This window comes from Phyllobates terribilis, unplaced genomic scaffold (assembly GCF_046119375.1).
Source record: "Phyllobates terribilis strain yellow unplaced genomic scaffold, ASM4611937v1 Scaffold_2__4_contigs__length_985480577, whole genome shotgun sequence".
Classification (NCBI taxonomy): Eukaryota; Metazoa; Chordata; class Amphibia; order Anura; family Dendrobatidae; genus Phyllobates; species Phyllobates terribilis.
Window position 1 is genome coordinate 474,551,100 of NW_027362762.1, and position 72,089 is coordinate 474,623,188.

General features: G+C 45.5%; 2 protein-coding genes across 3 annotated transcripts in view; both read left to right on the forward strand.

Moving 5' to 3' along the window:
- Positions 1-1,875, forward strand: part of GJB3 (gap junction protein beta 3) — a 13,582-nt gene extending 11,707 nt beyond the window's left edge. For both annotated transcript variants that reach the window (XM_073665740.1, XM_073665741.1), the window contains one exon: positions 1-1,875. This exon is cut by the window's left edge and continues 2,111 nt beyond it. The gene's annotated coding sequence lies outside the window, so the exon portion shown is untranslated.
- A 5,090-nt stretch (positions 1,876-6,965) lies between these two features.
- On the forward strand, positions 6,966-50,956 carry LOC141252822 (gap junction alpha-2 protein-like). Its single transcript, XM_073670580.1, has 3 exons — positions 6,966-7,199; positions 41,523-41,609; positions 49,809-50,956. Exon 3 carries the CDS (start codon positions 49,815-49,817, stop codon positions 50,829-50,831), a length of 1,017 nt encoding a protein of 338 aa, XP_073526681.1. The 5' UTR covers positions 6,966-7,199; positions 41,523-41,609; positions 49,809-49,814; the 3' UTR covers positions 50,832-50,956.
- Positions 50,957-72,089: the final 21,133 nt, after the last annotated feature.

The following is a 72,089-nucleotide window of genomic DNA, read 5'->3' on the forward strand; positions in this document are numbered from 1 at the left end:
GGGTCAGACATTGAACTAAAGGGTAGATACCTGCAATAAGTGGCATGACAGAGACAGTTTTCTTTCTTCTGGAGGAGTACTCATTTGCATACCATAGTTTGGGTGAAAACTGATGCTATTCAACAATTAATAGACATCTTCAAATGAAAGTATTATACTTACTGCCGCAGTATATATTCTGACATAGACTCGACTTATGTAAGTGAACTACTTATGATATTGGGAGTTAAGCAACAAAAAGCACATTCTACTATTATGATACTACACTAAGTGGACCCTACCTTGTTAAACAAGACTGTTGTTGGTGACATCTCTTTACATACAATTTCTGTAAGGGGTCAGCCTGGCCCTACAGAGCAAGAAAATATCCTCCAGTGAGTTTAAATTCTGTCAAAACAGGGTTCACCCTTGATAGGAGTCGTGAAGGTCAGAGGGACTCCACTTACAGATGTCCTGCTGCTGGGGATCTTTTTGTTTCTGCCTAAGCTTGTACAGAGTATGAACGAAATTGTGTCTATAATATGTAATGTTTTATATCATACAGCTACTACGCTAGGCATTATGCTTCAAAAAATGTTGTAGATCTATTTTTGATAACCAATATAACAATGGACAAGTGTAGTATAATAGAATGGAAAGGTAATTACTTTTTCTTATTTTTTTCCTTCCTTTGTTGAACTTGTTACAAAGTAGCCACATTTATGCAAGAATTGTCAGACACAGTTAAAAAAAAATGTTTACCTAGAGCTTGATTATGGGCAGAAGGGGGCTTCATCACATACTTCTCTTAGGCACTTCGTAGATACTTTCAGCAGCCAGACACAGAAGTTTCACCACCATAGGGCTAATTAAATATCATACAGCCTGTTTATCCAATGAGCAGCAGCTAGTGATGAGCGAGTATGTTCAGTTAACCCTTTCGGCGAGTATGCTGGGGCGAGTACCGAGTATCTTCAGCGTGCTTGGTGATATGTTTGAATCACTCCCGTGTGCATGATTTGCGACTGTTTGACAGCTTTAATACATGTGAGGAATGCTTGTTTCTTTCGCATTTCTCACATGTATTAAAGCTGTCAAACAGTGGCAAATCATGCACACCGGAGTGATTCAAGCATATCACCGAGTACGCTGAAGATACTCGGTACTCGCCCGAGTATACTCGCCGAAAGGGTTAACCGAACATACTCGCTCATCACTAGCAGCAGCCCATGTGTAAACGACACAAGTGGCCCAGGAACAGGATCTACTCCTATGTTATAAAATCGGCTTTCATTTCAGAGGCTCTCCTAGGGAAGATTTCTTCACCTAAAACTGAAGATTAATTTGAATTGACAGCTACTGAATGGCACAGATAAGATAAAATGGAGCTCTCTACCAAATTCTATTTCCTAAGGACCTCCACCAACAGCACAAACAGTTGTAAAATAATTAGCACCTTAACTGATGGATAAATAAAAGCTACTCACTAATGGTAGAGACTAGTGTTGAGCGAATTTGTTCGGCATTTCAAATTCGGGTTCATGTTCAGGGTTCTGGCTTGTTCACGCCAAAAAATCGGGTCCGCCCATGAACATCCCTGATTTGCAACGCTGTCATGCAGGTAACATCTGCGTGACAAATCAGGGATGTTCATGGGCGGAGCCAATTTTTTGGCGCAAACAAGCCGGAACCCCGAACACGAACCCGAATTTGAAATGCCGAACAAATTCGCTCAACACTAGTAGAGACAAGAAGCGCTAGGTGATAGATGAGAGACAATGCAGAAGAACAGGTGTCCAGTTATACCAAGTTTCAAGACTTTTCTTTCTATTGCATTTGTATTTATTATTTATAAAACTTTGTATATTTTATTAAAAGTGCATTTTTTTTAAATAAGTGACATTTGTTTTTAATCTGAAGTTTTGCATTCGTATGAGAATGAGGAAGTTATCAATATATGGTACAAAATGTCAATGGAACAGGGACATCTCATTAAATGCAAGCTGGAAATTGTAGTATCTATATTACATCTTTCGTAGTCCCAGTTTTAGGTTTTAATATTTCTAAAAAGTATAGTTTTAATGCATAGTTGTTGAAATGAAGGGATGAGGAATGTTCTAATGGATCATGATTAATGTCAAGAGGACATATAGGAATCTTTGAGGTTATCCACATTACAGCATCAGTGTAGAACAAAACGTTCAAACTTACTGCGGAAGATCTATTTATTTTATTCACTTATATAGAGCCATTAATTCCACAGCACTTTACAGGCATCACCATCGCTGGTGATAAACAGCTGTCAAATACACATCAGTTATCTTGCTATCTTGATAAAACACTAATATTGTATATTATACATCATGTCACAAAAAATTAACAATTTTAAACCTTAGTACATGAAAAAGACATACCGTATTTTTTGGACTAAGACGCGCTCCAAATTTTGGTGTGGGAAAATAGGAAAAAAAAGATTTTTAGAAGATGGAGGTCCGTCTTATGGTCTAAATTTAAGGTATCTTACCTGGGGGGCAGTGGCTGTGGAGCAGGGCCACAGGAGGCATGGTCCCTTCCTCAGGAAGCCGGCGGCGGCAGAAGTGGAGCAATGCTACGGACCCTAGGTGAGAGGAGAGGGTATCCCAGCGGTGCGATGCTGTGGGCCCAGTGTTGGCGGCGAGGCAGAGCACAGTGCACTGCGTGGAGCAGGGTCCCTTCCTCAGGAAGCAAGCGGCAGCAGTACTGTGGCGATGCTGCGGGCTCGGTGTCAGCAGTGAGCAGAGAGGAGTGCATCATTGTTTTCCCGGCGGCCATTTTCCTAAAGCCATGGGCCGCCTCCAGAGGTGCATGCGCAGATTGGGTTCTCGGCCCAGCTAAGACCTCAACCTGCACATGCGCCAACTCCGGCGGCCATATTACTGAAGCCATGGGCCCGCAGCATTGCCACACTTCTGCCGCCGGCAGCATCTTGAGGAGGTGACCGTGCTCCACCACCCCTGCATCTCCCCAGTAAGCCTGCATTTAGACTATAAGACGCACCCCCCATTTTCCTCCCAAAAATGGGGGGGGGAGGGCATCTTATAGTCTGAAAAATACGGTACATAGCATCACGATGGCTCACACATGCACATAATAAATGTCATTGTAATATTCCTGGAAAAAGAGTTGGTGCTGAGTAAGAGTGTGGAGGAAAAAGAAAAACACAATAATGACAGCCTCAGTACAACAATACACCATGTAAGTACATGACCTGATTGACATTGCAGGTTTATAGCTAAACAACCATGCTTTATTTCACCTTGTTAACCGTTATATTATTTCACCTTGTGAGACATTGCAATGCATTTCTTAGAATGGGTAATTAATACCAGCAGCACCGCCAATCAACTGTTATAAACTCCAGCGGCGGTCAGATGTACAGTACAGACCAAAAGTTTGGACACACCTTCTCATTTAAAGATTTTTCTGTATTTTCATGACTATGTAAATTGTACATTCACACTGAAGGCATCAAAACTATGAATTAACGCATGTGGAATTATATACTTAACAAAAAAGTGTGAAACAACTGAAAATATGTCTAAAGCCCCCGTCTCACATAGCGAGATCGCTAGCAAGATCGCTGCTGAGTCACGGTTTTGGTGACGCAACAGCGACCTCACCAGCGATGTCGCTATGTGTGACACTTTGCAGTGATCAGGCCCCTGCTGTGAGGTCGCTGATCGCTGCAAAATGTCCTGGACCATTTTTTGGTCTTTGCCCTGCCGCTGGTCAGCACACATCGCTGTGTGACCAGCGGGACCAGCGATCAGGCTGGTAACCATGATAAACAGCAGGTTACTAGGGGCACACGCGCACTTAGTAACCAGCAGTTTATCATGGTTACCACTCTGCTACGGTGAGCGGTAACCTCCCACTCACCGTAGCAGAGTGGTAACCATGATAAACAGCGGGTTACTAGGTTCGCGTGTGGCCCTAGTAACCCGCTGTTTATTATGGTTACCAGCCTGCTCCTGCTTCAGCAGGCTGGTAACCAGCAGCAGGACATTGTGGAAAGATTCTTTCCACGATGTCGCTGCTCCCCTGATTGCTGGTGAGCCAGCCTGTTTGACAGCTCACCAGCGATCACATAGCGACGCAGCAACGATCCCTGACAGGTCGCATCATTGTTGGGATCGCTGTAGCGTCGCTAAGTGTGATGGGGCCTTTATATTCTAGGTTCTTCAAAGTAGCCACCTTTTGCTTTGATGACTGCTTTGCACACTCTTGGCATTCTCTTGATGAGTTTCAAGAGGTAGTCACCGGAAATGGTTTTCACTTCACAGGTGTGCCCTTTCAGGTTTAATAAGTGGGATTTCTTGCCTTATAAATGGGGTTGGGACCATCAGTTGTGTTGTGCAGAAGTCTGGTGGATACACAGCTGATAGTCCTACTGAATAGACTGTTAGAATTTGTATTATGGCAAGAAAAAAGCAGCTGAGCTAATTAAAGAAAAACGAGTGGCCATCATTACTTTAAGAAATGAAGGTCAGTCAGTGCGAAAAATTGGGAAAACTTTGAAAGTGTCCCCAAGTGCAGTTGCAAAAACCATCAAGCGCTACAAAGAAACTGTCTCACATGAGGACTGCCCCAGGAAAGGAAGACCAAGAGTCACCTCTGCTTCTGAAGATAAGTTTATCCGAGTCACCAGCCTCAGAAATCGCAGGTTAACAGCAGCTCAGATTAGAGACCAGGTCAATGCCACACAGAGTTCTAGCAGCAGACACATCTCTACAACAACTGTTAAGAGGAGACTTTGTGCAGCAGGCCTTCATGGTAAAATAGCTACTAGGAAACCACTGCTAAGGACAGGCAACAAGCAGAAGAGACTTGTTTGAGCTAAAGAACACAAGGAATGGACATTAGACCAGTGGCAATCTGTGCTTTGGTCTGATGAGTCCAAATTTGAGATCTTTGGTTCCAACCACCATGTCTTTGTGCGACGCAGAAAAGGTGAACGGATGGACTCTACATGTCTGGTTCCCACCGTGAAGCATGGAGGAGGAGGTGTGATGGTGTGGGGGTGCTTTGCTGGTGACACTGCTGGGGATTTATTCAAAATTGAAGGCATACTGAACCAGCATGGCTACCACAGATCTTGCAGCGGCATGCTATTCCATCTAGTTTGCGTTTAGTTGGACCATCATTTATTTTTCAGCAGGACAATGACCCCAAACACACCTCCAGGCTGTGTAAGGGCTATTTGACCAAGGAGGAGAGTGATGGGGTGCTACGCCAGATGACCTGGCCTCCACAGTCACCAGACCTGAACCCAATCGAGATGGTCTGGGGTGAGCTGGACTGCAGAGTGAAGGCAAAAGGGCCAACAAGTGCTAAGCATCTCTGGGAACTCCTTCAAGATTGCTGTAAGACCATTTCCGGTGACTACCTCTTGAAGCTCATCTAGAGAATGCCAAGAGTGTGCAAAGCAGTCATGAAAGCAAAAGATGGCTACTTTGAAGAACCTAGAATATAAGACATATTTTCAGTTGTTTCACACTTTTTTGTTAAGTATATAATTCCACATGTGTTAATTCATAGTTTTGATGCCTTCAGTGTGAATGTACAATTTTCATAGTCATGAAAATACAGAAAAATCTTTAAATGAGAAGGTGTGTCCAAACTTTTGGTCTGCATTGTATATATATATATATATATATATATATATATATATATAATATATATATATATATATTTATATGTGTCTTGGCGTGTCCTGTGTCAGTTTGTAAAAATTTTGCATTTATTTGCAGCAAATGAGAGATCGTCAAAATAATATAAAAGAAACAGTGCTTTCAGACCTCAAATAGTGCAAAGAAAACAAGTTCTTATTCATTTAGAAACAAACATACTCATGTTTTAACTCAGGAAGAGTTCAGAAATCAATATTTGGTGGAATAACCATGATTTTTAATCACAGCTTTCATTCGTCTTGGCATGCTTTCCACCAGTCTTTCACACTGCCTTTGGGTGACCTTATGCCACTCCTGGCGCAAAAATTTAAGCAGTTCTTCTTTGTTTGATGGCTTGTGACTATCCATCTTCCTCTTGATTACTGTAATGCACAGGCCCGGACTGACTGGCGTGTGCGTATTTAGTGGTTCCACTGTGCCATGAACCGGAGAGTGCCTGGAGGGGCGTAACTAAGTATCTGCCCGATCCGACCAAGGTCGCACGACGCCAGTGCACCAGGGAGGAACCGAGCAGAGGGACCAGGGTCTACTCCAGGTCAGACTCCGGACACGGCTGTTGACCCACACTGGGGAATACAGGAACAGGCAGGCTGGGTAGAGTCCAGTACAGACTGGGAGACAAAATTCAGAGCCGCAGATGCGGTCAACAAACAGAGTAAAGTGAAACCGCAGGTGCGGTAGACAAGGCTGAGCAAAGAAAAACCGCAGACGCGGTGGACAGGGCTGAGCAAAGCGAAACCGCAGACGCGGTGGACAGGGCTGAGCAAAGCGAAACCGCAGACGCGGTGGACAGGGCTGAGCAAAGCAAAACTGCAGACGCGGTGGACAGGGCTGAGCAGAGTGGACAGGGCTCTGTTCACACGGAACAGACTGGAAGGGAAAGGCAGAACCAGATACCCACAGGGTACTTGCAGTGAAGTAGCAAGTGGACCACAAACTCACAAACGGAAGTACAGTGACAACGAACAGGAGTTAGGTACGAGTTCAGACTCTGCAGAAAAAGGAAAGGTACGGACATAGAGAAAAACAGGAAACAGGCTAGAAGAGTATTCAGACAAGAACAGACACAGTAGCAAGATACAGGAGCGGGTCTAGGTATGCAGCCCCTAGAAGGCGAAAGGAACAGGCAAGGAGCGAGTTCAGACAGGTCTGGAAATACAGCCTCCAGGAAAGGCAGGCAAGCAAACACTGAAAGGGACCTGGCACATTCAGAGTGAAAGAGCACACTGAATGAAACACAATGCTCAGGCAGGGATTCATTGGAGCAGCTGGGTTAAATACCAGGTGACAGACAGCAATAGGCTGAGGACGCACAAGGGGTGTGCCCACAGCAGCTACAAGAAGCAGGAAGTGATCGGGCGCCGCCCTTAAGCAGCAGAAACAGAGGCAAGCAGACAGCATGGAGGGAAGCCAGGCTAGCAGACCGGACTGGAGATCAAGTGCGCGCCCTTGCACAGTGGGAGATGGACCACCATGCAAGGAAGCCGCCAGGTATGTTACAATTACATTCCAGAGGTTTTCAATGAGGTTCAGGTCTGGAGATTGGGCTGGCCATGACAGGGTCTTGATGTGGTGCTCCTTCATCCACACATTGATTGACCTAGCTGTGTGGCATGGGGCATTGTCCTGCTGGAAAAACCAGTCCTCAGAGTTGGGGAACATTGCCTGAGCAGAAAGAAGCAAGTGTTTTTCAAGGATAACCTTGTATGCGGCTTGATTCATACATCCTTCGCAAAGATTAACCTGCCCAATTCCAGCCTTGCTGAAGCATCCCCAGTTCATCACTGATCCTCCACCAAATATCACAGTGGGTGCAAGACACTGTGGCTTGTATGCCTCTCCAGGTCTCCGTCTAACCATTAGACGATCAGGTGTTGGGCAAAGCTGAAAATTAGACTCATCAGAGAAGATTACCTTACTCCAGCCCTCTATGGTCCAATCCTTATGGTCTTTGGCAAACTTCAGCCTGGCTCTCCTTTGTTTCTCATTGATGAAAGGCTTTTTTCTAGCTTTACATGACTTGAGGCCTGCCTCTAGGAGCCTGTTATGAACTGTTCTTGCTGTGCACTTTACCACAGCTGCCATTTGCCATTCCTTTTGTAGGTCACTTGATGTCATCCTGCGGTTGCTGAATGACATTCGAATAAGATGACGGTCACCTCGGTCAGTAGAGAGTCACTTTCGCCCTCTGCCGGTCTGTAGCTTTGTTGTCCCCAATGTCAGCTGCCTGACCTTGTTGTAATGGACTGCCGTCTTTGAAATTTTAAGGATGGAGGCAACACGACGCTCACTGTATCCCTCTGCTATTAAAGCCAGAATTGAGCCCTTCTTTTCCTCACTCAAGACTTTTCTTTTCAACTCCTTTGGCATGGTTACAAGTTATTTTTTCATTCAAATTACTTTTGGGCTATTCCTAGCACTTCTTTTGCCATTCAGCTTGTCCTGTTGCAAGAGGATTGTGAAGACCACAGCAGTGTTTTTTATACTTTCCCTCGTTACATAAGATTTGATTCAGATGATCACCTAATCAGAAGCACATTAAGTAGAATGAGGTGTACTTTGGTTGGAATTCAACTGACGCTGGAATGGAATGGCTGTCAGGCATGTAGAGATGGTGATTATTAGAAAACTGTGCAGTGGTCTCTTAATTTTTGCCAGAGCTGCATATATATATATATATATATATATATATATATATATATATATATATATATATACACAGAATGCCAAGAGTGTGCAAAGCAGTCATCAAAGCAAAAGGTGGCTACTTTGAAGAACCTAGACTATAAGACATATTTTCAGTTGTTTCACACTTTTTTTGTTAAGTATATAATTCCACATGTGTTAATTCATAGTTTTGATGCCTTCAGTGTGAATGTACAATTTTCATAGTCAAGAAAATACAGAAAAATCTTTAAATGAGAAGGTGTGGTCTATACTGTATATACACAAACACATTATATATATATATATATATATATATATATATATATTTCTTTATTTTCCCTTGTGTCCTTTAAATAATTAATCCAATAAGTTTCTGGTGACATGGCAGGAGTAGAGGGTAGCATGAGGTCATCATCCTATGTGCACCCATGCCCGCTTTTAACTTTGCAGGAGCATGACAAATTCCAACTAACATGTCATTTGAGGTCAGGCATATGCAAATGGCACAGGCAGACAGAAGAAAAGTTATCCATCAGCAAATAATTATCTTGTGTCATATCTAACTAGCTAAAAATATAACTGTAAAAGATGTGCTACCCCAGGGCTTTAGAGATGGCCATAGAGAAACATGTAAAAAGTTCCAGCCTGAACTGCAGTAACTTGTCTCAGGTGTGGTAGAATAGCCCACCTGCATGATAGTATCACCATTAAAGAAAGAGAAACAGCAAAACTTTAAACTGTAAATGGAAGGAGAAAGGCGTATTCCTGTGAGTACATTCCTCAGGCTTGGTTTAATCACCAGCAAGGAATTCTAAATGCTGATGCCTGTGCTGTGAGTACGGAGAGGCAAAAGAGGCTAGTGCCGATGTGTAGGACTGAGGGACTGATATGTGTAACTGTGAGAGTAGTGTGCAATAATGAGTGTTAGCCATGCTACAACAGAGCATGGCTGCCAAGAGAGGAGACCAAGAGAAGAGCTGTGACAAGTACTATATGTGCTGTGCTGCAGTGAGAGCGACTCAAGAGATTGTTCCTGAATGAGGAGGTTGCCAGTAAAGTGTCCCAAGTGTCTGCCCATGGTGCTTGTAAATAACAACCGTTTACCTTTGTTCAAGTCAAGCTCCATTTAGGAGGCCATAGGACTCCTAAATGGAGCAGAAGCTTTTCTTTAATTGCCATTGGCAAGACAATACAGATGCACTGAAGGATATTTTTTATTCAGAAATGACACTTGGAGAGCCACCTTATCTAAACATTGTGACGGTTGTGGGTGTGGACCCACTACGCCACTGGCCGGGCTTACCATGTAGGGGTGTGACTAAGTGACTACCTGGTCTTCACTAGAGCCTCTGATGGTGAGGATAGGCTTAGGCCATTAGAGTAGTTACCAGGTGCCACTCCAGGGCAGTACCCGGACCTGCAGCAGCTGACCTGCGGGTCAAAGCAGAAATACGAGGCACATATGGCGAAGACAGAGAAGTGGTTAGACATTCCGAGGTCGGGGCAGGCAGCACAGATTTAAAATACAAAGCTGGGGTTAGGAGAGATCAGAAAAGATGAGTAAACAAGCCAGGTCAGTAACAGGAGAGACAAAACAAGAATGCACTTAGACAGGTAATTAGAGATGGACTGAAACTAGGAACCTAAGTTCAGGCAAGGTGTGGAGGGAGGAGCTGCCTAATATATCCCTTGCTAGGATAGGCCGGGGTAGAAAAACTTGGCAGCCCACAGCCGATTAAATTCCTGAATAGTCTGGCCGTGCCTCCCTATAGCCAGGTGGAGACTCTCCAGCAACAGAGGAATGCAGCAGAGCTGGGAGTACTGCAAGTGACAGTTCAGCGCAATGGCCTGACACTGGGTGGAGCAGATCAGTGAATGCAGTGAGTAGGATGGTACTGAGAAGGCATGCGAGTTACAGGCATGACAAACATCTGTAAATGGAGGTATTTATTAACCCCTTACCCCCCCCCCCAAGGCTGTTTGCACCTACATGACCAGGCCGAATTTTATAATTCTGACCACTGTAACTTTATGAGGTAATAACTCTGGAATGCATCAACGGATCCCACTGATTCTGAGACTGTTTTTTCATGACATATTGTACTTTATGATAGGGGTAAAAATTATTCAATACGACTTGCGTTTATTTGTGGGGAAAAATGGAAATTTGGCAAAAATGTTGAAACTTTTGCAATTTTCAAACTTTTAATTTTTATGCCCTTAAATCAGAGAGTTATATCACACAAAATAGTTAATAATATCATTTCCCACATGTCTACTTTACATCAGCACAATCATTGAAACATACTTTTTTCTGTTAGGAAGTTATAAGGGTTAAAAGTTAACCAGAAATTTCTCATTTTTCCAACAAAATTTCCAAAACCATTTTTTCAATGACCACATCATATTTGAAGTTACTTTGAGGGGCCTATATACCCAAAAGTGCCACCATTCTAAAAACTGCACTCTTCAAGGTGCTCAAAACCACATTCAAGAAGTTTATTAACCTTTCATGTGCTTCACAGGAATTTTTGGAATGTGGAAAGAAAAAATGAACATTTAACTTTTTTCCACAAAACTTTTACTTTAGATCCAATTTTATTTATTTTTGTAAGAGTAACAGGAAAAAATGGACACTAAAATTTGTTGTACAATTTCTTCTGAGCATGCCGATACCCAATATGTGGAGGAAAACTACTGTTTGGGTGCACAGCAGGGCTTGGAAGGGAAGGAGCGCCATTTGACTTTTTGAATATAAAATTTGCTGAAATAATTAGCAGATGCCATGTCGTGTTTGGAGACCCCCTGATGTGCCTAAACAGTGGAAACCCCCCACAAGTGACACCATTTTGGAAACTAGACCCCTCAGGGAACTTATCCAGATGTGTAGTGAGCACCTTGAACCCCCAAGTGATTCCCAGAAGTTTATAACATTGAGCCATGAAAATAAAAAAAAATAAAAAAATAACATTTTTGTGGGAAAATTTTTTATTTTAGCCCCAATTTTTTTTCATCTAAACAAGGATAGCAGGAGAAAATCGACCCCAACATTTGTTGTGCAATTTCTCTTGAGTACGCAGATACCCCATATGTGGTTGAAAACTATTTTTGAGGCACAGTGCAAAGCTCAGAAGGGAAGAAGCGCCATATTGCAGTTTACATTTTGCTGGACTGGTTTGAGGGTGCCATGTCACATTGGCAGAGCACCTGAGGTGCCAGAACAGCAGAACCCCCAATAAGAGACCCCGTGTTACAAACTACACCTCTCAATGAATTAATCTAAGGGTGCAGTGATCACATTAACATCACAGGTGAGTCACAGAATTTTATAACATTGGGCAATGAAAAAAATAATAATTACATTTTTACCACCAAAATTTTGATTTAGCTCCAGATTTTCACACTGAGAAATGGGTAAAAATGACACCAAAATGTGTCCCTCAATTTCTGCTGAATGTAGAAATACCCCATATGTGGCTGTACAGTACTGCACAGCCATATGGCGAGACTCGGGAGGGACGAAGAGCTATTGATAAATAGCTTTCTGTCCCTCTCGAGTCTCTCTATATGACTAAGCAGTACTGTTATTCAGGAGGCATCCTGGAGCGCAAAATTTTCTATAATAGTTTGCAGACTCCATAAACAGTGCCCCTAAGTGCTAAAAGATCAGAATTCCCCATCAAGTGACTCCATTTTGGAAATTATACTGCTTTGGGAATTTATCTACAAGGTGTCGTGACGATTTTGGCTCCATGGGTGTTTTCCAGAAACAAACAGCAGTGGACGTTGCTGATTGAAAATTGCAAACTGCCATTGTAGTGACCAGTACGTTGTAGTGACCAGTACATTGTAGTGCCCGTACATTATGCCCAGCTCATACACCCGTAAATTAGATGGGCTTTCATCGCTACAGAAATGTCAAACATGTGGACACTAACTGCGGTTTTGGCACACTGGGGCTCAGAAAGGAGGAGGCATTTGGATTTGGGAGCACATAATTTGCTGAATTTCTTTTGGGGGACGAGGAGCCATTTTGCCTATCCAGAGCCTTTGTGCTACCAGTAACCTGCAAGCCCCCTATATTTCCGTTAACAGATGACAGACCTGAGTGGGGACTTTGTGGATTAAGTTGAAGATTTTATTGGGAACATTTTACATAACATTTTGGATCATATTTATCCAACGCTCTACGCTGAGCACTTACATCGTGGTTTCCCTTTAGACCTCCAAGTGACGTAATTCAGATGAAACACCCTTGAGATCCATTCACTATAATGAGGCAGCAGAGTTACTCTGGACTCTGTCTGGACTCTGTTCAGCTGTGTCCTTTTTTTCAGAGGTGCACAAAACTGTGGCCGACAGCACTTTTATGCACTCCTAATAAAAAGATTGACACTGCCGGATCACAGGTCAGATGCCGTCCACAGTGGCTCCATCTGCTTCATTATAGGGAATTTTCTGCCAGGGGTTCCATCTGAATCACATATTTCAGAGATTTACACGGAGAGGGCAGAATATATGTGAGCCTGCGATCTTTGGGAGGCAGAATGAACAAATCAACAGCAGGTGAAGAATTGATTTTATTTTTTATGCCGTTTCTCATGCGGTATAAGTGATTAGACAACTTTATTCTTTGGGTTGGTGCGATTAGAGCGATACCAGATTTATATCGGGTTTTTATGTTTGGCTGCTGTCACACACTAAAAGACGCTCTTTATTGCAAAAACTAGTTTTTGCATCGCCATATTTTGAGAACTATAATTTTTCCATATTTTGGCCATAAGAGCCATGTAAGGGCTTGTTTTTTGCAGGACAACTTGACGTTTTTATTGTTACCATTTTCAGGCACATGACATTTTTTATAGCTTACTATTCCGATTTTTGGGGAGGCAGAATAAACAAAAAACAATTCAGGATTTTTTTATGCTGTTCTGCGTATGATAAAATTGATGAGGCAGCTTTATTCTTCGCTTACAGCAATACCTCATTTTTATCATTACACATACAAAATAAAAACTATTTTATTGAAAAAAAATTATTATTTTTGCATTGCTTTATTCTGAGAGCTATAACTTTTTTATTTTTCAGCTGATGGAGCTGTATGGCGGCTTGTTTTTTGCGAGACAAGATGATGTTTTCAGCGGTACCATTTTTATTTACATTTGTCTTTTTGCTCGCGATTTATTCCACTTTTTGCTCGGCTGTATGATGATAGAGCATAGTTTTTTGCCTCAGTATATATATATATATATATATATTTTTTTTTTTTATTTTTTTTTTTTACGGTGTTCACTAAAGGGGTTAACTAGTGGGACAGTTTTATAGGTCGGGTCATTCCTGACGTGGCGATATCAAATGTGTGTACTTTTATTGGTTTTGTTTCTTTGTTTTTTTCATAATAATATTTATTTATGGGTACAATATATATATTTTTTATTATTATTTTATGATTTTTAAAAAAATATTTGACAACGTTTTTTCACTTTTTTTCTTTCACTTTCTGCAGGCTGATCACAGTTATAAGGCACAGCAATGCAGGAGCATTGCTTTACCTTATAACCTGTCAGTGCTGCAAACACAAGTTAGTTAGATCATGCACTGCGCATGATCTAACTAATTTGCTAGTGCCTGGTGACCCGGATGTCGTCATGATCTCGCCATGGCAACGATCGGCCCCCGCCATGGCAACGATCGGCCCCCGCGATGACGTGGCAGGGGTTGCGATCCAAGGGCAGAGGGGCTTTCTTTCCTCTGCCTGCTCGCTAAATGCTGCGATCGCAGCATTTAGGGGGTTAAAGTGCCGAGAGCGGTGCGGGCACTGCTCCTGGCACTGAGAGCCGGGTGTCAGCTGTCAGAATCAGCTGACGCCAGGCAGCGATCGCACGCACACAGCCTCTGTGCACGCAAAATTGCCATGATGCAGCCATACGTCCAAGGTCATTAAGTACCAGTCGACCTGGACGTATGGATACATCTAAGGTCGTAAAGGGGTTACAATTACAGAAAGCTATGCAGTTAATGTATTTTCCCTTTCAAGCTTCCCTATGGCTTATAGGTGTTATTTGACTGCACTTACTTGCATGATATAGGAGTAGTTTTTCCTAATACCAGATAGACCAGCTGGAAACATACCTAAAATCCTTGTCCTGGGTGTGATACAGATGAAATGTAACATCAGAATTTACAGAGCATGTCTTCACTTGTGCTTTCCTCTCCACTTCCTTGTTGGGTTTACATGTTTCAAAATAGTGTCATAAAGGAATTTTACAGTTTGTAATAAATAAATTTTGATAGTTATGAAAAAGTTACATAATGTCTCATTTACTCAATTTAATTAACAAGCTAAAGAAACCCACTGGTTTCGCATATGGCTGCTAGGCTGCTATTGTTGCTATTATTAAGGCCTCTTTCACACACCCGGATATTTCTGGTACTGGAAAAACCAGTACCGGAGATATCCATGTCCGTGTGTACGTGTTTGTGATATGTGTGGCATACGTGAGGCAACTGTGTGCCGCATCAGTATCACACGTACCGGCACCTGGGAATCAGCGGTGCAGTTAGCACTGTTCCCAAGCGCCGGGTGCTGGAGGCAGCTCTCATCATTATCCCCTGCTGGCACAGCAATCAGCGTCAGCAGGGGACAATGTTGACAGTAGTATTCTGCTCCCGCTGTCTCCTAGTGTAAAAATAAGAATAAAATAAAAAATCCTACTCACCTGTCCAAAGATGAAATAAGTGTCCTACACTGTAATCCATCTAACCGCACACGTTGAGGTGCAGGGCAGAATGCCTCGCTGCAGCGAGTGAGCCCCTAAGCTGCGCTGAACTCAGTGAGCGGTGTCCTGTCACTCATTGAGCTCAGCGCAGTTCAAGGGCCCGCTCGCTGGTTAAATGTCGGTTGTATGTTTTTTTTTTACAGGGAACAATGGCTTCAGGGATTAGGTGTAAAGGTGAGGATAATGTTTTTTATTTTATTCTTATTTTACACTTGCTGGACACAGCAGGGGCAGAATACAACTGTCAACATTGTCCATTGCTCACGCTGATCGCAGCGCCAGCAAGGGACAATGATGACAGATGCCTGCAGCCTCCACACTTGGGAACAGCGCTAACTGTACCGCTGATTCCCAGGCGCCGCGTGTCATCAGTGTGCACATGTGCGGGACAGTTTGAGGCCCGTGCTGCAGGTAAAAAACTGACATGTCAGAGTGTTTTGCCCACGGACACACGATCTATGAAAGCACACTGACATGTTCACAGACCCATTCATTTGGAAGGGTCTACGTGTGTTAGTTTCTCCAGTACGTATGGAAACGGTCAGTGCTCTTGGACTTTATGGTACACAGTATTTAAAGGGGCACTATATGGGGATAGTGTGACTCTGAATATAGGGACAGTGTGGCAGTTTTAGCAAGTAAGGGTAGACAGTGTTACACATATAGCTCATAAGGGCAGATAGTGTTGTGAGTATAGCTAGTAAGGACAGACAGTGTGGTGGTTATAGCTAATAAGGGCAGACAGTGTGACGGTTATAGTTCAGAAGGGTAGATAGTGTAGCGGTTATCATTCATAAAGAGAATAGTGTCGCGCTTATAGTTGATAAGGGGGGGGTGATATGGTGGGAATATTTTGTATTTTGTAAGAGAGGGCAGTGTGAAGGCCATGTACCATAAGAGGCACAGTGGCAGAAATGGGTAGGGAGAGACACAGCCATTCTGGTGCATATTATCAAAGAGGAATAGAGCCTGTAGTATCACAACAGGGCAGCTGCTGGGCAAAATGTGCACTGTTTATTAAGAGCTCAGATCTGGCTGCTGCAATCAGTGACACCTTCCCTAAATGGTGTGGTGTCACCCAGGTTGTTAAAAACTCACAGTATTTTCTTACCATTGTTAAGGTTTCTGAAGAACAGAAAGAGTGACAGATGTTGCACTGTGTGGCAAATTTTGGCCACTCACCTTGCCACGTCCCAATCCACGCCTACTTACCATTTCTTTCTGCCCCGGCAGGAGAAGATGTCAGAGGGGCGGTGGCAGTGAGGGACATTCAGCAGACGCCCGAGACTGCAGGGCATAGACCCAAATCCGGGACTGTCCGCTGTATCCAGGATGGTTGGGACTAGAGATGCGAGGATGGATTCTCGCGTCTCCGGTCCAGTGTCCAGGTCAGTGCTACCTGGCAGCTGGACAGGAGGCTGTGAATTTTCTGGAGTCCCGGGGCGGCTTTTGATCACCCAGGGCTACGTGACATCATCTGTGTGTCCTGCTCATCTCTAGTTGGGACCTGTGGATTATTTTTTGTTCATTCATTCACGGTCGGAGCCGCGAGAACTTTCTCATCTTTATGTAGCTTCACTATATGACATCTGGCTTTTTGGTGCCTGTAAGGCTGTGTTCACACGTTGCAGAAGTACTGTGTTTTTGTTTTCTGCACCAAACTACACAATAACAATCTTCTCAAATTATTGCTGCATTTTTTTATACCCTTTCCCCCTTATTTGATGTGTTTCTGGTGCAGATGTAAAGCCGCATTTTTTAATTGTTTTTTTATAGTACAGAAAAGCTTTGATTCTTAATAAAGTATCTGCAATTTTTTACATGCGTTTTTTTAGGCTCCAAATAGAAGACGAGAAAAAAAGCACTAAAACCACACAGTTCAGCATTGTCCTTAGACCACAGGGGGCACAGTTCTCATGAAATCACATCCACTTTGCTTGGACAGTTAAACACAGCAGAATTTCTGTGCAAAAAAAACAGCAGAAAAAACGCAGCATTAACGCTACATGTGAACATGGCCTAAGTGTGCAAGCAACGTGGATGTGATTTCATGAAATCTCTGCCCTGTGTGCCCTCTGTGGGCTGAAGATGCTGCTGAACTTGGTTTTCGTACATTTTTTCTTTATAGACTTCTTCTGAAAAAAAAACGCATGAAGAAAAAAAACACTGTTGCATTTTTAAGCGCAGAATCAAAGCTTTTCTGTACTATAAAAAAAGCGTTAAAAATGTGGATTCACATCTGCACCAAAATCGCTTCAAATATGGGGGAAAACGCATAAAAGAAAGACTGCAAACATGCCATAATCAGAGAAGATTGTTATTGCGTCGTGTGGTGCGGACACCTGCAGAAAATGTGCAGAAAAAAACACAGTAGGAAAAAAGCAGCATTTAAGACACATGCATTTTTTATGAGTTTAATAAAGAAAAAATATCAATCACACCATTTTTTATGCCATTTACCGTTTCCCGTAAATAATCTGATCGTTGTGTTCTGTGGGTCGTTACGTTTACAGGGACATCAAATATGTCGGTGTTTTGTGCTGATTTGTGATGTTTATTATCTTTTAAAAAGCGCATTAAAATTGACAATATTTTAAGTGTTTTTCATTATTTTTTGTAATTTTATGGGAAGAAAAAAAATCTCTTATTCTCCCTCTAGAATACAATACATATAAATCCACTGCTGTGTGTAATGTATCTCTGTCTGTGCAGTCAGAGCTTCTATAACAGATCAAGTATAGAAAGTTCCCCTCATGACATCACTTGATCTTGTAGCTCAGTATGTTCAGCTCCTGCCTGGGATCTTGAAGGTTGTTGGTTTGAGACCCGGCTTTGTAATTGCTTATTAGTGTTGAACGAGCACTAAAATGCTCGGGTGCTTGAAACTTGCGCCGAGCTCACCGTGATGTTAGTCTATGGGAGACCCGAGCATTTTTGCGGCGGCACCCCCGGCAGTCTTTTAAAAGCCTAACAAGGGCCAAAAACGATAGTGACAGTGCTCAAATGACATGGGGACAGCATGGGGATCGCCCCAGGAAGCATTTCTGACCCCCAGGTCACTGCTGTCAACAACGTGGTCAGAGGTATTAAGCCACTTTTAAGGGCTCACAATAAAACATTCAAAAACAAAACTGAAACTGCTTTCCTGTGAAATATGTTAAGGAAGTTACTTTCCAGGGTAAAGACTTGTGTATAAGATAAAATAAATAACCCCCCCAAAAAAATACTCCTCCACACCTTGGGCTATGTTCACAAGTAGCATTTTTTATGCGTTTTTGCACTTTTGTATTGCTTTCAACCGTGACAAATGCATTCACCGGGAAATGTCATTTTAACATTTTACAATCTTATCTGGCCATGTGCTGTGTGACACATGCATACAGTGCTGAAAAGACATGGGAACAGCATAGGGAAGACCCCTGGAAGCATCTCTGACACCCAGGTCACTGCCTAAAAGTGTGCCCATCAGAAGTGATCCTTGCCGCATCAGAAGATGCAGACTTGCAACTATCCCCGTGCAAGTCCTTGTCCCAGGGCAGTGTTCAATTGTACCTCCCCATTCCTTGCAATGCAAGCGCAAATATGCAGCCAACCAACCACCCACCCACCCGCAGGCTGCAATACCATACTGCTAGCTTTCACTTGAAATGGGGCCTTTTAGTTTGGAGGAGGCCAAAACTGGCCACTACCTCATGGCTGCTTCGGCAGCGAGGTATCCATACTCCGTCCCCAGCCGCCCGGCGGCCGGGTGTCCACGCTCGGTCCCCAGCCGCCAGGGGACGGCCGGGTGTCCATACTCGGTCCCCAGCCGCCCCGCGGCCGGGTGTCCACACACGGTCCCAAGCCGCCTGAGGGCGGCCGGGTGTCCATAAACGCTCCCAAGCCACCCCTATTTCTCCTGTTACCTTCCCACACACTTTTCTTAGCCTGGCCTGCTTTAGGGCAGCATTGGACGAGCCCATCAGAGAACCAGACTCCTCCGGTGGGCCCTGGCTTCTCCATCAGGGGAGTTGAGAGTGCCAAGGTGAGGAGCATGATGATGATAGAAGTTAGCATCTGCTTTGTTTTCTTGGAATGCAAGCGCATGTATGTAGTAGCGGCTAGGCCTGAGGTGGTCAGCGTTTTGGCGCATATCCTACCTCCTCCGAGGATTGCTGGATGTTTTCCTGCTACTATCACAGTTCTATGACTCCCGTTAAAACAAAGCTTCAGGTGATAAATGATGGATGAGGTGGTGGCAAAGGAGAAAGAGCAGGAGGAACAGGGACCATTCACATCAATATCAGGCCAGTCAACCACACATGTCTTGTAGGATATGTTTCTGTACCAAAAGGAGCGGTTCGGCTACACAGTTATAGGGCATACAGTGAGTGCAATGCCTACCAAAAATTTCGAGGCACTCCAATGCCCCTTGGAAGTGACATGGAGGTCAGAGGGCCTTAACTAAACCATTTTTTCCATTTATAGCAACTGGGTCTCCTGTACACTGTTGGCCTAAGCAGTGAATGGAAGGCTTTCCAAAAATTATGAGGAATTGCAATTCCCCTTGAAACAGACGTGGATTACAGTGTATTAAAAACCTTCTACCCATTATTGGGGAGTGGGTCTCCCTTAGTTTTCGCCTATGCATTGAAAAGCAAAAGCTGCCTAAAATTAGGAGGAAATGCAATGCCCGTTTGAAGAATCGTGGAGGTTAGAGGTAATTAAAAACAACATTTCAATGCCCCTTGGAAGAGCTGTGGAGTTCAGAGTGGTTTAACAAGACGGTTTTAATGCCCCTTGGAAGAGTAGTGGAGGTCGCAGTGGAATAAAAAGACAATATAAATGCCCCTTGGAAGAGTGGTGGAGGTCACAGTAGCTTAACAAGACTGTTTTAATTCCCCTTGGAAGAGTGGTGGAGGATGCAGTGGAATAAAAAGACAATATCAATGCACCTTGAAAGAGACGTGGAGGTCACAGTAGCTTAGCAAGACAGTTTTAATGCCCCTTAGAAGAGTGGTGGAGGTCACAGTGGAATGAAAAGACAATATCAATGCCCCTTGAAAGAGACGTGGAGGTCACAGTAACTTAACAAGATGGTGTTAATGCCCCTTGGAAGAGACGTGGAGGTCACAGTAGCTTAACAAGATGGTTTTAAAGCCCCTTGGAAGAATGGTGGAGGTTGCAGTGGAATAAAAAGACAATATCAATGTCTCCTGGAAGAGACGTGGAGGTCAAAGTAGCATAACAAGACGGTTTTAATGCCCCTTGGAAGAGTGGTGGAGGTCGCAGTGGAATAAAAAGACATTATAAATGCCCCTTGGAAGAGTGGTGGAGGTCCCAGTGGAATAAAAAGACAATTTCAATGCCCCTTGGAAGAGTGGTGGAGGTCGCAGTGGAATAAAAAGACAATATCAATGCCCCTTTAAAGAGACGTGGAGGTCGCAGTAGCTTAAAAAGACGGTTTTAATGCCCCTTGGAAGAGACGTGGTCACAGTAGCTTAACAAGACGGTTTTAATGCCCCTTGGAAGGGTGGTGGAGGTTGCAGTGGAATAAAAAGACATTATAAATGCCCCTTGGAAGAGACGTGGAGGTCACAGTAGCTTAACAAGACGGTTTTAATGCCCCTTGGAAGAGTGGTGGAGGTCGCAGTGGAATAAAAAGACAATATCAATGCCCCTTGAAAGAGACATGGAGGTCACAGTAGCTTAAAAAGACGGTTTTAATGCCCCTTGGAAGAGATGTGGTCACAGTAGCTTAACAAGACGGTTTTAATGCCCCTTGGAAGAGTGGTGGAGGTTGCAGTGGAATAAAAAGACAATATCAATGTCCCCTGGAAGAGACGTGGAGGTCACAGTAGCTTAACAAGACGGTTTTAATGCCCCTTGGAAGAGTGGTGGAGATCGCAGTGGACTAAAAAGACAATATAAATGCCCCTTGGAAGAGTGGTGGAGGTCCCAGTGGAATAAAAAGACAATATCAATGCCCCTTGGAAGAGTGGTGGAGGTTGCAGTGGAATAAAAAGAAAATATCAATGCCCCTCGAAAGAGACGTGGAGGTCACAGTAGCTTAACAAGACGGTTTTAATGCCCCTTGGAAGAGTGGTGGAGGTTGCAGTGGAATAAAAAGACAATATCAATGTCCCCTGGATGAGACGTGGAGGTCACAGTAGCTTAACAAGATGGTTTTAATGCCCCTTGGAAGAGTGGTGGAGGTCGCAGTGGAATAAAAAGACAATATAAATGCCCCTTGGAAGAGTGGTGGAGGTCCCAGTGGAATAAAAAGACAATATCAATGCCCCTTGGAAGAGTGGTGGAGGTCGCAGACGAATAAAAAGACAATATCAATGACCCTTGAAAGAGACGTGGAGGTCACAGAAGCTTAACAAGACGGTTTTAATGCCCCTTGGAAGAGACGTGGAGGTCAGAGTGGTTTAAAAAGACGGTTTTAATGCCCCTTGGAAGAGTGGTGGAGGTCCCAGTGGAATAAAAAGACAATATCAATGCCCCTTGGAAGAGTGGTGGAGGTCGCAGAGGAATAAAAAGACAATATCAATGACCCTTGAAAGAGACGTGGAGGTCACAGAAGCTTAACAAGACGGTTTTAATGCCCCTTGGAAGAGACGTGGAGGTCAGAGTGGTTTAACAAGACGGTTTTAATGCCCCTTGGAAGAGTGGTGTAGGTCGCAGTGGAATAAAAAGACAATATCCATGCCCCTTGGAAGAGACATGGAGGTCACAGTAGCTTAACAAGACAGTTTTAATGCCCCTTGGAAGAGCTGTGGAGTTTAGAGTGGTTTAGCAAGACGGTTTTAATGCCCCTTGGAAGAGTGGTGGAGGTCGCAGTGGAAAAAAAAGACAATATCAATGCCCCTTGGAAGAGAGGTGGAGGTCACAGTAGCTTAACAAGACGGTTTTAATGCCCCTTGGAAGAGTGGTGGAGGTCACAGTGTAATAAAAAGACAGAATCAATGCCCCTTGGAAGAGACGTGGAGGTCACAGTAGCTTAACAAGACAGTTTTAATGCCCCTTGGAAGAGCTGTGGAGTTCACAGTGGTTTAACAAGACGGTTTTAATGCCCCTTGGGAGAGTGGTGGAGGTCGCAGTGTGTAACATGCCTTGCGGTGTGCTTGCATAGTGCACCACATCCCACTATGCAAGACCGCAATCTTACCCATCAGTCCAGCCTACAAACCTTGCTCCAGTTCATGCTGTGTGCAACACCTTCACTCAGTTTGTCCTTGCTACTGAATTGCCAGGTCCTGTCCTGTATCTTGTCTGTTTCCGCCACTCTGGGGGCTGCATACCCAGACCTGTTATCTCTGACTTCTAGTCTGTTTCCGCCACTCTGGGGGCTGCATACCCAGACCTGTTATCTCTGACTTCTAGTCTGTTTCCGCCACTCTGGGGGCTGCATACCCAGACCTGTTACTTGTGACTTCTAGTCTGTTTCTGCCACCCTGGGGGCTGCATACCCAGGCCTGTTATCTGTGACTTCTAGTCTGTTTCTGCCACCCTGGGGGCTGCATACCCAGGCCTGTTAGATCTGACTTCTAGTCTGTTTCCGCCACTCTGGGGGCTGTATACCCAGGGCTGTTGCCTGTGACTTCTAGTCTGTTTCTGCCACCCTGGTGGCTGTATACCCAGGCTCGTTCTTGTATCTCGTTGCAGTATCAGTTCCTGTCTCCTAGCCTGTTACCTGTTTGTCTCTATGTCCGTACCCTCCCTTTTCTTGCAGTGTCTGAACCTGCACCTAACTCCAACTCGTTGTCTCTGTACTTCTGTTTGTGAGTTTTGTGTCCACTCGCTACTTCATAGTAAGTACCTTGTGTGTATCTGGTTCTGCTTGTCCCTTTTCCCTTCCTCCGTATCTACCTCCTGTGTTCTAGCCATCTTCCTGTATTTTCCAGTCTGTTCCATGTGAACAGAGTCCTGTCCTCTCTGCCTGCACCTTCAGCCCTGTTCGGCTCTGCTTGCTCACGGCGCCAGCGGTTTCCCTCTGCTCTGCCTTGCCCACCGCTCCGGCGGTTCCGCTCTGCTCTGCCTAGTCCACCGCACCTGCGGTTTCGCTCTGCTCTGCCTTGTCCACCGCACTTGCGGTTTCGCTGTGCTCTGCCTTGTCCACCGCACCTGCGGTTTTGCTCTGCTCTGCCTTGTCCACGGCACCTGCGGTTTCGCTATGCTCTGCCTTGTCCACCGCACTGGCGGTTTCGCTCTGCTCTGCCTTGTCCACCGCTCCGGCGGTTCCGCTCTCCTCTGCCTTGACCACCACTCCGGCGGTTCCTCTCTGCTCTGCCTTGTCCTCTGCTCCGGTGGGTTCGCTTTATTCTGCTTGTCTACCGCATCTGCGGCTCTGTTCCTGCCTCCCAGTCTGTACTGGACCCTATCCAGCCTGCGCTCCAACCTGCTAGTACCTCCCTGTCTGCACTCCAGCCGTGCTTGCCAGTATCTCCCTGTCTGAACTCCAGCCGTGTTTGCCTGTGCCCACTTGTCTGCATACCAGCCGTGTTTGCCAGTGCCCACCTGTCTGCATACCAGCTGTGCTTGCCAGTACCCACCTGTCTGCATACCAGCCGTGCCTGCCAATACCCACCTGCCTGTATGCCAGTCTAACCTGCCTGTTCCTGTATTCCCCGGTGTGGGTCAACAGCTGTGACCGGGGTCTGACCTGGAGTAGCACCTGGTCCCTCTGCTCAGTTCCTCCTTGGTTCACGGAGTCGACTGAGCCGCCGTGCGACCTTGGTCGGATTGGGTTGATACTTAGTTACGCTCCTCCAGGCACTCCTCGGTTCATGGTACAGTGGGATCACTAATCACGCTCACACCAGTCAGTCTGGGCGCAAGCATAACACAGTGGAACAAAAAGACAATATCAATGCCCCTTGGAAGAGACGTGGAGGTCACAGTAGCTAAACAAGACGGTTTTAATGCCCCTTGGAAGAGTGGTGGAGGTCGCAGTGGAATAAAAAGACAATATCAATGCCCCTTGGAAGAGACGTGGAGGTCACAGTAGCTTAACAAGACGGTTTTAATGCCCCTTGGAAGAGCTGTGGAGTCCAGAGTGGTTTAACAAGACGGTTTTAATGCCCCTTGGAAGAGTGGTGGAGGTTGCAGTGGAATAAAAAGACAATATCAATGCCCCTTGGAAGAATGGTGGAGGTCGCAGTAGCTTAACAAGACACTTTTAATACCCCTTCGAAAAGTGGTGGAGGTCACAGTAGCTTAACAAGACGGTTTTAATGCCCCTTACAAGAGCAATACAGTACAGCATCTTAAAAATATTATTCCCATTATTGGGGAGTGGGTCTCCCACAGTCTTTGCTTATGCCTTCCAAGCAAAAGCTGACAAAAATAAGGACAGAGGAACTTTCAATAATGGCAACACGGACCACGGTCACCCTGGTGGTATAGTGGTGGTGGAGGCTGAGGATAAGGAGAAGAACATAAAACAGCCGAAATGAGGAAGCGTATACCCATGTGTGGGTGTGAAGCGGTGCATGTGAATACACCTCCCAAAATAACACAGTGGATTTGACTTTATGTTACTCTGCTGTCATTTGGTGGTGATGAGATGTCTGGCCCAATCCAGCCCTTGTTCATTTTGATAAGGGTCAGCTTGTCAGCATTGTCTGTTGACAGGCGAGTTCGCTTATCAGTTATAATTCCCCCAGCGGCACTAAAAACACGCTCCAATAACACGCTAGCGGCAGGACAGGCCAGGACCTCCAAGGCGTACAGAGCGAGTTCATTCCAAGTGTCCAGCTTGGATACACAATAATTAAAAGGCACAGAGGAATCACGGAGGACGCTGGTACGATCGGCAAGGTACTCCCTCACCATCTTTTGAAACTTTCCACTCCTTGTGAGAGTACCCCGCGCCTCAGGGTTTGTCCGAAGGGAGGGTCTGAGAAAACTGTCCCAGAACGTTGACAGAGTTCCCCTGCCTCTGCTGGATTGGAGTTGCGTCTCTCTTGCATGTACGCCTTGGTTGGGCAACGAACTGTGACCTCTGCTGCTAGCATGTTCAGATGGGAATTTTTTTAACAGTTCTGCAGCAAGGGCCTTCTGGTACTGCCCCATTTTTGTAGACCTCTCCACCTCAGGAATAAGAGAGTGAAAGTTCTCCTTGTAGCGGGGATCTAAAAGTGTCACCAACCAGTAATGACTGTCACCCAACATTTTGACAACGCGAGTGTCACGGTTAAGGCAGGGTAACATAAAGTCAGCCATGCGTGCCAGACTGGTAACGGGGCGAGACTTCCGTGTCCTCACCAAGATGACGACTGACCATGCTCTCCTCCTCCTCCTCCTCCCCCCTGTCCTCAGGCCACCCACGCTGAACCGACGGTATGACAGTTGTACAGGTACTACCGTCTACAGCGCATGATACAAGCTCCTGTTCTTCCTCCTCCTCCTCCTCCTCCTCTCCCTCATTGTCCCCCAATGCACATTGGGATGAGATGAGGCTGGGCTGTGTGTAATCGACCGCTACGGCTACTTGATCCATCTCATCATACTCTGGCTGAAATGCCTCCTCTTTAATTCTCTGCAGAGAGCGTTGAAAAAGACAGACAAGTGGAATGCTGACGCTAATAATGGCATCATCGCCACTCACCATCTTGGTGGACTCCTCAAAGTTTGTCTAGATGGTACATATGTCAGACATCCAGGTCCACTCCTGAGGTCTTATGTGTGGAGTCTGACCTGAATATCGACGGCCTTGTTGCAGCTGGTACTCCACAACTGCTCTCTTCTGCTCACAAATCCTTTGCAACATGTGGAGGGTAGAGTTCCAACGTGTGGGGACATCACACACCAGTCGGTGTGACGGAAGCTGCAAGCACTGCAGCAACACAGCAAGGGCGGCAGAAGCTGTAGCCGACTTGTGAAAATGAGCTGACAGGCGGCGTACTTTGACAAGCAGATCTGGCAACTCGGGGTACGATTTAAGAAACCGCTGAACCACGAGGTTAAGCACATGAGCCAGGCATGGTACATGTGTGATCTCGCCTCGCCTCAGAGCCGTCACCAGGTTACGGCCATTGTTACACACGACCATGCCTGGATGTAGGTTCAGCGGTGTCAGCCACAGATCTGCCTGCTCTTTCACAGCTGTCCACAACTCACAAGCATTGTGAGGTTTCTCACCTAAGCTTATGAGTTTCAGCACAGCCTGTTGCCGCTTGGCGGAGGCAGTACTGCAGTGCTTTCAGCTTGTAACTGATGTGGTGATATCTGAGATGGAGGCTGAACATGAGGAGGAGGAGGAGGATGATGCACAGGAGCTGTACACTGTGGGGGCAACTCTGACTGACATAGGGCCCGCAATCCTCGGTGTGGGGAGGAGGTGTTCCGTCCCAAGGTCCGACTGGGTCCTGACTTCCACTATGTTTACCCAGTGTGCCGTCAGGGAGATGTACCGTCCCTGGCCACAAGCACTTGTCCTCGTGTCCATTGTCAGGTGGACTCTCCCAGTAACTGCATTGTTGAGGGCACGGCAGATGTTTTGGGACACGTGCTTGTGTAGTGCGGGGATGGCACACCGGGCAAAATAGTGTCGGCTGGGGACCGAGTACCGAGGGACGGCCACTGCCATAAGGTTGCGGAAGTATTCCGTCTCCACCAGCCTAAAAGGCAGCATTTCCAATGCAAGCAGTCGTGAAATGTGCGAATTTAGGACTGTGGCCTGTGGGGCGTTAGCTGCGAATTTGGGATATGGACAATTGAACGCAGCGGTGGGACGTGGACGTTGATGCTGTTTCTTGAGAAACTGCCATAACAAGTGAAGACTGAGAGGAGGGGGCATCTTTGCATGCAGTATGGACAGGGGATTGCCTTGCACACACAACAGGGGGTTCTATTGCACGCACAACAGCGGAAGAAGCAGTGGTGACACCCGCTGACACTGGTCGTGGACCCTCAGGTTCGCCCCACAAAGTCGGGTGCTTTGCTGCCATGTGCCTGATCATGCTGGTGGTGGTCAGGCTGGTAGTTTTGTCACCCCCGCTGATGCTGGCATGGCAGGTGGTACGAATGGCCTTTTTGGGGTTATCAGCAGAGTCTTTAAAAAAATTCCAGACTCTGGAAGACCTACAGGTTGTACTGGCAACGTCCCTCGTGTTGGTGTTACGGGGAACTGTTGCCTGCCTTCTGTGTGCGGCCACCACACTGCTTCTTCCTGCCTGTTGGGGTACTCTGCCTCCCTCACCCTGTGTGCTGCTGGCCTCGCTCTGCATGTCCTCCTGCCATGTTGGGTCAGTTACTAGATCATCCACCACCTCCTCCTCTTCCACTTGCGCACCACGATCCTCCTCCTCACTTCCTGGCAATTGTGTCTCGTCATCATCCACCTCTTGTGACATATTGCCAGCGTCGACTTCCTGTGGCCGTGGCTGTTCAAATATTTGGCCATCGCTACATGGGATCTCCTCTTCCACCACTTCAAGCGGATAAATGGACCAGTGAACAGCTCTTCAGAGTGTCCAAGTGTGGGATCAGTTGCTGTCTGACGACACTCGGCATGGTGGGAGGAAGGAGCATCAGGGTGAGGAGGAGAATGCGGTCGAGACTCACGGCTACTAGGATTTGACCGTGTGAAAGACAGACCGGAGGTGGTGGTGCCCAGGTAACTGGAAGTATTATCTGCTATCCAATTAATAACCTGTTCACACTGATCAGTTCGCAATACTGGTGTTGTTCTGTGCTTCCCTAGTAATTCGGTCAAGAAGTGGGAGCGAGAAGATGTGGCTGTTGGTTGTGGCACATTTTCACCTTGGCCACGGCCCCGTCCTCTGCACGCACCATCACCAGAACGTCCAGTTCCACGTCCCTTGCCACGCGCCTTGCCCATTGTAAAGGAAGTAAAATAGCTTACACTCGCACTGTCAATGGAAAAAGGGTAATTAAAAGTAGATTAGAACCGTGGAAGAGGAAAACCACAGTTCTATTTCTCTGGCCTACACCCAACTCTTTTAAACAATCTGAACAATCATGGAGAAACTATTACTGTTTTTCTTTATGGAAAAAATACCAAAAGCTGAATAATAGAGATTTTTTTACCGTGGAATGGCAAAACCACAGTTATTGTTTACTGGGGTATACCAGACAATTTTAAATAGATATATTTGCGGCTGAACAGTGAGCGACACACTCAAACTGTTTTTTTTTAGGTAAAAATGGCTAATACAGTGGATAATACAGAGGTTTAATCCGTGGAACTGCAAAACCACACTTCTATTTCTCTGGCCTTCACCAGACTATTTTCAACAGATATATTTGTGTCTGAACAATGAGGAGACACTATTACTGTTTTTCTTTACGGCAAAAAATGCCAAAAGCAGGATAATACAGAGATTTGACCCGTTGAACTGCAAAACCACAATTCTATTTCTCGAGCCTACACCAGACTATTTTCAACAGATATATTTGTGTCTGAACAATCAGGAGACACTATTACTGTTTTTCTTTACGGCAAAAAATGCCAAAAGCAGGATAATAGAGATTTTTTACCGTGGAACGGCAAAACCACAGTTATAATTTACTGGTGTATACCAGACTCTTTTAAACAGATATATTGGTGTCTGAACAATCAGGAGACACTATTACTGTTTTTCTTTACGGAAAAAATACCAAAAGCTGGATAATAGAGATTTTTTTACCGTGGAACGGCAAAACCACAGTTATAATTTACTGGTGTATACCAGACTCTTTTAAACAGATATATTGGTGTCTGAACAATCAGGAGACACTATTACTGTTTTTCTTTGACGGCAAAAGCAGGATAATACAGAGGTTTGAACCGTGGAACTGCAAAACCACACTTCTGTTTCTCTGGCCTACACCAGACTATTTTAAATAGATATATTTGTGTCTGAACAATCAGGGAGACACTAGTACAGTTTTTTTTTTACGGCAAAAAATGACAAAAGCAGGATAATAGAGATTTTTTACCGTGGAACAGCAAAACCACAGTTATAATTTACTGGTGTATACCAGACTTTTTTAAATATATATATATTTGCGGCTGAACAGTGAGCGACACACTGAAAGTGTTTTTTTTTAGGTACAAATGGCCCAAAAGTGGATAATACAGAGGTTTGAACCGTGGAACTGCAAAACCACACTTCTGTTTCTCTGGCCTACACCTGACTATTTTAAACAGATATATTTGTGTTTGAACTGTCACAGACACACTTTTTTTTTTTTTTTTTTGGGGGGGACGGGGACGCCAAAAGGTTAATAAGACGGGTATTTGTACAGTGTGAAGGAGGAAAAAAAAAAAGAGGATTTAGATGAAAAAAAGGATTTTTCCTGGCCCCCCAGGACCTGGAGCTAAGTCCAGAAATTTCAGCAACAGGAGCACACAGTACTGTAATGCAGCTTTGCTGGTATAACCACTGCATCTCCTATACAGCCTTCCTGCCTGCCTGATATTTGGGATGGATATTAGTCCTGAGAAGGACTGTTTGTTTGATTCGGCAGCCTTTACAGACCCTACACTAACTATTTCGCAGTATAAATCTCTCCCTAGCTCAGCAGCACTTTCCCTACACTAGCTGATCCGGAGCGACTATGTCCAAGATGGCGGCGCCTGGTTTTAAATACTCAAGGTGACGCTGTGCGGCCAGCCAATCAATGTAATTCCCACAACCAACATGGCTGCGGCATTACAGTGACTGGCTCGCAAACCCTGCATGTTCATTGGCTCTGTAAAGAGCGCCAAACATGCAGGGCGGAGACCCGAGCTCCCGCGCGAGTAACCTGAAAATGCTCGGTGCGCGCCGAACATCCCGAGTAGCGTGATGCTCGGGCGAGTACCGAGCAGTGTCGAGCATGTTCGCTCAACACTATTGCTTATAATAAAAATCTTATTTTTATAGGAACAAAAATCTGACTTTTTTTTCCACCTCAGAATACAAGAACAAAGAAATACACTACTGTATCTAATGTACTTATAGTCTCTGCTTCTGGAGTCACTGCCTGACATAGAGGTCAAGATTACCAAAACCTCCTATGTGTAACTGTGACGCCTCGTACGTCCGGTATTAGCCCTTTTAATTCACCCTGGGTGTTGGGGGACTCGGTGTCGGGTCCTGTGATGGAGAGATGGGACGCAGCCGTGGCCCGGAACTGACCCGTGCTCAGGGCCGTCACATTAAAAAGGAGATGGTGAGGGCTTATCCGGGATGAGTGGTTGGTTAACGACTACACCACCCGTGGTGCCTGGTGAAGGGCCACCAGCGACGCTGCAGTCCGCTGAGGCATGGTGTTACCGCGGCCAAAGTTCTTACTACTCCCCAAAGGCGGAACAAGGCCTCAGGGCAGAGGGACAGGAAGGAGGGGGTAGTAGTTGAGGAGAAGGGATCCCACGTCCCGCGGTGTGATGCAGAAATAACCATCCAGAGGCCATAGGGGTGAACTTCCAAGGCTTTACTCACCTCCGAATAAGTCCAGCATTCAGTCGCGACCCCACAGCAGAGTGTTCCTGAACTACAGACCAATTCCTTTCCTGTCCGTGTGTGCGCAAATAGGCCGGGTCTCCCTCTGAACTCCTCTCAGAACAAGGGCACAGGCGCAGCTCCGCTCCGTCCGATACCCGGTGGGATCCTCTGGGCCTAACCGGGCTTTCCCGTCCAGGACGTAGAGTAGCAAGGTCGGGTGTCGGGGGCCGGTACCCCTCTTGCAGCCGGAGTCCCTCTGAATATATCAGGTCGGCAAGGACAGGTGGCGTACACCGCTCCGTCTGCATCCTGCCTGGGATCCATTTGCTGTGGAGCCACACTCTTAAGCTCCGGGCCTTCTTGATCCTGGTCCTTGGCCGGGTTGAGACATTCCTTGTCTGCAACCTACCTCTCGTCCCAAGGCCAGGGTACGAGGGCTGTGTCCCTTGCCGGCGCAGGCCCACACAGGATCTGCGCTCCGGGAGGGAGGTCACATTACACACAGTATTCTGACAGCACAGTACGACCACAAGAACTTGACTAACAAGGACTAAGATCAAAGATCGCTTTCTATTAAATATGAAATCTAAAGTGTAACTAACTTGTAAGTCCTCCACCCTCACCCACTAACTGGTTCCCCTCACTCTTGGTTCCCCAGTCTCCCTGTAACCAGGGGAGCAGCACCTAGTGCATACTAGCTCCCTCTGGTGGAGAAGTGTGGTGTTGGATGCAAAAGGTTGGGTCACGACTATCACACTGGTCTTACCTCAGAGGAGGAACACCACACTCCATTAGAGAAGTGCAGCATCCCTGTGGCGGTCGAACCCTCAGGGGCGCCACATAACATTATGAGCTGTGGCTCATTGGTAGAGCTGCTGCCTGTAAGCAACAACCGTGGCTGTGAACAAGCTTGAGACCTGGGATACCCAATGGTGAGTAAAGCAACTAACTTTAATTTATGCACTTCACAGGGAAGAGCTACAAAGATGTCAGAGCGGTGAGTATGTGACGGGACGGTTAGGACCTATGGTTAAGTTGGTAGGTTCATGCTATACAAATGTACATGAGGCAGACCTGATATTGCAATTGATTGCGGTACTAAGCCTGGCAATGTATTCATGTACTGATGGTTTTTCTGGAGATGTATATAAGTACTGATGGCAGTTTTGATGATGTATCCACAGTATGCTCCATCCCCTCCTGTGATGTATATATGCCCTCAGCCCCTCCTGTGATGTATATACTCCAGCTTCTATTGTGATGTATGTGCCCCCAACCCCTCCTGTCATGTATATGCCCCCAGCATCTCCTGTGATGTATGTGTCCTAGTGTCTCCTATGTGATGTATATAGAGCAGTCTCGGTGTCTCCTATGTGATGTATATACTGCAGGCACCCCCATTGCTTGAGTTCTATAAATGTTATGTGAGCAGCGATTTTCCATTGTGAGGAGACCTGTAGTGTAATAAGCAGTTACGAGAACAAACATCATCCATACCACCTAATATCATCGCACCAAAGAGAAGTGGTTCCAGCCATCACATTAGGGGTGAGTTAATGAAATGTTTACTAAATATAGCAGGATAAATATGAAGTTGATAATTTTGTATGGCCCCCAAGCCACTCACTGTGTACTAAGCAATAACTGTAGTCCCTTTGTGCACACTCCCATAACTGAAAGCTGGTGGCTAACAGGAGGAATAAAGTAGATTTTGTAGCACTTTAAGTAAGGGCTAATTCAGATGTCCATTTTTCGAGTATGAGTTCTATCCATACTGTCCATGGATAGAACTTGTACCTAGTATAGTCTATTGGGCTAATTTTGTTTTTCCTGATTTAGACCCCCAAAATTGCTGAGGCATGTCTCATATAGATCCAAGTGTCTGATCAAAATCAGCAATGTAAGTCTATGGGTCTATGAAAAAATTAGACAGCACTTGGATGCCATCCGACTGCGGTCCATTTTTCACAGACTGTTAAATAGAAGGTAGAAAAACGTTTTCTTTTTCTTTTCTTTTTTTTTGATAATTGTAATCTTTATTGAAAAACTAAATTTTTCTTTTTTTGTTTCTAAGGCTATGTTCCCACAATGAGGTTTTGGTGAGTTTTTAATGTTGCAGGTTTTCTGCACCTATTATATAAGTTAAATTACTTGCATTTTTCACTTTGTGTTTGAGTGCAAATGACTCGCCCCCTGGGCCATGGGGTACTCGGAACCGGGCCTTCTAGTGTACGGTGCTGATGGCGGTAGTAGTGGCAACCCAATCCCATGGCTCAGGGTGGTCAGACCAGTGGCAGTCTTCTATTTGTTTTGCAATGTCCGATTACGCCACCCGTGGATTGCGGTCAGGGCTAACCGCCGCTGCAGTGCAGACCGCTGAGGCTGGTGTTGTGGGTGCAGCAGGGAATAGTACAACTCCCCAGGAGAGGAGTGTAGCCTCAGGGCAGTGAGCGTAGATGGTGGGGGTTGTAGTGCAGGGCGTCCCAGTACCGTTAGTGCTGGCGAGGTAAGAAACACAAAGACAACGTGTTCCAGTCCAAGGTCTTTTACTCACAGTTCGTATACTCCAAGCCACTTCTGTACAGGTAGTGACTGCCCAAGCCGTGCTGCTTCCACCAGGTGAGGGGCTAGGTCAACCCCCTGGCAATTCAGGAGCATGGCACAGAACTCCCTTCTATCCTTCCTCTGGCCGTGCCCCACCAGTGACCAAACTTCTGTCCGGCTGCCTCGGGCCTTCTCTGGGAGAACTTGGCGCCAGCTTCCCTGGCCCTATGTGGTGCCTTCTAGTAGGTTTAGCGAGGGGTCGCACCAACAAATGATCACGACCTCCGGTTCTTGGCTGAGGATTATTAGCCTCAACCAACTTGGGATCCGGTACCCTCTTCTTGCCTGACCCGTCACCCGTATTCTCTTGGGTCCTTAGGGTCCCTTCTACCTTCGTGTTCCTGGGCCTTTCTATTCTGTTCCTTTCTCTTTCTGTTCTGTTCCTTTTCCTTCTCTCCCTCTCGCCCGGCCCATGTCCCTAGGCCTGGCTTTGGAGCAGAACTCCAGCGGAGCCTCTGCTCCCCTTCTCCTCCACTCTCATTTTCTCCTCACAGACTGGACACTGTTCTAAGATGGTGCCCACCTTTTATACCTACTCCTCCGTGTCTGAGCCCAGGTGACCTGCATCCAATGAGCTCTTTCCTATGCCCAGAAACCAGCCCCTATCTGCTCCCACATCACTAGGGTTCCCCCCCCTCCCCACTCCAGCCAGGGACATAGTCAGTCGTGCCTGCATACTAATGGGAGCACCGTAGAGCTGTCCCCCGGAAATGAGGAGTGTATATGTGTGCAGCTAACTGAGCCCTGGTCCATACTCCATCCTTACCCGGGAGTGGAATACCACACCTCTGTGTGTAGCGGCCGAACCCTCGAGGCGCTACACAAACGTTCAGTATTTGGTCAGTATTTTACATCAGTATGTGTAAGCCAAAACCAGGAGTGGAACAATCAGAGGAAATGTATAATAGAAATGTAGCACCCTGAGGATTCGGCTGCTACAGGGGTATTGCACCTCAACCTAGAGGTGTGATATTCCACTCCCGGGTAAGGATGGAGTGTGGAACTGAGCTCAGAAAGCTGCATGCACTACACACATCCCATTTCCGAGGAACAGACCAACGGTACTCCCACTTAGAAATGTGCAGGTACGACCGAGTCTGTTCCTGGCTGGAGTGGGAGGGGGGTGGTACATCCCAGTAGTGTAGGGGCAGATAGGGGGAGCAGCCTGGGTAAAGATAGGAGCTCATTGGGTGCTGGTCACCTGAGCTCACACATAGAGGGAGTATTTAAGGTGGGCACCAACTAAGATCAGGGTCAGTCAGTCTTTGCAGAGGAGTCAGTCTGTGAGAAGTCAGAGGAAGAGAGCAGAGAGCAGAGAAGCCCCAGAGAGAGTGAGAGTGGAGCAAGAAAGACCCAGAGGGGGAAACAAGAAGGAACTCCGAGAACCCATATACAAACCTAGGGTGAAGAGTTGGCAATAGGGTACCGGATCCCAAACTGGTGGGGGCTAAAGCATACCTCAGCCAGAGACCGGAGGCCGTGGGCAGGATCTGCCACGGCCACCCACCACATCCACCCTGAAGGCAAACCACGTGTAGGGTCAGGGAACCCAAGGCCAAGGGTCGCCCAACAGAAGGCCCGAGGGAGCTGGACTTAGGTGGATCCCTGGTGGGGACGGCCAGAAGAAAGGACAAGAAGGAGGGCTCAGGGACACGCTCCGGACTTGCTTGGGGGTTGGCTGAATCCAGGACCTGGTGGACGCAGCACGGCTCGGGTGGTCACTCAAGGCCGGAGTGACCGGAACATCTGCAGTAAGTAAACACCCTGAACTGCACAACCCGACTCTGTCTTTACTAATCACCTACGCTGCACCACCACAACCCCCATCCTCTGCACCTGACCCCCTGAGGCCATACCCCTCCCGTTGGGGGTTATACTATCTAAAGCTGCACCAACACCATCAGCCTCAGCGGACCCTGCTGCAGCGGCGGCCGTAGTGACCGCAATCCAACGGGTGGCGTAGTCGACATAAAGAACATCCAGTAACATCATAGGACTGCCACACACTGAGCTTGACACCCTGGGCACGGACCGGGTCACAGCCACTCGGAGACTACAACCCCCATCTGATCCGGCTCCGGGTATTCCCCTAAAGAATATGGCCCAGGGGGCGCGTCAACTTTGGCGTAGTCGGCAGGATCTCGTGCCCGCAACACCCGGGTACTGCGTGCCTGAAGAAAAGAACAAGTTTACCTCAAAAAGAAGTCTCCTGCCGGTTCCGGAGGGTCCCCTGCATCGGACTCCATCACAGGTCGATTCCCGCCGGTTGTCCGCCATTAACAGCTTTTTCCCGCCATCTGCAGAGTTTCCCGCCACTGGGAGACGATTCCCGCCATTTCCAAAGGTTTCCCGCCTTGTCAGAGCGGACGCCATTATGGGCGTGCCAGAGGATGGCAAGAGGCCGCCTCCCATCGTGGGCCAGGACCGAAAATGGCGCCAAAAGTGGAAACCGCCCCCACCAACAGAGACTGTGATGCTAGAGGTGTCTGTCAGCGTGAAAGAACTGCCCCTGGAGCTGACAATCACCAAGTGGCCCCGGGACCGCCCTCGAAGTGGGAGGACTGAGAAGAAGAGAGCAAAGATGGGTGTCGCCTGGAGCAGTCTGGAGAGAGCGCACCCGGAGACAAGACGTCTGGAGGGAGAGCCAGGCAGCACCGACCCAGCGGTCAGGAGCCTGATGCGGGCCGCCACTCCAGGGAGCACCGACCCAGTGGTCAGGAGCCTGTTGGCGGTCGCCGCTCCAGAAGGCCTGCTGGAGACAACGAGAGGAGAGCAGAGCAGCACCGACCCGTTGGTCAGGAGCCTGCTAGAAGCAACGACCCCACTAGGCTTAGTGGAGGTCCTGGCACAGCTCCCCCGAGATCGGGAGTGTGCACAGACTGCGCTGGAGGGCCTCGCACAGAGGATGGCCCGGGTACAGCGGGAGACGTTGGCGGAGTGGAGCCGTGAGATGGCCCAGCAGACAAGAACCCGTCAGCGGAGCACGCCACCCGAGACGAGGAGACAGACCGCCTCTGAGGATGGCGCAGGAGGACTGAAGGCCGGAGACGGCGCCGAGAAGGGAGCCGAACGAAAGGAGGCAGGTAAAGGGGACGTCTCTACCCCAAACCGGGAAACCGCGCACCTGCCCCAGCTCCCCGTCGCAGAGCCCGAAGTATCCCCTGCCGTGCCCGTCACCGCAACGTCACCGCCACAGACTAGGCCTCAACCGGAAGCCGCAGCCGCGACCCCTGTGACGTCATACGCCTCGACCCCGAGCGTGACCAAGCAGGAAGTACCACCAGCCTGGTCGCAAGGCCTAGTACCCCCGGGCGCCGCAATACCAACAGCGCCCCCTACCTCGGCGGAGCCACCGGCCTGGTCGCAGGGCCAAGTAGCCCAGGGCGCCGCCGTCCTTACGGTGCCCTTCACTTTCCAGGTGCCCCAGGCCTGGCCGCAAGGCCTGGGCAACCCGGGCGCCACCACCACCGCGCCCATAAAACCAAGAGTGCCGCATCTGGGAGAAGATCTGTTCGCCCAACATACGTGCCCGGATGGGCAGCCCTTTATATGGCCACCGGAGTTTCACCATCCCCGACTCCGGAAAGAGAGACCCCTAGACGAGCCCCTGATCCCGGCTCCGAAGCCCGTAAAAAGGACCTCGCCCCCGCTAGAGGAGGCACAGTTTGAGTGGGACCCCACCGGAGAAGACCTCATGGGGTTCACTCAGGAGACCCGGGCAGCTGCAGCGGAGCGTGCAGAGTGCTGCCGCCAGCAGCTCGAGGTCTTTGAGAGGGAGCGGAGAGAGAGGCGGGTCCGGGAACAACAAGCCCAAATAAAGAGCGCGGAGCAGAAGAGCCGGGCCAGGAGGAGTCCCCGTGCAGCCCATGGTCCCCCTTCCACCGGGACTGTGATCAAGTTTAATATGCAGCACGGGTGGGGCTTCATCCGAGATCACCGCACCCCAGGCGACGTCTTCGTGACAAGAAGAGACGTTGAGTCCCACCTACCGGAGGGACACAGAGGTCGTGACCTTTATATAGGGGACGAGGTCACCTTCACCCGGCACAAGTGTGCCAAAGGACCCTACGCCCTCAATGTGCATCGTCTGATGGAGGAGGAGCTGCGGTGTGAGGAAGAGCAAGAGGACCCGGACGGGTCTGAAGCTAAAGGTAACCACAAAGAAAGAGCAGGAGGACGTCGTCGTTAAGTACAGCAGAGTACAAGCTGTATATAGTTGCCCGTCGGGGCACAGTGAACTGTTGCTAATATAGTCCCCGTTGGGACCAGCGAATTGAACTGTTACCCGTATTTCCCTTAATCCCACTGACCGAGGACTGAGAGCGGTCATCCCTATTCCCATTACCTGGCCGAGGACTGAGAGCGGCCACTACCCCTTTTGTATATAGTTGCGCTTCCTAAAGCGCCCCCTACCGGTTTTATAGGAAAACCATTTTTCTAAGAGAAACTGTTGCACAGTGTCCGGAGGAGGAACCAGAAACAAGAATGTTAATATGAAAAGTTTTATGATGCTGCTAATATATATGTTTTATATGTTTTTATTATGTTGTTTATGAAAAAAAATTGTATGTTGTGGATGTTTTATATCTTGCAGCCCGAGGACGTGCTGTGATTTACCAGGGGGGAATGTAGCACCCTGAGGATTCGGCTGCTACAGGGGTATTGCACCTCAACCCAGAGGTGTGATATTCCACTCCCGGGTAAGGATGGAGTGTGGAACTGAGCTCAGAAAGCTGCATGCACTACACACATCCCATTTCCGAGGAACAGACCAACGGTACTCCCACTTAGAAATGTGCAGGTACGACCGAGTCTGTTCCTGGCTGGAGTGGGAGGGGGGTGGTACATCCCAGTAGTGTAGGGGCAGATAGGGGGAGCAGCCTGGGTAAAGATAGGAGCTCATTGGGTGCTGGTCACCTGAGCTCACACATAGAGGGAGTATTTAAGGTGGGCACCAACTAAGATCAGGGTCAGTCAGTCTTTGCAGAGGAGTCAGTCTGTGAGAAGTCAGAGGAAGAGAGCAGAGAGCAGAGAAGCCCCAGAGAGAGTGAGAGTGGAGCAAGAAAGACCCAGAGGGGGAAACAAGAAGGAACTCCGAGAACCCATATACAAACCTAGGGTGAAGAGTTGGCAATAGGGTACCGGATCCCAAACTGGTGGGGGCTAAAGCATACCTCAGCCAGAGACCGGAGGCCGTGGGCAGGATCTGCCACGGCCACCCACCACATCCACCCTGAAGGCAAACCACGTGTAGGGTCAGGGAACCCAAGGCCAAGGGTCGCCCAACAGAAGGCCCGAGGGAGCTGGACTTAGGTGGATCCCTGGTGGGGACGGCCAGAAGAAAGGACAAGAAGGAGGGCTCAGGGACACGCTCCGGACTTGCTTGGGGGTTGGCTGAATCCAGGACCTGGTGGACGCAGCACGGCTCGGGTGGTCACTCAAGGCCGGAGTGACCGGAACATCTGCAGTAAGTAAACACCCTGAACTGCACAACCCGACTCTGTCTTTACTTATCACATACGCTGCACCACCACAACCCCCATCCTCTGCACCTGACCCCCTGAGGCCATACCCCTCCCGTTGGGGGTTATACTATCTAAAGCTGCACCAACACCATCAGCCTCAGCGGACCCTGCTGCAGCGGCGGCCGTAGTGACCGCAATCCAACGGGTGGCGTAGTCGACATAAAGAACATCCAGTAACATCATAGGACTGCCACACACTGAGCTTGACACCCTGGGCACGGACCGGGTCACAGCCACTCGGAGACTACAACCCCCATCTGATCCGGCTCCGGGTATTCCCCTAAAGAATATGGCCCAGGGGGCGCGTCAGAAACACGTCACCACTTCTGTATTTATCACCCACTCCTGGTTCTGGCTTACAAATACTGATGTAAAAAACTCACCAAATACTCAATGTGTGCACGTGGCTTAATAAACAATCTGATAAAACTGAACAAAATCACTGCTTAAAGTAGGACTGTTTTCCCATATGTGAAAAAGATGGACATCTGAATGAGCCCAAAGTCGACGTGCACACGTTCAGTATTTGGTCAGTATTTTACATCAGTATATGTAAGCCAAAACCAGGAGAGGAACAATCAGAGGAAAAGTATAATAGAAACAAGATCACCAATTCTGGATTTATCACCCACTCCTGGTTTAGGCACCTGTTCAGTGGCCCCATTGGGGCTTACGTCTGAACCCCTCTACAAAAGGATGAGTGTCAGACTCCAATAGGTGTGTATGCCCAAAAATGATGCTGGTCAGAGCACATGTTCGCTCTGTTGGCACCATTATACTCTATGGCCCCATCGGCGCATACGTCCAAATCCCGTTTTGCGGGGGGTTCGGATGTAAGCCCTGATGGGGCCACTGAACGGGTGCCTGAATGCAGTGTGAAAGCCCCCTTACAAATACTGAGGTAGCAAAATCACTAAATGTGCAACATGTGCACGTGGCCTAACAATATTAATCTGCAGCTTAACTCTATATCTGCAGGTTAATAGCTGTTTTGTGACATGATAGCTGAAATAGTTTTTGCTGAACGACAAATGCTGGGTCTTCTCCATTTCTGGATCCATTCATAGATAAGGAAACAAAAAAAATTCATAGTGTGAGCTGTGCTTGATTTGATTAGAAAATATTGTATCACAAACAGTGTGAATTGTTACTAAAAGGTGTATTTAAATGAGCAATTTCGGGGAGCAATCGCAAAGCAAAAAAAAACCTCATAAACCTCACTCAATTTCCCACGAATTGCTAAGGCAGTTTTTGTTTTTTTACAGGTAAAAATTTTAGAGTAAGGGTATGTGCCCACGATGCAGAAATGAAGCAGAAAATTTCTGCAGCGTTTCTGCATGTTCTTGGCAGTAAAAAACGCATTTTTGTAGCGTTTTTACATGCGGATTTGACTTGCATGTAAATCCGCATGTAAAAACGCACAAATAATGGACATTCTGCGAATTTTTCTGCAAGCATGGGCACAGAACATGCAGATTTTCATTGGGGATCATGGGGCAAGGATTACCAAGCGTTTACGCTGCGGAAAATCCATATCAAAAATGCTTGAAAAACGCATAGTGGGCACGCAGCCTAAACATGTACTACTTGTAGAAGTAGCTCAGCAAAAAAAAAAAGCTTAAAAAACTGCTGCAATTCGCTTTGAAAAAAAAGCAGGCAGGGTTTTTGTGTTTTTTTTTACTTTTTGCTGCTGCTGCCAACTTCTCCTTTAAATACATTCATCTTAATATAACATACAGAACCAAAATGTGTGACGCCGTCCACCAATGCTGTAGATTGTGTAATCCTCCCATTTATAGATCACCTGTGGACTTGAGGTGCAGATTGCCTACTAGGATTTACCTAGGTGGTGGCTGTAAATGTGCTCAGTCAGGAGTGGTGGCTGCAGATTTAGCAGAGGTGAGTTTATCATTTAACGGTTTCTTTTGTGATAATAAGAGATATAAATAGGTTTACGTGTGGATTTGAGAAAAACTACAGCTAAACTTTGACATATTTCTGTTTATGGCTGCATCATAGCTTCAGTTTAGAAGGAGAACCCTGGAGCAATGCTGGATCTGCTACCTGACTTAGGCCTCATTGAGACGTCAGTGAATCATGGTCATGTTCTCTTCATGATTTTCACGGATACAACACTAAAGTCTATGGTGTTATTCCCATGTCCGTATTTTAGGGGTGTACACACAAAGTCACGGAGGTATATCCGTTTTTGATTTGTGTTTTACATCAAAATTTATAATAGAAGTCTGTGAAAAATCTGTGTGCAGTCCGTGATTAACATTGTAAGGCCATGTTCACACATTGAGTGTTTGAGTTTTTTACCTCAGTATTTGTAAGCTGGAACAATCAGAGGAAAAGTATAATAGAAACACGTCACCACTTCTGTATTTATCACCCACTCCTGGTTTTCGCTTCCAAGTACTGAGGTCAAATACTGAAAGTGTGAACATAGCCTAATGAAGAGGACAAGCTTTGCAGTTTATTTATTTTTGCATATGAGAAATCACTGAAGATGTTAAAAACGTGACCAAAGCGATGAAAATCGGATCCAAAACACGAATGAAAACTGTCCTTGTTTTTACATACAAGAAAAATCACAGACGTCTGAATGAGGCCATACCACGTGGTACGTTGCATTCTACCAAAATATTTGTTGTTTCGACAGGAAAAATAGTGTTGCAGGCAGCGTAATATGTCCAGTTATGTATGATGGAAGATGCAAATAGACCTTCTCAAGCACATGGCACTTTATTGTATTTCTAACTTTTACTTCCTGCTAAACCCAATTAAAGAATCCTCTTATATTTCTACATGTGCAAGATTGATTGCAACCAAATAATTAAACAAGACTGGCAGTGGAAGAGTCAATGAACGGAGCGAAGTCATCAGCAACCCCACTAGTTGCAGGTAATATATCTATAATTGCAAAATTTCCCTAACCTGTAAAACAGAATCCTTTCAGGGCATTTTCTTCTTTCTCTTTGCAAACTTTTAAATCCTTTTTACTGCAAATGATTTCACATTTCCACCTAACCTTCTCTACATGGGTTACATTGGTATTCCTGTTAGTGGCCATGTTTACAAACTGCAAACGTTAGGGCAGATTTACCAATTTTGGTATCATTCAGACGCCCATGTTTAAACACGTACGTGAAAAATGGTATCGGTTTCATTAGTGTATGGCCCATGTGTGTTACCACCAGTGTGTCATCGGTGTTTTTTACGGAAAGATAAATTCCAAAGCATCTCCTATACTTTGTAATGTTAAATATGTACAGCACATGGATGGAACCATAGATCTGTATTGGCCCTTTTAACCCATGCTGCCGGAAAAAAATGGACATGAGCCTTGCAGTTTATCCAGTGCGTCAGGATGGTGCAACAGCACATAAAAGATCTGGTTCATTATACACTGTAATCACTGCTATTGCTGCTGTCTTGGTTATTTGTTGTAGATGTAGTGCTGACACACCTGGGGAACTGCAAGGAGCGGAAAGGGGTCTCTGGGTCAGTCATGCAGTCAGCAGCTTATCCTGGTAATGGGCCTATTTTGACTCCCTTTCATAAGCCCCATTTTTCTTGTGTGGCTTGGGTCTACATGCATGGCTGTCCAATAGTCATCACTTTTCTCCATGGTAACAATATGCCTGTCATCCCTCAAGCATTCTAGCATACAGCTGACTAGTACGACTGACGGCACCATTGGTTTAATTTCAGCACCTTGCTGCAGTAGTTGGTTGTCATGGATGGTGTCATTTATGGTCATCATTTTTCCTTTGCATTCACCTGCTGCCGCATGTAACATGTAACTTGGACCTTTCGCGCAGGGGTTCAATCCTGTACAGCTTTCTGCTAGGTAACTTGCCCAAAAAATGATTACCAATTTAGACATAAATTTGAGAATTTTGGAAAGAAAAATTGCATTAATGGAATACCAAGAATTTTCGTATGCTAAGGCCAGGTTCACATCACATTTTTGTCAGGGGCTCCGCCTGGCTTCTGTTTGAAGCCCTGAAAAACGGGATTCAGGAGTATCCACTGATGGCACCATTGATTTTAATGAAGCAGACAGTCACTTTTTCTGTCTGTCCTCCTTTTCGGCTACGTCCTCATTTTTTAGGAGGGCACAAAAATATGTTCGATTTATGTGCCTGCCTCAAAGGCAGAAACTTCCAGAAAAAGGAAGTCAGACGGAACACAAAGTGACTGTTTAATGAAGTAAAGTCAATGGCCCCATTGGCTAGTGGATACAAGCAAATATTATTGTGATCTCTGCTTTAGTGCCCCATTCATGCCCAGGCTCTTACTGAGGGAAGTCACTCAGTAGATGACCTCAAAAATTATGGTGAAGTAGAGACTTCAAGAAAATTGTGAATAATTATTTTTGAATTATAATTGAAGCCAGTATTAAAAAAAAAAATAAAATAAATAATAATAATAATAAACAATTTTTGCTCCTTCTACCCATCACTGTGATAGGGAAGTGACTGCAGCTAACTTCTCTATCACAGCAATGGAAACAGGACATAATCAGGAGATGGCTATGACAGAAGCTGTAGTAAGTGATCGTAGTACCACCCACTGATATCCTGTTTTGGTGGAGCGAAGGGGGGGTGGTATAAGCTGCAGTGAAGTGACTGCAGGGCCATCGTCCTGTGATGTCCGTTTTGAAACTCCCTTATAATGAAATGTCAAAGGAATAGAGATTAGTTGTATAGGGAGAATATTCGCTTTATTCTAAAATTCCCTACTAGTGTTGCGCGAATGTGCTCGGATAAGGGGTTGTCCGAGCACGCTCGAATGCCAACCGAGTATCTTCGGCGTACTCGCAAAATATGTTCGCGTCACAGTGGCTGCATGTCTTGCAGCTGTTAGACAGCCGCAACACATGCAAGGATTGTCTGTTTGTCAGTCAATCCCTGCATCATAAAAAAGGAAAAACAGCATCCAATCCAGGGTGTTCAAGGTATCAAAATTGTAGTTTATTCCGCCAGATTACAACGGTTTGACCGTTCACCGGTATAAAGACCGGCGAACGGTCAAAACGTTGTAATCTGGTGGAATAAACTACAATTTTGATACCTTGAGCACCCTGGATTGGACGCTGTTTTTCCTTTTTATATGCTGCAATTTTTCCAAGTTGGTTCCTTGGAGTCCACGGGCATCCATTTTGCTGAGTACTGTTAGTTCCTTCTTCTTTAGACATAGTCAATCCTTGCGTGTCTCGCGGCTGTCAAACAGCCGCGAATCATACAGCTGCGGTAACGTGAGCATATTTTACGAGCGCGCCAAAGATCCTCGGTTAGAACTCGAGCGCGAGTCCTCCTTATCCGAGCACATTCGCGCAACAATAGTAGGGAATTTTAGGATAAAGCCAAATACAAAAGTGGTTAAACATAGATGTTTATAAAGGGCATTACAGTATAGGTATCATACAACCCTTTTAATCCTTATTTTTTCCTTGAGAAAAAAGAAAACTCTTTTATCCGCCCAACAAAAGTAAGTAATGGAACTTGCAGCAACAGCCTACAGTATTGCTATTACGCTTGTTAAATTGTACTACTAAAACCGTTACACAAAATCCTAACCTTTTTTGTATTTTTTTTTTTTTCATTACGGTTTTTTTTTTAGATTTAAATTCTCCCCCCTTCTTTAACAAAAATTTCTTATCCCTGAAAAACTAGGTTGCTTGATGGATATTTCCATGAATAAAAAATTACAACAACAGCAAACAGTATTGTTGTGGCACGTACGCTTATTTAATTGAAATAGTAAAACGGTTGCAAAACCTTAACCAACCTATGTAATTTTTTTTTTTTGGCTTAAATTATCCCACCATTGACACAAAATGTATTGTAATCCTAATATGCTAAATTGTCACACATAGGTTCATGGCAGTAAAGGAACATGCGGCGATAGCATGCAGTATGGTCGTGGGGTGTACGGTTGCTAAATTTGACTATTTGAAAACCGGTACCATATTTTTTGGACCATAAGACGCACCCAGGTTTTAGGGGAGGAAAATTAGTAAAAAAATTGAAGCAAAAAATGTGGTCGTGATGCACTGTTATGGGGAAAGGGGTCTGCTGCTGACGCTGTTATAGAATAATGTCCCCCAATTCTGTACTAATATCTCCCATACTCGTATATATGACCCCCCCCCCTCCCTTCCTGTTATAGTGGCCTCCAATCCCTCATCCTGGTATGCATGGCACCCCTTATCCCTCATCCTGGTATGCATGGCATGCCAGCAGCTAATTTCAACGTGTGAGCAGCGCATTACGTCACTGCCATGCGCCCTTACACGGTGAGATGATCTGTCGAATAGTCTCTGCTCCCCACATCAGGACTATGGATGTGGGGAGTAGTGCCTTCATTCTCCTTAATAGCGGGTGCACACTGTGTAGCCGCAGCTCGGCGATTGCGTGTGCCCGCCATCAGGGCCGGCTCCAGGTTTTTGTGGGCCCTGGGCCAAAGAGTCTCAGTAGGCCCCTTCAACACATACCACGATTCATGATGCGCATATATATATATATATATATATATATATATATATATATATATATATATATATATATATATATATATATATATATATATATATATATATATATATATATATATATATATATATATATATATATATATATATATATATATATATTAGTACAGACCAAAAGTTTTGACACACCTTCTCATTTAAAGATTTTTCTGTATTTTCATGACTATGAAAGCAATTGTACATTCACACTGAAGGCATCAAAACTATGAATTAACAAAAAAGGGTGAAACAACTGAAAATATGTCTTATATTCTAGGTTCTTCTAAGTAGACACCTTTTTGCTTTGATGACTGCTTTGCACACTCTTGGCATTCTCTTGATGAGCTTCAAGCGGTAGTCACCGGAAATGGTCTTCCAACAATCTTGAAGGAGTTCCCAGAGATTCTTGGCACTTGTTGGCCCTTTTGCCTTCACTCTGCAGTCCAGCTCACCCCAGACCATCTCGATTGGGTTCAGGTCTGGTGACTGAGGAGGCCAGGTCATCTGGCGTAGCACACCATCACTCAAGGGCTTCTTGGTCAAATAGCCCTTACACAGACTGGAGGTGTGTTTGGGGTCATTGTCCTGTTGAAAAATAAATGATGGTCCAACTAAAGGCAAACCGTATGGAATAGCATGCCGCTGCAAGATGCTGTGGTAGCCATGCTGGTTCAGTATGCCTTCAATTTTGAAAAAATCCCCAACAGTGTCACCAGCAAAGCACCCCCACACCATCACACCTCCTCCTCCATGCTTCACGGTGGGAACCAGGCATGTAGAGTCCATCCGTTCACCTTTTATGCTTCATACAAAGACACGGTGGTTGGAATCAAAGATCTCAAATTTGGACTCCTCAGACCAAAGCACAGATTTCCACTGGTCTGATGTCCATTCCTTGTGTTCTTTAGCCCAAAGGAGTCTCTTCTGCTTGTTGCCTGTCCTTAGCAGTGGTTTCCTAGCAGCTATTTTACCATGAAGGCCTGCTGCACAAAGTCTTCTCTTAACAGTTGTTGAAGAGATGTGTCTGCTGCTAGAACTCCGTGTGGCATTGACCTGGTCTCTAATCTGAGCTGCTGTTAACCTGCGATTTCTGAGGCTGGTGACTCGGATAAACTTATCCTCAGAAGCAGAGGTGACTTTTGGTCTTCCTTTCCTGAGGCAGTCCTCATGTGAGCCAGTTTCTTTGTAGCGCTTGATGGTTTTTGCAACTGCACTTGGGGACACTTTCAAAGTTTTCCCAATTTTTCGGACTGACTGACCTTCATTTCTTAAAGTAATGATGGCCACTCGTTTTACTTTACTTAGCTGCTTTTTTCTTGCCATAATACAAATTCTAACAGTCTATTCAGTAGGACTATCAGCTGTGTATCCACCAGACTTCTGCACAACACAACTGATGATCCCAACCCCATTTATAAGGCAAGAAATCCCACTTATTAAATCTGACAGGGCACACCTGTGAAGTGAAAACCATTTCCGGTGACTACCACTTGAAGCTCATCAAGGGAATGCCAAGAGTGTGCAAAGCAGTCATCAAAGCAAAAGGTGGCTACTTTGAAGAACCTAGAATATAAGACATATTTTCAGTTGTTTCACACTTTTTTGTTAAGTATATAATTCCACATGTGTTAATTCATAGTTTTGATGCCTTCAGTGTGAATGTACAATTTTCATAGTCATGAAAATACAGAAAAATCTTTAAATGAGAAGGTATGTCCAAACTTTTGGTCTGTACTGTATATGTTTGCTCCAAACTTAGTCATTTATAGTGAGCGTGGAAGATACTGTCCTCCATTTTAAAATGGGCAAGGCACGGGGAACTGGACGTGATGGTAATGGTGCATGCAGAGGCTGAGGACAAGGCCGTGAGCAAGCTGAAATGGTGCCACAACAAACACCCACATCTTCTCGCTCGACCTTCCTGTCCCAATTCCTAGGCGACCGCAGCACACCACTATTGAACCCAGAGCAGTGTCAAAAGGTTGTTGGTTGGATAGCGTATAATGCTTCCAGTCACTTAGCCACCACCACCACCCTGTCTTCCACACGGTCTGGTCTCAGTAGCCGTGAGTCTGGACGGCATATTCCTCACCCTGATCCTCCTTCCTCCTACCATGCCGAGTGCCCGGAGACAACTGATCCCACACTTGGACACTCTGAAGAGCTGTTCACTTTTCCATTTATAGCTCCCGGTCCACTTGAAGCTGGGCAAGAGGAGATCGCGTGTAGCGATGCCCAAATATTTGAGCAGCCACGGTCGCACGAAGGAGACGGTGGGAAAGTGTCACAAGAGGTGGCTGATGATGAGACACAATTGCCAGAAAGTCAGGAGGAGGACCAGGGTGCGGAAGTGGAAGACTAGGTGGTGGATGATATAGTAATTGACCCAACCTGGCTGGAGGACATGCAGAGCGAGGACAGCAGCACAAAGGGGGAGGGAGGCAGAGCACCCCAACAGGCAGGAAGAAGCAGTGTGGTGGCCGCAGACAGAAGGCAGGCAACCGTTCCCCGTAACACCAACACGAAGGAAGTTGCCAGTACAACTGTTAGGTCTTCCCGAGTCTGGTTGTTTTTTTAAAGACTCTGCCGATAACCCCAAAAAGGCCATTTGCACCACCTGCCAGGCTAGCATCAGCAGGGGTGGCAAAACGACCAGCATGATCAGGAACATGGCAGAAAAGCACCCGACTTTGTGGGCCGAACCCCAGGGTCCAGGAACAGTGTCTGCAGGTGGCACCATTGCTTCTTCTGCTGTTGTGCATGCAAGCCAATCCCCTGTCCATGGTGCATGCGAAGATGCCTCCTGCCCTGCACCTGTCGTTGCACACTCTCAAGTAGCAGCATCAGGAAGCGCGTCCATGTCCTTGTCCCAGCGCAGCGTTCAGTTGTCCATACCCCAGTCCTTGGGACGCAAGTGCAAATATGCAGCCAACGCCTCACAGGCCACACTACTAAATTCTCACATTTCACGACTGCTTGCGCTCGAAATGTTGTCTTTTAGGCTCGTTGAGACGGAAGCATTCCGCAACCTGATGGCGGCGGCCGTCCCTTGGTACTCAGTCCCCAGCCGCCACTATTTCTCCCGGTGTGCCGTCTCCGCATTACACATGCACGTGTCCCAAAACCTTAGACGTGCCCTCAACAACTCAGTTACCGGGAAAGTTCACCTAACCATGGACAAGCGCTTGTGGGCAGGGATGGTACATCTCGCTGACGACACACTGGGTTAACATAGTGGAAGTCGGGACCCAGTCGGACCTTGGGACGGAACTCGTGCTCCCGAAGCCAAAGATTGCGGGCCCTAGGTCAATCAGGGTTGCTCCCACAATCTACAGCTCCTGCACCTCATCCTCCTCTTCAGCCTCCATCTCCGAAATGACCATATATATATATATAATTATTAAATTTGTATTTTTGCGTGACTGCGTGCGGCCTCCCGCTGTCTCTGGGGGGGCACCGTGCAGCCTCCCGTTGTCTCTGAGGGGGGCGCCGTGCGGTCTCCTGCTGTGTATAGATGGCTACGTGCGGCCACCTGCTGCGTATGGGAGGATTGTGGCAGCTTATATTGTGTGTAGGGTCTCATACTGTATATAGGGGATGTCAGCATACTTAATTGTGCTCAATATTAAGTCATACAATTAATGTAAAAAAATTATTATAACTTATATATTAATATTGTGCCAAATTAGATCATGTGATGGTTCACGTGAAATTTATCAAAGGGGATCATGTGACATGTCACGTGATACATCGTGCGTGTGGAGGGGGCCGCGCCCTCTATACTGCCCAGGGCCCTTGCTGCTCTAAATCTACCCCTGACTGCAACACTAAGAATTCCAAGGGTATGTGCACATGGTGCGGTTTTTGCTGCGGAAAATCGGCACGGATTTGCCCCCCCCCCCCCCCCCCACAAAAAAAAAAAAAAAAAACGCAGTGCAGCATTTTCTATGGGATTTTGGAAGATCTGTGCACATGATGATTAGGAATTTTCCTGACAGGATTTCATGTGCAGAAAAAGAAGCAGCATGCCCATTCTTTGTGCGGATTTGCCTGCATTTTTCCTATACAATACACTGGAAAAAACGCAATACAAAAACGCACAAACGCATGTAAATGCGAAAAAGTGCGTAATTTCTGCACCGTTTTTGATGCCATGAGGTTCAGAAAAGATGCAGAAATTTCTGCAAGCAATTCCTGATCGTGCTCACATAACCTAATAGTGTGGAAAAGACACATTGTTAGGATTCTGCTGTGTTTCATGGTTCTGAAGGTCATCACCACTTATGTAATTTGCATACTTTTGGACTTATGCCCACTGCCTTCTATCAATGCTTCATTGAAAAAACAAAAGAAAGAGGACAGAGAGTGACCATAAGTATGCAAATCACATGACAACCTCTGAAATTGTAAAACACAACGTAATCAATCATAATGCACAGCTAGAATTCCCAATGTTACAGTAGATCATTTTTTTTTTTTTTTTCTTGACCTGGAAAACACTTTTTAATAATTTTATGTTGTAAAATATTCTGATTCAACTTTCTTGTATATTTTTGTATTTTCAGTGAACTATGGCAGGATGGGATCTGCTTAAAATATTGCTTGATGAAGTTCAAGAGCATTCGACACTCATTGGAAAAGTTTGGCTGACTGTGCTTTTCATCTTTAGAATTCTTATCCTTAGCTTGGCTGGAGAGTCTGTTTGGGGAGATGAACAATCTGACTTCACTTGTAATACAATACAACCTGGTTGTACCAATGTCTGTTATGATAAGGCTTTTCCTATATCGCATGTACGATACTGGGTTCTGCAGTTCCTCTTTGTCAGTACTCCCACCTTGATTTACCTTGGGCATGTTATTTATTTATCCAGAAGAGAAGAGAAAATGAAGCAGAGGAATGCTGAAGAAATAAGTGCTTCAACAACCGAATCAAAGACTGAACATAATATAACAAACACTCAAACATCTACCAAAAAGATGAAAATTCATGGAGCCTTAGTCTACACTTATGCAGTCAGTGTGATCTTCAAAAGTGTATTTGAAGCTGGATTTGTTTTTGGTCAGTGGTATCTGTATGGTTTTGTGATGCCTCCAATTTTTGAATGTTCAAGAGTGCCTTGTCCCCACGAAGTAGACTGTTTTGTTTCCCGGCCCATGGAAAAGACTATCTTTATCATCTTCATGTTGGTGGTTTCACTCATATCTTTGTTACTCAATTTGCTTGAACTTATTCACCTATTCAGCAAACAGTTCCAAAAACGTGATTTAAGAATAGAAGTACCTTGTTATTCTGTATCTAAATCTACAAAAAGCTTACCAAATGGAGACAGTTCTCATCAGTCTTACACTAATCCTACACCAAGTGACCAAGAGCTACCAGTGTACAGCAAAGGTTCTAGTAGGGATCACTGGCCAAGCATTCATATGGAAGAAAAGGTTAGCACTGCTGAGAAAGCCAAGGCATTGTCTGATGACTGGTCCCAAAGTGGTTTATCCATGATAGTTACTGATGGTCCAGGACTAGTGGCTAACTTGGCAACCATTACATGTAGCTCCCGTTCAGCTTGCAAACAACAATATGTATAGTTAATTCTAAAGAGCTTGCATGTTCGTTTTTTCAGACTGTAAAGATGACGGTCTAGGTATAACGTCTCCTGGGTTTGACACTGTATATGACAAATGCAATATATCTAAACAATGATACTTTAAAAATATGTAACTCAGCACAGTGGTTGTATTCTCACAATGTTAAGCACAACTTTATAAAAATAAAATTAAAAAAAAAAACACAAATATATTGGCACATTTTGAACACTGTATTGTTTGTGACTTTATGAGAGAATAGAAGTAAAGAACCAGGTCAACCCCAACTCTCCTTTGTTTCTAAATTTCCAGGTACATACTTCATCAGAAGACCCTGAAAAGAAATACAAAAAGATACGTTTTACGGCAAATTAGTATAAAAAAAATACAAAAACTTCTTAATGTTTTTATATTCCCTCTGATTTTATTTTTATTTTTGGAACACCACATAATCTCTAAAATCAACTTATTATGCATTATGAGTTCACTAATCGTTCTTAGTCATAGCATCATTTTTGCTAAAGGGAATCTGTGTCACCAGGTTTTTGCCACCTAATCTGTGAGCAGTATAATGTAGGGACAGAAACCATGATTCTAGCAATGTGTAACTTTACTAGGCTACTTATGGTAGCTTTGATAATCTCCTGTTAATAAAACAGTGATATTATCATTAGAGGACTATGTTATAGAAAACATTAAGACCCATAGACCTTTCCAGGAAGCCCCCCCACCCCTACCTCTTCTCTCACACAGAATTTCCATTAGGAAAAAGAGCTGACTTTCTAAACTTCTTTTGAAGTAGAATTACACAGTTAACATATGGTGTAGTGAGGAATCCTAATTAAAATGTGGAAAACTCCAGCTTCAAACTTCTTTGAAGCAGAGAACCCCTACAGTGCCAAGCAGGATGCCTATTGTGAGGAAGACTGAGATTTATAGATTGGAGAGGAAGAGAAGCAGGAAATGAGACCTCTACACTAGACAGTTGGGCATTGGTAGAAAGTTATGAATATTGGGGTTTGTATAGATCCGATATTTGAGACATACATTGTCAACTTCAGGACTAATCGGGGAAAAATATACATATTTTTTTCATAACTGTGACACCTGCCTATAAGCCCCATAGCAATAGTAAACAGATAACTGACAACAGCCATGTCATGTTTACTATGTATGGAAAGGTAAAACCCCGTTAAATATATGGCGGTGATCTCAAACTTCTGCGATCGTCAGGAGTAAAGATATTGTTCATGTTGGGAATTTTATAAAATCCTGAAGGGTTGAGAACATTCCACAACCCGATCCACGTAAGGTCATCAAGGGGGGTGGGTGTAACATAGATGCTGATAAAAGGTCAAGGCGAATTATGATCTGTGTTCCTGCAGAGAGATACATATCAGTGTATGCATGATTCCCGTTCACTGGACGTTTCCAATCGAAGTGCTTTCCTTTTCTAAGCTGAATCATCTCTGTGATCTGCATAGTGTTTCTTTCATTATTTCTTTTTATTTTATGTAATTGTATCTGCTGTATTGATTTGTCCCATTTGTAAAATCTTTTGTATATATATATTTTTTTTTATAAACATTGGCTATCATTCTGGATTAAATATAAAATGTAATAGGTCTGTTACTTTTGTTCTGTAAACCATACTCCTAAAGCCATACGCTACCAAAAATCGGGCGTCCAGTCATCCTGTATAAAAATGACTGGTGGTGGCAGTGAGTAGTCTTGGGTTATCGTGGAGTTAGCAGTGACCGTACCGGGGGTATATACACACATTCCATGCATTGGAATCGGAGGTGTATATACCATACGCTCACTGTTAGTTTCCTAATAAACAGCCTATTAATGTAAACAGCCTGCGGCCTCCTCCATTAATCGTCAGTCAATCAAGTAATTGTCCAAACAATCGGGGGCAGCAGACAGCTGTTTGTGACAAAAAGTTAACAGCGGGTGGATTTGCGTGACTTCCCAGGCTGCAGACTTTGACAATTGGTGGCAAGCTGTGGGATATTACAGAACATCAATGATCTGGTTTGAGCAATCATTCCTGTCACTTAAAACTTGCACGGTTCTTGCGAGAATTCTGTGCAGAGTTTTGAGGAATCAAACTGTGTTTTCATCTTTTGTTTGGCAATAATGGCTCCAGTTGGAGAGCCATGGTACAACCATCAGACCAAGGATGTTTTTAATGCCCTCTGTACCATGAGACAGGTGGACTTCACAGGCAAAACCAGGCACCAAATAATTGCAGAACTGTTGCAATGTGACGCAGGGCAAGTCTGTCACCAGAGCCCTGATGAAGGGGAGGCCAGCTAAGATGCAGGTGGCCCTGCAGCAGAGATCCCAGCTGTGAATGCCAGCCATACCTGCAACCAGGGTAGTGTAGCCCCCACCTGCAGATGGCCTTGCTCCATCTCAATGCAGATGATTGTGAGGGATGTCTGAACCTGATTCAGCAGTACCAAGAGACTGAGCCAGCCGAGTGAGAGGACAAGCGTTGGTACCAGCTGGAGTTATCCTGACTCCAGAAGGAAGCCCATCGTGCAGTGAGTCCAGCAATGCCAACAGCTTTAAAGCCCTTCCTGAACATTTTCCTGTAATGGGCAAGGGTGGGGTCTTAGACAATTTTCTGTGGGGGTTTGAAATTGCCTGCAGATAGTACCAGTTGCTTGAGAACCAGTGGGCTTGATATTTAACCCCAGGGCTCCGAGAAAAACCTCTGGAGGTCTTCGCCTCTCTCTCTCAAGACCAAGACGGAGACTATGAGGCCATCAAGCAGGCCCTGCTTAAAAAAAAAAAGTACCAGCTGTCTCCAGAGGTGTACTGGAAAAAGTTCAGAGCCCTGCAGCGTGGACCAGATGACAGCTATAGTGATGTGGTGGACAATCAGTCACCACCTTCGAGGAACTGAAGGATCTGATGGAGAAGGGCCAATTTCTTCATCTGTGACCTAGTGAGGTGCGACAGTTCGTGCTGGACTGGGAGTTAAAGTAGGCCGCCAAGGCAGCACAGATTGCAGACACCTATGAGGTCAACCATACCCTGGAGGTGCGAAAGTCAGTTGTTACACCCTTTCCAGCTGGTAATCCGACAACCACTGTAAGAGAATGATAAGTCCTAATATTCTGAACAGCCATGTTGGACCTAGCAGCCATCTTGGACAATCAACTAACTTTGCTAAAAGAGCTGAGGCTCTCCCTAAGATAGAGGTATAAAATTACCTCAGTACCATTAGTAAGTATGTATGGAGTCCAGGGAGATTAATTGGAACAGCTGCAGGGCACTGTGATAGTTAATAAGTGGAATTATATGGTAGAGAGTAGTGTATATATTGAACTGAGATAGAAACCAGAATCAGGAGATGTCAGTGTATGTGAGTTGGCTAAAAGCAATGATCTGAGTAATGACATTAGCGAAGAGGAACATAGAGATTTATGGGTTTTTAATGTAGTTTGGGGAAATGTTCATTAATGTTTGTTATATTGTGTTATCCTCTTCTTTATTCTAAAATGCACGTTCTCATCTGCAGTATGAGGTTATCAGGTATACGCTCTTTCGTTTCCAGTTGCTTTTTTTGTCTAACTATATATAAAAAGTCCCCCATACTGTTGTTCTGGGCCACACCATCTCTAGTCCACTGCCACATCATGTCCAGACCATCGCCAGATATCCCAATGCTATGTTGCTTATTTGGACTCCGGCAGGTGTCAGTGCATTTTACCTGCCTGCATTCTGAACTGTTCTGCCGCATATCTCTGAATAAACTTCACTCTCTCTGCTTTTAAGAAGAAATTGTCCATACTGTTTTCCCGGCTCTTCCAGCTCTCAGTAAGGACTTTCTTACAACCACTACTAATGCCCTGCCAGCCGATCTTCAGGAGATTCTGTCCCATCTTCCAGCACCCATCATACATCTGACTCCCACCGGTGCAATACCTGCAACCGAATTGGTCACATTAGCCTAGTCTGCCCAGAGAGGCAGAAGATCAACCCCACACCTGAGGCCCAAGGGCCTAGTGCAGCTATTTTTTGTTGGTAGGGCAGTTGGGTTGGAGGGCCCGTGAGAATTTGTAACCGGTTACTGTGGGCAAGAACGTTACTGTTGGGCTCAATCCCAGAAGGAGTGGGTACTGTGGGATCCAGGAAGGGTGGGCCGTAAGGTGGGCTTATGGGACGATCTGTAAATCAGCGCCCCATGCCACCTCAAAAAGGAGGTTTCATAGAAAACATAAAGATCCATAGCCCTCTCCAGGAAGGGAGCATTTTCCCCCCTCCTCTTCTCTCACACAGAATTTTCAGTAGGTAATGAGGAATCATAATTTAAAATGCATCTTTGAAGCAGAGAACTCTTGCAGTGCCAAGCAGGATGCCTATTGAGAGGAAGTCTCGCAACAGGCTTATCTCAACCAGTTTAAAAGTAAATTTTATTAATATCTTAAGAAAAATAACCAAGTTTCTGGTCACAGACAATAATAATAATAGAGCAGTAGTATCTACTCAAAGGGTAAAGTGTCAATGTAAAGATGCCACACATATACCTAGGGTTATGTTAATGTCTCTCAATAGGGTTGAAATTATATAGACACAAGCCATTGTGCCAGTCTATATGTATTACTTTTTTAACTGCTTTGTCACTTGTCTTTTGCATCCAAAAATAGTGACTATTGTCTGTTGCTTGTTGGAGTATTTCCTCATATGAAAGGTAGCTAGCATCTAGGGTCACTCAGGGCAAACTAGGGTAAGACGATGGTGAGCGAGGGCCCCATAAATTTTCTTGCATCCACGATGCCAACCTTCACGGCAAGGCAGGGTGGCCAATTAAGGAAGAAAATGAGGGAAAGAAAACAGATCATGGTCCCTGACTTTCTTCTGCCTTACTGTAACCAAATAATTTCAACCCTATTGAGTAAACCCTGAACAAATATGGGTGTATCTAGGGTGCCAACCTCCACGGCAATGCAGGGATGTCTATTTGGGAAGAAAAGGAGGGAAAGCAAATAGATCATGGTCTCTGACTTTCTCCACCCTGTTGTGTCTATATAAATTCAACCCTATTGAGTGATATTAACATGACCTGGATATATGTGTGGCATCTTGTGTACATTTACATTAACACTTTATGTTTTGAGTAGATACTACTGCTCTATTATTATTATTGCCTATGACCAAAAACCTGGTTATTTTTTTTTTTTAAGATCTTAATAAAATTATGACTTCTTAACTGGATGAGATAAGAGTAATAAGATACATTCTATGAACACTCTCCACTTTTTGTATACTTAGTCGATTGTGAGGAAGACTGAGATTTATAGATTGGAGAGGAAGAGAAGCAGAAAATGATACATCTACACTAGACCGTTGGGCATCAATGGAAAGTTATGAATCTTGGGGATTATATAGATCCAATAATGATGAGACATACATTTTCAACTTCAGGACAAATCGGGGAAGAATATGCATATTTTTTCATAACTGTGACACCTGCCTATAAGCCCCAAATCAATAGTAGACAGATAACTGACACCAGCCATGTCCTCTTTACTATCTATGGAAAGGTAAAATTCTGATAAAAAAATATGGTGGCTATCTCGAACTTCTGCGATCATCTTTAGTTTATTTTTTTATAAACACTGCCTATTGTTCTGGATTAAATATAAAATGTAATAGTTCTGTTCCTTTTGTTCTGTAAACCACACTCCTGAAGCCATACGCTACCAAAAATCAGGGGTCCAGTCAGCCTGTATAAAAACAACTGGTGGTGACAGTGAGTAGTTTTGGGTCATTGTGGAGTTAGCAGTGACCATACCGGGGGTATATACATATATTACAGGTGTTGGAATCAGAGGTGTATATACCATACGCTCACTGTTAGTTTCCCAAAAAATGGCCTATTAGTGGAAACAGCCTGCTGCCTCCTCCGTTAATAGTCGGTCAATCACGTAATTGTTTGGAGGATAGGGAACAGCAGAGAGCTAATAGTGACAAAAATATAACAACAGGTGGATCTGCGCGACCTCCCAGGCTGTGATCTTTGACAGACTAGTAAACCTGCTCCTGCTGCCATGTAGTTCACCACATACATGAGCTCTATAAAACCCCACCTCTACCCCAGATAGAAAGCTGCCATAGTCAGAAAGCAGACTGTGTGCAATCAGTAGTGTGGGTGGGGTTATAAAAATCTCAGCATTCAAAAAACTGATAGATCTGATGCAGATAAAACGAAGATTTTATAAAATAATAATAATAATAATAATAATACAACAGGCAACTTAGTGAAGTGCCAAAGGTAAGACGTCCTTCATCCGTATTCTGGATAAAAAGTATAAGGTTTATTTCAACAAGAGTTGAAAGGTGGCAATCCCATGTACATCCAAAATAATATTATTTTTCCTTTTCCTACGCGTTTCAGCCTGTAGCCCTTATTTATGGGTAATACCTCATTTACAGTGTTGAAAATTCAGATCAGTTTTAAGGCAAGCTGCAGATATTGGCTGCACAGCTTTCCCCTGCATGCAATTTGTGATCATGACATCATAATCATATGAAATTGTACACACGTGGTCAAAATAGTTGGTACCCATCGTTTAATGAAAGAAAAACCCACAATGGTCACAGAAATAACTTGAATCTGACAAAAGTAATAATAAATTAAAAATCTATGAAAATGAACAAATGAAAGTCAGACATTGCTTTTTAACCCTGCTTCCACAGATTTTTTAAAAAAAATTAAACACATGAAATAGGCCTGGACAGAAATGATGGTACCTCTGAATATAATGTGACAAAAGAGACATGTTAAATCACGTTGTGTCCACTAATTAGCATCAAAGGTGTCTACAATCTTATAATCAGTCAGTGGGCCTGTGTATAGGGCTACAGATACTCACTGTGCTGTTTGGTGACATGGTATGTACCACACTCAACATGGGCCAGAGGAAGCAAAGGAAAGAGTTGTCTCAGGAGATTAGAAAGAAAATTATAGACAAGCATGTTAAAGGTAAAGGTTATAAGACCATCTCCAAGCAGCTTGATGTTCCTGTGACTACAGTTGCACATTATATTCAGAAATTTAAGATCCATGGGACTGTAGCCAACCTCCCTGGATGTGGCCACAGGATGACAAATCAAAGAGACGGATAATACGAATGGTAACAAAAGAGCCCAGGAAAACTTCTAAAGAGATTTAGGCTATGTGCACACGATGAGTTTTTGGTGCATTTTTTGGTGCGGATTTGGAGCGCGGAAACACTCCGGAAACGCATTGCATACCTTATCCCGTGACTTCCTATGACATTCTGTGCACATGGTCAGGATTTTTTCTGCGCGGATTTTACTCGCAGAAAAAATCCGGACATAACCAATTCTTGTGCGTTTCTGCATGCAGATTTGACTATACAATGCATTGGAAAAATGCATGGCAAATATGCATTCAAAAATGCATCAAAAAAGCATGTAAAAACCGCATGCATTTTTCTGCCAAGGAGATGCAGAAATACTCAGTAAAATTTCTGCTTCATTTCTGCATCGTGGGCACTAAGCCTAAAGGTGAACTTCAAGCTCAAGGAACATCAGTGTCAGATTGCACCATCCGTCGTTGTTTGATCGAAAGTGGACTTCATGGGAGACAACCAAAGAGAACACCATTGTTGAAAAAAATCATAAAAAAGCCAGACTGGAATTTTCCAAACTACATGCTGACAAGCCACAAAGCCTCTAGGAGAATATCCTATGCACAGATGAGACCAAAATGGAAGTTTTTGGCAAGGCATATCAGCTCTATGTTCACAGATGGAAAAATTAAGCATATCAAGAAAAGAACACTGTCCCTACTGTGAAACATGGAGGAGGCTCTGTTATGCTCTGGGGCTGCTTTGCTGCATCTGGCACAGGGTGTCATGAATCTGTGCAGGGTACAATGAAATCTCAAGACTATCAAGGGATTCTAGAGAGAAATATGCTGCCCAGTATCAGAAAGCTTGGTCTCAGTCGCAGGTCATGGGTCTTGCAACAGGATAATGATCCAAAACACACAGCTAAAAACACCCAAGAATGGCTAACAGGAAAACATTGGACTATTCTGAAGTGGCCTTTTATGAGCCCTGACCTAAATCCTATTGAGCATCTTTGGAAAGAGCTGAAACATGGTGTCTGGAAAAGGCAACCTTCAAACACGAGACAACTGGAGCAGTTTGCTCCTGAGGAGTCGGCCAAAATACCTGTCGAGAGGTGCAGAAGTCTCATTGACAGTTACAGGAATCGTTTGATTGTAGTGATTGCTTCAAAAGGTTGTTCAACAAAATATTAAGTTAAGAGTACCATCATTTCTGTCCACGCCTATTTCATGCGTTTAATTTTTTTTAAAATTCTGTGGAAGCAGGGTTGAAAAGCAATGTCTGACTTTCATTTGTTCATTTCCATAGATTTTTAATTCATTATTACTTTTGTCAGACTCAGGTTATTTCTGTGATCATTGTGGGTTTTTCTTTCATTAAACGAGGTGTACCAACAATTTTGACCACGTGTGTATGTGCAACTATAGTTGTATATGACCCAATAAGAATATTTTACATGCACCATTAGGCTACCCCTATAAAAAGTTAATAGTATATGACATATTCCAGTAAAATAGTGAGAAAATGGGCATCATTTACAAAGGAGACTGACATTGGGTTACATTTATTATGTGGAATAGGTGTGAATGGAGTAAATCTACAGCTGGTCACAGCAAGTAAACATCTTAAATGTAAAAGGAGACAAAATTATTGACAATAATAAATTGATGCAAGTGACTTCAAAAACCTCTGTAGCTTAAATGGATTAAAACATTGGAAACATTAGTAACTGGGCCATGCTATGATATTGCCTTCTAATTGTAAAATGATTGCATCAGCTTGATAATCACATGCAACTTGCTGAATTTGGTCCCTGGTCTGTACCTCTGTGTGCCAATGATATGCAGAAACACATGGAGAATTTTTGTCACACCCTCATGTTGAATGTAAGAGAAATATATTCGGCTGCACGTGGAAATGGGAAATGTACAATTAGGTCCAGAAATATTTGGACAGTGACCGAATCTTCATGATTTGGGCTCTGCATGTCACTATTTTTTTATTTAAAATTAAACTACTGAGATGCAATTGAAGTGTAGACTTTCAGGTTTAATTAATGGGATTGAAAAAAATACCTTGTGAAACATTTAAGAATGGCAACTATTTTTCTATAAAGCCTCCCCATTTCAGGGGCTCAATAGTAGTGTTGAGCCACCCCCGTAGTGTTCGAGTTCGGTTCGGTTCGTCGAACACCCGTGTGTTCGCCGAACTGTTCGTCGAACTGTTCGTCGAACACCTTCGAACACCGTTAAAACCAATGGCAGGCAAACAAAAACACATAGAAACACATAGAGAACACCTTCAAAGGTGTCCAAAAGCTGACAAACTGCTCAGAAGACACAACTAACACATGGAAAAGTGACAAGTACATATAGTCATGCGAAAAGAAAAGAGGTGGAGGAGTAAAAGGAGGGGGAGACACAGATATAGGCATGTCATGCCCTTCTAAAATCCAAAAAGTGAGAAGCCGAGACGGCCAGTCCGCTCCTGCCCGTGCCACCTCCGTGTCGCCGGGTTTGTGCCAGAGCCGCGGTGAACCCTGACGGCCAGCCCCCCTCTCCCAATACTGGTGCCTGTCCGCTGGTGGGTCGAGAGAGCCCCCCTGTGGTGGAGGCAGCTCTAAGCTTTTTAATTTAAATTGTCCCTCTAATTTGAATGAATACACTTTAAATCCATTTACAAGGATCTATTGGAGGGCAAGTCTCATGCCAGCAGCCGCGTAATTCCAGCTCCAGTAGCGTCCACTAAAGCTGCTGCAGTTAAAAAGCTTTTATAAGGATCGAGCTCGGCTGTCCACCGCAAGGCATCCTAGTGCCAGTCCCAGCCCCTATGCCTTGGGGTGCCTCCTGATGCTCTTCACTAAGTATCCCGTGGTCCCGAAGCATTTCCTTTGAAAAAATTAAGTGTCCAAACTACAGGTGGTGTAGCTTGCTTAACAGCCGGGATAATCCGCTGACTAGCAGACACTGCTACTAGGCACAAAGTATTTCCTGGGCTAGATGCAGTTAAAAAATTGTAAGTAGATACTCTCGTTGGATGCTGAGAAAGCATTCCATAGAGTCTCCTGGCACGCCATATATGATTCTCTTAAAAAGCTTGGGGTAGGGGTCTAGGGGACCCTTTTATAGCCAAAATCACGGCCGTGTATCACAATACGTCACCTAGGCTGAAGATAAATGGAACTGTAGCACCGAGGGCTCGGTTGCTACAGACGTATTGCACCTCACCCAGAGGTGTGATATCTCACTCTCAGATAAGGATGGAGTGTGGATCAGGACCCGACACCTGCATGCATTACACCACATTGCCGTGGGGCAGGGCGACCAATATGCCCCTGAGATGGGCACGACAGTCCCTGTCCCTGGCTGGAGTGGGGGGAGGGAACACTGAGGAAGGGGAACCCTGCAGTGCAGGAGCAGGGAGGAAGCAGTTCCTGGGTGCATTGAGAAGGGAGTATAAAAGGTGGGCACCATCTTAGTTCAGTGCAGAGAAGTCTGAGCAGAAGTGGCAGGGAGCAGGGGCTCTGCATGAGCTCTGCTCCGGAGGCGGGCCTAGTAACAGAGGCCCAGGCCTGCAAGAGGGAGAAGGAAGGAAGAGGAGCGGAGAAGGCTCCAGGAACGAGGAATGAAGGGATCCCAGGGGTGCGGACGGGCGAGTCGCCACCGCACGCCCGAATCCACCTGCGTGGAGGGGTCAGGCCAAAGGGGGAGACCGGTCCCCGAACTAGTGGAGGCAGGAAACGACCCTCAGCTAGAAACCGGAGGCTCTGACATTTTATGTGGTGCAGCCCCTTGCTCCACCCGCTAGGAAGGCACCACATAGGGTCAGGGAAACTGGCGCCAAGTTTACCAAGAGGAGGCCCGAGGCAGCCGGACAGAAGTGTTGGTAAGAAAGGCCAGACAAAGGACACACAAAGGGGGTCCTGTGAAGCGCTCCAAAGTTATCTGGGAGTTGTCTGAGCCCCTCACCTGGTGAGCACAGTACGACGTGGGCAGCCGTTACCTGCAGACGTGGTCTGGATAATAAGAACTGTGAGTAAAGGCCCTGAACTGCATCACTGACTCCGTGTCGTTACTGCTGCTGCCCTGCACCATCACCCCCATCCTCCGCATACACTGCCCTGAGGCTATACTCCTCCCGTGGGGAGTTATGCTACGCTCTGCTGCACCCACAACACCAGCCTTAGCGGTCTGCCCTGTAGCGGCGGTTCACTCTGACCGCAATCCACGGGTGGCGTAGTCGGACATTTAAACATCAAAACCACATAAATAGTTCCGCCACTGGTTTGACCGCCCTGAGCCACGGAACCGGATCGCCGCCACGAAGACTACAACCACCAGCATCCACCAAAAAGGGTCCGGCTCCGGGTGTCCCAAGGCCCAGGGGGTGCGTCAGAACATTTTCATCACCTTTCACAATCACCAATGAGACAAGGCAGGGATGTCCTCTGTCCCCTCTCTTATACATCCTAGTGACGGAGCACCTGCTCTCATCAATTCGCCATAACCCCAATATTAGGTGGATTGAGGTGGGAGGCACCGAGTACAAGTGCTCTCTATTTGCTGATGATGTCCTAGTATATATCACTCAATCACATATATCCATCCCTGCTGTTATGGCTGAAATAGATCACTTTGTTACATGGTAAAATTTTAAAATCAATGCAGCGAAGTCTGAGGCCCTCGATGTCTCCCTCCCTAAATCCATATAGGATTCCATCCAGTCCAACTTTCCCTTTGCCTGGCCCTCACAGGGTATCAAATACTTAGGAATTCCTATTCATAGAGACCTCTCCCATCTATGTTATCTTAATTTTGGGCCCTTTATTGAACAATTCCATACAGACCACGGTTGGCAAGTTAGAACTGTAAGATTCACTACGTGAACCACTAGTGTTTTGTGGAAAAGCACATGTACACCGCGTTCCAAATTATTATGCAAAAAGTGTTTAGGAGTGATAAGGGAAGAATTTGTTTGTTTGTCAGTTAAACTCATTGATGGTGATGTGTGTCAGGGCTCTTTATATCACTGTAAGCAATTGCAGACACCTGTGCTAATTAGTTTGGCAGGTGTGTCCAATGAAAGGCAAGACTACTTAAGAAGGCTCTCTCACATTATTAAGCAGCCTACATTTTCTGCCAAAATGGGAAAGAAAAAGGATGTGTCGGCTGCTGAGAAGCAACAAATTGTGGAGTGTTTAGGTCAAGGCATGACTACAATCAACATTGTGCGATGATCAGGATGAAGTGTCTTGGCAATCAAGAAGTATGTAGCTGATTCACAGTACACACGTGTGCGTGCTGATAAGGGCAAATTGAGGACTCTTTCCTACAGGCAATTACGTCAGGTTGAAAGAGCAGCGGCAAAAAAGCCTTGTCATAGCAGCAGACAAGTTTTTGAAGCTGCTTGTGCCTCCAACGTCCCCCGAACAACAAGATGCAGGGTCCTTCAGAGGTTTGCAGCTGTGCATACGCCATCCTGTCGACCTCCTCTATCCACTTCACACAAGCAGAAACGGCTCCAGTGGGCCAAACATTACATGAAGACTGATTTCAAAACTGTTTTGTTCACGGATGAGTGCCGTGCAGCGCTCGATGGTCCAGATGAATGGAGTGGAGGATGGCTGGTTGATGGACACCCCACGCAAACACGGCTACAGCGCCAACAAGGAGGAGGTGGAGTAATGTTTTGGGCTGGAATCATGGGGAGAGAGATTGTCGGCCCCTTTAGGATCCCTGAAGGCGCTAAAGATGAACTCCATAATGTATGTGGATTTTCTCAAACAGCACTTCCTGCCATGGTTCAAGAAGAAGAACCGTGTATTTCACAGCAAGATCATTTTTCTGCATGATAATGCACCATCTCATGCTGCACATAAAACATCTGCATCTCTGGCTGATATGGGCATAAAAGGGGACAAACTTATGGTGTGACCCCCATGCTCCCCTGACCTCTACCCCATTCAGAACCTTTGGAGCATCATTAAAAGGAGTGTCTATGATGGCGGGAGGCAGTTCACATCTAAGCAACAGCTCTGGGAGGGTATTCTGTCCTCATGCAAAACAATTGAAGCAGAAACCATCCAAAACCTGACAAATTCAATGGACGAGAGAGTTCAGAAGCTCCTTTCGAACAAGGGGTCCTATGTGAAAATGTAACATCACCTAGAATAAAGTTTTGAGTTGAAAACTGTTTGATTTCAGTTTCTAACAACCTGCTAATGCTTATAATTTCAAAAATGACCATTTTTTTGGTCTTTATTAAAATGAAAAGGTTGATCGAAAAGTTTGGGGGATCTAAGAGTGTGGCAACCCAGTAGTCATGATTACTTCGAATTCTGACAATATGAGGGTCATGCTGCAGGTAGTGCAGCAAGAAGGCACTTATGTGTCTTGCGCATCTCGGAGCCCCAAAATTATTTTCCGGGCTAGATGCAGCTAAAAATTATTTTTAATTTTAAATCTGGTGAAGCTTATTATAGATGGCCTAATAGGATCAGTGCTGCACACTGCTACAAAGCCCAAATTATTTTCCAGTCAAGATACAGATAAACATGATTAGTAATTTGAAAGCTTAAAACGGTTGGTAGGGTGATTTTAACCAATCATCAAGCTTTTACTCTCCCCAGGATGACACAGGGGTAGAAAAGTCGTTTCGGATCCATGATTTGTTCATCTTTATGAACGTGAGTCTGTCTACATTATCAGTGGAGAGCCGTGTGCGCTTATCTGTCAGCACACCACCAGCAGCGCTGAACACACGTTCAGACAGAACGCTGGCTGCGGGGCATGACAAGATCTCCAAGGCGTAAGTGGCTAGCTCCGGCCATTTATCCAGATTGGAAGCCCAAAAAGAGCAAGGGTCCAGTGACACAGTCGTGGCTTCAATGTTTACTTGGAGATACTCCTGTACCATCGTCTCTAGGCGTTGACTATGTGTCAGACTTCTTGTCTCCTGTGGCCTTGCAAAGGATGGGCTAAAAAAGTGGTGAAATGATTCCGCAAAATTGATGTTACCAGCAGATACTGTGGTTCTGTTACGGTTTGAGTGCTGAACACTTGACGGTCCCACGGTTGGCAAGTTGGAACTGTGAGATTCACTACGTGCACCACTGGTATTTTGTGGAAAAGCACATGTAAGATTCTGCAACAGTCTCTGCTGATACTCCTGCATGCGTGCATCCCTTTCTATGGCAGGAATAATTTCTGCAAATTTACTTTTGTACCGGGGATCTAACAGTGTGGCAACCCAGTAGTCAGGATTATTTCTAATTCTCACAATTCGAGGGTCATGTTGCAGGTAGTGCAGCAAGAAGGCACTCATGTGTGTTGCGCATCCAGGAGCACCAAGTCCCTGTTGTGTTGGTGGCGAGGTAACAATCATGCTTCCTTCCTCTGTCCTCTCCCCCCAACCTCGCACAACAGAAATGTGATCAAGGTCTCCCTCATCTGATGAGTCTTCCATCAGTTCGTCCTCCACTTCTTCCTGGGCTCCTGCACCTTCCTCACTAGTTTGGCTGCTACCATGCGCCCTGGTAAAATCATCTCCCCCACCCTCACATGCCTGCCGCCCTGGTGCTGCCGACCGTCTGGACCTTGCAGATGTTAGCCCTTCCGCATACAACTCCTCCTCCTCTACTTCCTCCACCTCCTCTTGTGCCACCACCTGACTCCGAATTCTGTTTAACATGTGCTCCAGCATGTAAATCACCGGAATAGTCATGCTGATAATGGCATCGTCAGCACTAAACATCTTCGTCGCCATTTCAAAACTGTGCAGAAGGGTGCATAGGTCCCTGATCTGAGACCACTCCTCCAGCGTGATTTGCCCCACCTCTGAATCTCGTTGGCCCAGGCTATACGTCAGAACGTATTGCACCAGGGCTTGTCGGTGCTGCCACAGTCGCTGCAACATGTGCAGAGTTGAATTCCACCGGGTAGGCACATCGCATTTTAGCCGGTGAAGTGGCAGGCCCAACGACTTCTGTAGAGATGTAAGTCGCTGAGCTGCGGGATGCGAACAGCGGAAGTGAGCACACAGCGACCGTGCCCTCTGCAGAAGGCCATCTAGTCTGGGATAGTGGGCTAAAAATTGCTGGACAACCAGGTTCAACACGTGAGCCATACAAGGCACGTGTGTGACATTGCCCCGGCGAAGGGCCGCACCCAGGTTTGCAGCATTGTCGCACACGGCCTTCCCTGGTTTCAGGTCCAGTGGAGACAACCATTCATGAAATTGGTTCTCCAGAGCTGACCACAACTCCTCAGCTGTGTGACTCACATTTCCCAGACATTTCAATGTAAAAACCGCCTGATGACGTTGAGCCCTACTGCCAGCATAGTAAGGAGGTGTGCAGGATCCCTTCTGCGCAGTTAGAAAGCTTGTGGCATGACCAGACAGGCTTTGGGTGCAGGTGGAAGACCGAGAGGAGGTTGAGGAGGCAGAAGCAGTGGAGGAAAAATGACATAAAGAGGATTGACGCACAACTCGTGGGGACGGCAAGACTTGGACAGCAGCCCCTTGTCCTGCTGTCACCATAGTTACCCAGTGCCCAGTCAGCGACATGTAATGCCCCTGTCCATGCCTACTCGTCCAAGTGTCTGTGGTTAAATGCACCCTGTCACACACAGAGTTTCTCAAAGAAGCGGTGATGTTGTGTGCGACATGCTGGTGGAGCGCAGGCACACCTTTCTTTGAGAAGTAGTGCCGACTGGGCATCTGGTACTGGGGCACTGCGACGGACATAAGGTCTCGAAAATCCTCTGTGTCCACCAGGCGGAAAGGCAGCATTTCTGTAGCCAAGAGCTTGCAGATGGTGAAATTCAACCTCTTAGCTTTCTCATGGCTAGGAGGAAATGGTCTTTTACTTGTCCACATCTGAGGGACCGAGGGCTGGCTATTGTGCTTAGACGGGGTTGATAAGGGTGTCCCCGGCAAACTGCCGGTCTGTGAGGAAGATGCAGGCGGACATGTTAGGTTGCCTTGATCCAAAGGTGGTGCTATCGATGTCGGACAGCGCTCAAGACCAGCTGGTGTTACCACCTCCAAAGAAAATGATGACCTGCCAATCACGCTGGCTGTTGCGGGTAAAGAGGTGGCAGGTCTGCGCCCCAAAACAGGTGTGACTGCTGTCCCCCCAGTCACAGAGGATGAAGAGGCCGCGGATGCACAAGATATGGCAGACGGTGGTTGGCCCGGCCGGCTAGACCGCATTGTAGCACACTGAGCTTCCCACTGCAACTTATGCTTCATGTCCATGTGCCGGTTCATGCATGAAGTACTCAAACTATGTATTTTTTGGCCTCTACTTAGCTTTTGCTGACAAATGTTACAGATAACACGAGTTGGGTCATCTTTATCGATCTGAAAAAATGCCCAGGCTATGCAAGGCTTAGCACCCATGCGACCTGAAGAGCCACCACGACTTGTGGTGAGAGGCAGAGTTGTGTTTGAGGATGCAGTTGTTGACGTGCTTCCAGTACTACGTCTCTGTCCAGGAAGGCGCAACCTGACCTCGTCGTCACTAGCATCTTCCTCCACCTCCTCTGCTGACCTCATCTCTTGGCTGACTGTGGGTTGACAGTAAGTGGGATCTCCGACCTCATCATCATCACCCTGTGCGTTATCACACCCGTCGTCCTCAGAGCCAACCTGTTCCTGCCCTGACAAAAGACTAAAGTTGTCGCTCCAATCAAGTATTTGAGTCTTATCATCGTCTTCCTCATTGTCTCCACCAACAGGAGTTACAGTTTGGGAATGAGGGTCTACATTATGGTCAGAACCTTCTGCGTCTGGTCCTGGATCCGACTCATAAAGATTCTGGGCATCAGTGCAGATCATTTCCTCGTCTGGATTCACAGAAGCGCTGGAGTCGACCTCTGATTCCCAGGCTATAGTATGAGTAAACAGCTCTGCAGACTCAACCATCTGTTCTACCTCATACTCAGACGGGCAGCTGGAGATTTGGGAGCTGTGAGGAAGCAAGTGCGATTTGGGTGACACATTTGAGGACTGGAGTATTTGTGATGTTGAAGTTGATGTGGAGGAGAGCCCACTTAAAGGAGCACTTGATATCCGTTGAAGCACCTGCTGTTTTTGTGCCTCATCTGGAATTTGTAGCGATTGGCGTGGCCGTAAGAAAGGGATCTTATCACATTGTCCGCTAAAAGAAGTAGACATTTTAGTTTGGCTGGAAGATGGTCTTTCTTCTGCACCTACCCCACGGACACAACCTTTTTTCCCCTTCCCAACACGCCTATTCCCCTTTCCACCAGCAGCAGGCCTTTTTCCACTCATTTTGGTGGTTAACTAATTCACAACTCTGGAGTTGTTTGCACAAAAAAACAATGGATGGTAACCGAGCAGAGCTGAGTGGCCAAACTGTGGTATTAGGCCAAAACTATTGGCTGGGTTAGATGCAGAAAAAAATTATTTTTAATTTGCAACCTGATGGAGGTCAGTATAGATGGACTAATAGACCAAGTCCCACACACCGCTAGAAGCCCAAATATTTTTTCAGAGCTAGATGCAGAAAAAAATTATATTCAATTTGCAACCTGCTGGACGTCAGTATAGAAGGACTAATAGAACAAGTCCCACACACTGCTAGAAGCCCAAATATTTTTTCAGAGCTAAATGAAGAAAAAAAATATTTTTAATTTGCAACCTGATGGAGGTCAGTATAGATGGACTAATAGACCAAGTCCCACACACTGCTAGAAGCCCAAATATTTTTTCAGAGCTAGATGCAGAAAAAAATTATTTTTAATTTGCAACCTGATGGAGGTCAGTATAGATGGACTAATAGACCAAGTCCCACACACCGCTAGAAGCCCAAATATTTTTTCAGAGCTAGATGCAGAAAATTTTTTTATTCAATTTGCAACCTGATGGAGGTCAGTATAGATGGACTAATAGACCAAGTCCCACACACTGCTAGAAGCCCAAATATTTTTTCAGAGCTAGATGCAGAAAAAAATTATTTTTAATTTGCAACTTGATGGAGGTCAGTATAGATGGACTAATAGACCAAGTCCCACACACTGCTAGAAGCCCAAATATTTTTTCAGAGCTAGATGCAGAAAAAAATTATTTTTAATTTGCAACCTGATGGAGGTCAGTATAGATGGACTAATAGAACAAGTCCCACACGCTGCTAGAAGCCCAAATATTTTTTCAGAGATAAATGAAGAAAAAAATTATTTTTAATTTGCAACCTGATGGAGGTCAGTATAGATGGACTAATAGACCAAGTCCCACACACTGCTAGAAGCCCAAATATTTTTTCAGAGCTAGATGCAGAAAAAAATTATTTTTAATTTGCAACCTGATGGAGGTCAGTATAGATGGACTAATAGACCAAGTCCCACACACCGCTAGAAGCCCAAATATTTTTTCAGAGCTAGATGCAGAAAAAAATTATATTCAATTTGCAACCTGCTGGAGGTCAGTATAGAAGGACTAATAGAACAAGTCCCACACACTGCTAGAAGCCCAAATATTTTTTCAGAGCTAAATGAAGAAAAAAATTATTTTTAATTTGCAACCTGATGGAGGTCAGTATAGATGGACTAATAGACCAAGTCCCACACACTGCTAGAAGCCCAAATATTTTTTCAGAGCTAGATGCAGAAAAAAATTATTTTTAATTTGCAACCTGATGGAGGTCAGTATAGATGGACTAATAGACCAAGTCCCACACACCGCTAGAAGCCCAAATATTTTTTCAGAGCTAGATGCAGAAATTTTTTTTATTCAATTTGCAACCTGATGGAGGTCAGTATAGATGGACTAATAGACCAAGTCCCACACACTGCTAGAAGCCCAAATATTTTTTCAGAGCTAGATGCAGAAAAAAATTATTTTTAATTTGCAACTTGATGGAGGTCAGTATAGATGGACTAATAGACCAAGTCCCACACACTGCTAGAAGCCCAAATATTTTTTCAGAGCTAGATGCAGAAAAAAATTATTTTTAATTTGCAACCTGATGGAGGTCAGTATAGATGGACTAATAGAACAAGTCCCACACGCTGCTAGAAGCCCAAATATTTTTTCAGAGATAAATGAAGAAAAAAATTATTTTTAATTTGCAACCTGATGGAGGTCAGTATAGATGGACTAATAGACCAAGTCCCACACACTGCTAGAAGCCCAAATATTTTTTCAGAGCTAGATGCAGAAAAAAATTATTTTTAATTTGCAACCTGATGGAGGTCAGTATAGATGGACTAATAGACCAAGTCCCACACACCGCTAGAAGCCCAAATATTTTTTCAGAGCTAGATGCAGAAAAAAATTATATTCAATTTGCAACCTGCTGGAGGTCAGTATAGAAGGACTAATAGAACAAGTCCCACACACTGCTAGAAGCCCAAATATTTTTTCAGAGCTAAATGAAGAAAAAAATTATTTTTAATTTGCAACCTGATGGAGGTCAGTATAGATGGACTAATAGACCAAGTCCCACACACTGCTAGAAGCCCAAATATTTTTTCAGAGCTAGATGCAGAAAAAAATTATATTCAGTTTGCAACCTGATGGAGGTCAGTATAGATGGACTAATAGAATGATGCTATGCCCAAAAGATTTTACTTCACTAGGTGCAGTAAAAAAATTGGTATTCTATACACAGGTGGTATATCTTGCAACACAGATAGGCTACTCCACTGACTAACACACTCTGCAATAGGCCAAAAAGGATTAGCTTTGCTAGATTCAGCCAAATGCTGTGAAAAAAACTTGCACATCACTGGCACAGACCTGCCTGGCAAAAACTGATAGGAACTGATGTAACCTAGTCCTGAAAAGGACTCCAATTACAATTAGTCTTTACTCCCACAATCTATCTATTTAAGAGCACAGACCTGCCTGATAAAAGTCGTAGGAAATGCTGTAACCTAGTCCTTAAAAGGACTGCAATCACAACTATTCCCTACTCCCAAGCTATCTGTATATTTGTGCGAAAATTGGCTTGAAATTAACAAGGTATAGCGCACACAGCAACAGCGGTGCCATCTAACACGCAGCTGCAGCAGTGAGAAAATGGTGGCGACGGGGAAAATGGCTTGGTCTTATAGGGCAAGGACATGTGACATACACTGCCAATCACACATGCCCTTGCTTGTGTGAAAAAAAGCACTTCGCTCCGTGTGTGCGCTGCTGATAGGCTGACAGATTGCACCTCCCCACTGCAAATGCGGGAAAGAGAAAAAAAAATGGAGATCTTCATTGTTCCTGCAGAGATCCATCCCCTGCCCCTCCCCCCGCCCCGCTGTACACTCAAACTGCGTATTAACATTAATTTTCATCATTACTGAGAAAAAATCCAGTTATGATTTTGGTGCACGAACAGTTATCGAACATAACCTCGAACAGCCGAATTTTTCTCAAATTGTTCGTGTTCGCCGACCGGCTCGAACACCGCCCAAAACAGCTCGAATTTGAGATTGGCGAACAGTTCGAGTAGAACAACGCTCATCTCTACTCAATAGTAATTGGACAAATTAAATTTACCAAAAGTAAAATATTCATATTTAATACTTCGTCGATAACTTTTGCAGGGGGGATTTATTGTAACAGGGTCAATCTCCACGCAGGGAGTAACAGGGGAAATATGGGGACAACAAGGGGAGTAGCAGGTAACAGACTATAAACGACAATTCACAGTTTGGCTAGATGTAGCAGAGTCGACATGGTTGTAATCGGCAGTTTTACACTTAGCTGACTCTTGTTCCCCACAAGGCAGTTGCCGGCTGATGCCGGTGTTGTTTTCTTCCAGCTTCCCCGCCTAAACAATGCTCCGTCTTCTGGCGGCAGCGGGCGGTCTCCGGTTTGACCCGCTGAGCCCCTAGTCCATAACACTGTACCTCACTTGCTCGGCTCCACGTCTTCTGGCGGCAGCGGGCAGTCTCCGGTTTGACCTGCTGAGTCCCTAGTCCATAACACTGCACCTGACTTGCTCAGCTCCACGGACCCTGCGTTTCTTCTCCCTCTAGCGGGGCTTGACCCCAACTGTCAACCCCCTGCTTTCCCGTGCAAAACTCCTTTTTCTCCCTCTTCCTAGACACGCTTCCAGCTCCCCGGTCACCTGACCCCTGAGCTCTCACGCTGGACACGCCCCCAGCTTCCCGGTCACCTGACT

Coding starts and splice junctions, on each gene's coding strand:
- LOC141252822 (XM_073670580.1), top strand. CDS start 49,815: ATGGCAGGATGGGATCTGCTTAAAATATTGCTTGATGAAGTTCAAGAG.